Source organism: Pseudorca crassidens, chromosome 20, assembly GCF_039906515.1.
Source record: "Pseudorca crassidens isolate mPseCra1 chromosome 20, mPseCra1.hap1, whole genome shotgun sequence".
Taxonomy (NCBI): domain Eukaryota; kingdom Metazoa; phylum Chordata; class Mammalia; order Artiodactyla; family Delphinidae; genus Pseudorca; species Pseudorca crassidens.
Genome location: NC_090315.1, coordinates 25,655,007 through 25,715,954, shown reverse-complemented (window position 1 = coordinate 25,715,954; position 60,948 = coordinate 25,655,007). Strand labels below are relative to the sequence as shown.

At 38.3% G+C, this 60,948-nt stretch overlaps 1 protein-coding gene across 1 annotated transcript; it reads left to right on the top strand.

Moving 5' to 3' along the window:
• The first annotated feature begins 267 nt into the window (after positions 1-267).
• Positions 268-38,135, top strand: SHCBP1 (SHC binding and spindle associated 1). Its single transcript, XM_067718299.1, has 13 exons — positions 268-423; positions 3,925-4,092; positions 4,268-4,383; positions 5,793-6,001; positions 10,555-10,647; positions 14,243-14,476; positions 14,568-14,736; positions 15,079-15,199; positions 19,890-20,021; positions 20,697-20,815; positions 34,801-34,887; positions 35,255-35,396; positions 36,956-38,135. Exons 1-13 carry the CDS (start codon positions 315-317, stop codon positions 37,279-37,281), a joined length of 2,025 nt encoding a protein of 674 aa, XP_067574400.1. The 5' UTR covers positions 268-314; the 3' UTR covers positions 37,282-38,135.
• Positions 38,136-60,948: the final 22,813 nt, after the last annotated feature.

The following is a 60,948-nucleotide window of genomic DNA, read 5'->3' as shown; positions in this document are numbered from 1 at the left end:
ACCTCACTTCCAGGTATGGCTTGTTAGTTTTTCGGAACTCATCCCAAATTATGTCCTAATTCAACTCTGTCCAAGTTCGTCCCAGTAAACAAAAAGAGCAAGAGCTTGGACGAGAAGAGCAGTCCTTCCGGCCAGTAGATGGCGCGCAGGCACTGCAACCGGGGTGGGTGGAGGCTGAAGGGGCGGGGCTCGTGCGGAAACGGGGGCCACGCAAACTTTCCTTTAATTGGTCAAAGAGCCTCGGCCCACTATCCAATCAGAAGCGGCTGCTTCTTCGCATTACTGGGCCGGGCGGCCGCCCGCGGAAATTTGAAATGGCTGACGGGCTGCTGGCTGGTGGTGGGTTGGGGTCGGAGGCGATGGCGCGGGACCATGAGCGCACCGGCTGGGCTGCGGAAGAGGAGCCGGCGCCCCTCGGGAAAGGTGAGCACCCGTCGTGACGGGCCGGCGGAGCCGCCGCCTGCGACAGACCGTGTCGGCAGCGCGGGGGGCGTCGGGACTCTCCGAGGGCGCTTGGGGCGCAGGCCTTCCGGACCTTGCTGGCCAGGGTGGCGGCGGTGGCTGGGCTACGCCCCGACGTCGAAGTCAGGAGGTACCTAGGGCAACTCACCCCGCCCAATCTGGCCTCAGCTTCCTCGAGCCTGGAGGGAACTGGGCCGGGCCGGGAATTCCCACTTTTGTTGTCTGGGTGGGCCCCCCGGGCTTTGTGCACGCGTTTGTGAGTCCAGAGTGGGCGCATTTTTTAAATTTGCATCTCAAAGGAGATCACGTACCACACTTCCCTTTACCGGAAGAGAAGAAACTTGAACGCTTGGCCTAGTTGGCTGCATCTAAGCCTGCACTGAGCATTGAGGGCAGGTGACATGCCCAAGGGTAGGGGAGCCAATTTGGGACAGAGTCTAAAAGTAGAACCCAGGTCTAATTCTCAGTCCTTTCTACCTCTTCATGGAGACTCCGTTTTTTCCCCCTGATATTTTAAGGTGGTTTTACTTTAACATTTTCAGTTGTATTGTGTAGTGGAAAGAGTCCTGGAGAAGTGAGAGAACATAGGAGTGACTTAACTCCTCTACCAACCACTCTTGTGAACTGGCAACAGTCACTTGGCTTCAGTTTGCCCATCTGGAAAACAGGTAGTGGTGCTACGGAGTGGTGAAGATGAAGTGAAATAATGTGTGAAAAGAAATACTTTCAAATAGGATCTAAAAAATTGTGCTGAAGTAAGGTGTTCTTTTTAATTGTAAGACACACATAACAAAATTTACCATCTTAACCATTTTTAAGTGTACAGTTCAGTGGTATTAAACACATTCACATTGTTGTGTAGCCATCACCACCCTCTGTTACCATGGTTCTTTTCATCTTGTAAACTGAAACTCTATACCTATTGAATAATAAACCCCCAATCACCCCTCCCCCCAGCTCCTGGCAACCACCATTATACTTTGTCTTTATGATATGATTTTGACTAAGTACCTCATATCAGTGGAATTGCACAGTATTTGTCTTTCTGTGACTGGCTTATTTCACGCAGTATAATGTTCATCCAACACTTGTAATTTCCTTCCTTTTTTTTTTTGCCGTACGCGGGCCTCTCACTATTGTGGCCTCTCCTGTTGCGGAGCACAGGCTCCGGACGCGCAGGCTCAGTGGCCATGGCTCACGGGCCCAGCCGCTCCGTGGCATGTGGGATTCTCCCGGACCGGGGTACGAACCCGTGTCCCCTGCATCGGCAGGCAGACTCTCAACCGCTGCGCCACCAGGGAAGCCCTCCTTACTTTTTAAAGCTAAATAATTTTAGCTATTGTGAATAATGCTGCTATGAACATGGGTGTACAAATATCTCTTGGAGACCCTGCTTTCAGTTCTTTTGGAAATCGCTGGGTCATATGGTAATTCTATTTAAAAACTTTTGAGGAATCACCATACTGTTTTCTGTGGTGGCTGAACAGTTTTACATGCCTACCAACAGTGCACAAGGGTTCCTGTTTCCCCATATCCTCGCCAACACTTGTTTTCTTTTTTTTCTTTTTTTTTTTTTTTTTGCGGTACGTGGGCCTCTCACTGTTGTGGCCTCTCCCGTTGCAGAGCAAAGGCTCCGGACGCGCACGCTCAGCGGCCATGGCTCACGGGGCCCAGCCGCTCCGCGGCATGTGGGATCTTCCCGGACTAGGGCACGAAGCCGTGTCCCCTGCATCGGCAGGCGGACTCTCACCCACTGCGCCACCAGGGAAGCCCAACACTTGTTTTCTTGATAGTTTTTCTTATTGATTTTTGGATAATAGTCACCTAATGTGTGTGAGATGATGGTATTATTTCTTTAACAAACATTTATATCTATGTTATGTGGTGGGTACTGTTGTAAGTGATTAACATATAGTTTATTCTCTTAATTTTATTGAAGTTGGCATACTGTTTTCATCTTCCTTTAGGTACAGAGAGATTGTTACACAGCAGGTGAGGTATTGATGTCCTTCTGAGGCTCAGGTGCATTGATAATCTGTAAGCAGGAAGCCCTTCACTACACCTTGGTCATCTTGTTGCCATGTCCAAACTTGTACTGCTCGCTGTACGACAGGCCAATGAATTGAGAGACGAGTTGTTGGGGCAAGGAATAGAGACTTTATTTGGAAAGCCAGCTGACTGAGAAGATGGTGGAATAGAGTCCCAAAGAACCATCTTGCCAAAGTTAGAATTCAGGCTTCCTTTATACTAAAAGGGGAGAGGTTGTGGCTGGTTGTTGCAAACTTCTTGGTGTCAGAATCCTTTGTTCTTGCATCTATCCAGGTAGGTCAGGTCAGGATGTTCCTGTAAACCTACAACAAGACAAATGTTATTCTCTGTTTAGCAACTTTTTATCTCTATATGAGTGGGAAAGTGTTATACCTTTAAAGGTCAGAGCTTTGAGAAGGGGCTATCCTGTGTATTTCAGGCTACAGGCAACATTCTTGTATCAAAAGCAATAGGATACAAAGGGTAAAGTACAAGAAACAGATCCAATATGGAGTCAGATTTGTTCTTCCCTATTACAGTCTGTGGGGTCACATAATTCTGGTGGCCTGAACAGGGGCAGAGAAGTGGAAGGAGGGAGAAAAGAAGGAGAAATATAAGAGGTAAGGGAAGAGAAAGACTGCTGCTAGTAATTGTCTCAGATACCCTTCCTGAGACCACAGGAAAGAAGTTTGCCAGTCTAAATGCTACCCTCAGTATTTATTTAGTAGTCGTTTTGTCTATTAAAAACATCGTATTGCACAGAATTAGATATGTCACTGGCCCAATCACGCCTTGTGAAACATAATTACATACAGCCCAAACCTAATGCAATTAGCATTTTCTAATCCTTTCCTTAGACACAGGCATTGAAATTAGTCAGATGGAACCTAGAAACTTTTGTGAAGTAAACCTTATGCATTATTAACAATCTCTCATCCCTGTTTATTGAGGGGCATTGACAAGCTGATATTGTAGAAATTAGAGGGAGGTTTCAGTTTGTTTGAGATGGAGTATAGGAAATCAGCTCTGTATTTAATGCAGCTTTATGGAATTGTTTTGGAAAAAAATGACTGTAAGCTATGTGACCATTATAACTTGCTAGCTCTAGTAATAATCATAGCCGTGTCCTCTGAAGGAGACCTTGGGTGATTCCCACTTAATTAAAAACAACCCTCTTCCTCACAGAACAGCAGCAAAAACCTAACCCATGAAGGATTTTAAGTCCTTATTGTTTTGAAGTAGAACTTGGATTTTGAGATATTTTTAAATTTAGAAAACTTTTTTTCTGACAATGATAGAGGTAAGTAAAGCATTATACCCAAATCCTTGTTTTTATTTGTTTGGAATTTCTAAGCAAGTATATGAAAATAGAAGCAGTTTATAAGCACTGGAAGTGTCTGGGATAGTTGAGCCTGCCTATTTTTGTTCTCTTAGGTTTGTTTGAAGATGAAGATTCATGCAGTGATTGTAGCAATCATGATAAACCAGGTACTAGTTTACAAAGTTTTGTGCCAGAAGGAAAAACTCTTTTCCCAGAAATGTTCCAGACAAGTCATCTTTTGTTCTATGAGCGATTCAGAGCTTATCAAGATTACATTTTAGGTGAGTAGGTCCTCTTTTTTGCTTCTTTTGTCTTTTAATTTATATGTATTCAGTAGATGGTCTCAGTTCCTCAGACTGCTGTTTGTTGGTTCTGAGAAAGTAGATTTGAGTGGATTTATTAACTTCTCTCTCCTTTATGCAGCCCCAATTCTTATTGTGTTTAATTTTTTTGTAGCTGACTGTAAGGCCTCTGAGGTAAAAGAATTCACAGCTGAGTTCTTAGAGAAGGTCCTTGAACCATCTGGATGGCGGGCAGTCTGGCACACTAATGTGTTCAAGGTGCTGGTTGAGGTAAATTTAATTCTGTTGTTAAGACATTTAGCTAAAAACACTTTCCCTCAGACTGTTGTAGCCACAGTGCTTATTTTTAATTAAGGTTTATGAGCTGATTGAAAATAGCATGTTTTTTACATCTAACTGCCACGGTGTATGAAGTGTTCCACAAATTTTAAAGGCAACTGAGGAGGAGCTACCAGGGAATTGAGGTGGTTTAAGCTTCAGTGTCCTTTAAAAAGGGGAAATGGATTAGAAACCTATGAAGTGAGGGAGGTATTTGAGACCGTTTAAAAAACAAAGAGGCCTAATTATAAAGTCAGTGGGGTTTGAATTGATTTTTTACCTTCTTAGTTGTAGCCCATTAAAGTAGCTCAAACCAAGCGGGCATTTTAAAACTAGCCTATTTTTTGCCTGACAAAGTTGTAGGTATGTGGTTAACCTCTTGATGTTCCATTGCAGAAAGTAAAAACAATCTTATTTTTCAACTGACTGGGCCTTTTACATTAAATTTGCACTCTAATTACAGCTGTGAATTTTTCTCAGTGTGTGTTAACAGGACCCCCCGCTCCGTTAAACTAAAATGGTAAACCAGGGAGTGTGAATGAATACAAGTTGTGGCTGCAGACCCTTTAGAAAATGACATCACATGCTGCAGTGACTATATATGAGGCAACGGTTTGCAAGCAGCTGTTCCTTGTGGATTTTTAAATTTTGGGTTATGCTAATGTCTTTGGTTGCAGTTCAGGCCTATTAATTTGATTATGATAGTAGCTCCCTTCCCCCAACACATCTCAATTCTCTAAAAGCAGTCCAAGTCATTGTTTTAAAAGAGAAATGCGCCAGCCATTCCTCTGCTTAAAAACCTCTAATGCATTGCATTTACCAAAGGCCTGTGCTGGCTTTATGGCTTCTCATTGTGCTAGATAACATGTAAAAGCCAAGCTCCTTCCAATGCCCTTCCTGTCCTGATCTTGCCTCTCTCTCACCTCACCTCCTGCTGCCCGTACCTCATTTCCTTCCTGTGGTTCCAGCAAGAAACACTGTTTCTCTGCCAGCTGCCAAGCTTGTCTCTGCCCCAGGGCCTTTTGCATCTTTCCTGCTCTTCACACGGCTGCTTCCTTTTCATCCCTTTTATCGCAGTTCAGAAGTGACTTCCCCTACCCTCCCAGTAAAACCAGACCACCACCCCTGCTACTTATTCTCTGTCACATACTTGTTGCCATCTTGTTTGTTTATTTGTCCTCTCAATTACGATGTCAGCTCCATGTGGGTACAAGCCAAGCCTGTCTTGTTTATCCTTTATGTTATGGAAGAAGGCTCCCCACTCCCATTTCATGCTTTAAAAAAATCAGGCTGTAAGTAGTGTTTTAGCTGTATCTTAATTTTGATTTGCATATGTTAAGTCACATTATTTTAAATTTCAGATCACAGATGTGGACTTTGCAGCCTTGAAGGCAGTGGTGAGGCTTGCTGATCCGTACCTCTGTGAATCTCAAGTCAGCACTTTTACTTTGGAGTGTATGAAAGAGCTCCTTGATTTGAAGGAACACCGGTTGCCCCTGCAGGAGCTGTGGGTGGTATTTGATGATTCTGGAGTGTTTGACCAGACAGCACTTGCAATTGAGCATATCAGGTAGGAAAAAAGGTTGATAAAAGTAACCTTGTGGCCAAAAACTTTGGATGAAATGCAGTAATTCTGGTCTGTATTATACCTAGATTTAAAACTCAAACTGTAAACTTGGTCACTGCAATATTTAAAAATATTCAAAGACAGTGGAAACTTTTTAAAATTAAAAAAATATTTTCAATGTTTAAAATTTTCAATTTGAGGTAATTTCAGACTTACAGAAAATTTGAGAAAAGTAGTACTAGGGATTCCTGTATAGCCTTCTCTCAGTGTCCCCAAATGTTAACAAAAGATAGGGGATTTTAAAATTTGGTTTGTATATATTTAGAAACTGTCTTAAAAGTTCTGGATGCTAAGGCTATAGTTGATGTACTTGAACATAAGAGGAAAGGAAAGAAGGTAAAGAAGGTGGTATACCATCACTTGTGCACTGATAAGCCTGACATACAGTGTTTTCAAGGATATGTCTGGCCAAAGAATGTTTTGTCAGGCCACTTCCAGGATCCTTAGGGGGTATGTGCCTGCCTTTCAACCTTTTTTGGCTTAGTCGGTTTCCACTTGCATTAATAGGTATGCCTTTTTTAGTTTTTCAGATAACTTTTTTGTCAGATAGTTCCTAATACAGATAGTTCTTTTGAATATTCTTTTTATAAGTATATTTACTAAGGAAGGCTTATTTTTGGCTAATTAAATATGGACTTAGGGGCTTCCCTGGTGGCGCAGTGGTTGAGAGTCCGCCTGCCGATGCAGGGGACACGGGTTCGTGCCCTGGTCCGGGAGGATCCCACATGCCGCGGAGTGGCTAGGCCCGTGAGCCGTGGCCGCTGAGCCTGCGCGTCCGGAGCCTGTGCTCCACAACGGGAGAGGCCACAACAGTGAGAGGCCCGCGTACCGCCAAAAAAAAAAGGACTTATATTCCTCCATGAACTGGAAGATTGGATAATATAAAGGTCATGTTAATAATGTTGCTTGATGTTTTGTAGTTCAAAAAGTACTTTCCAGTTTCTATGCCGTTAGTGAGTGAACCTGGTTTTGCTGAGCTTAATTTGATACTCTACAAAGAAGCAGAGTGTCTTGGGCCCTGCTTCTGACATTTCATAGAAAATTTCTAATTGTATGCAAGGACATTGGACTTGCATACAATGCAAGGACTGTAGGTATTCAATATTAGGTCAAACAACATAAATCTAAAGAACTGGCTTATGTCTAGAACCAAAATAACTCTCTTATGTTTCTCTCACTTAAAAAATCTGTCAGTTGAGGCATATGAAGGTAAAGGGATAATTGACGAGTTTAGGAAATTAGGAATCAGGGAGCTAATCTCTTATGGGTATAGAAGTTGATAGAAAGACAAGTATCTGGAATTAGTAATAGTATTATTTGAAGGCGAGCCTGGCTAAATTTTCTTTATTTTGAGGTGAGGGCTCAGATTCTGGTCAGTGTCCAGAAAAGGTCAAATTATGAGGGTTTTCATTTGTTCATTTTATTCAGTAAGTATTTCAGTGCCAGGTCCTGAGTTGAGGGTGAGATGTGACTGGTGCACAAAACAGACACAATCACCATCACCAGGGAGACGTCAGTCTAAAGGTGGGAGATGAACCTTGATGAAATAATCACATAAAGATAATGTGTATGATTGGAAACTGCAGTGAGTGCTGTGAGGGATTACAGAGTGTTCTAAGACTAGGTCAGGTTGCTGTAATACGGTTATTTCCTGAGGAAATGGTATTTGAACTTGGGTCTGAAGGGTTGGCTAGGTGAAAGTGGTTGTGGCAGTTTAGGGGAGGGAACAGGTTCAGGAACTCAGTGAGTTTAAGGAGCCGGAGGGCCAACGTGGTTAGAACATAGGCAGTAATGGAAGAGACTTAGGAAACCAGCTTAGAGGTTGTCAGGGGTCCGAAGATGCAGGGGTTTGTCAGCCAGTGGACAATTTTTGTCTTTAAGAGCAGTGGGAAACCGCTGAAGGGTTTTCAATCAGCTTTGTGTTTTATGATATGATCAGCTTTGTGTTTTAAAAGGTTTGTTCTGGCTGCTGTGTAGAAAGTAAATGGAGGGGGAAGGGGTAGAGAGATCAGTTAAGAGGCAGAGTGGACTAGGGTGGAGATATGGAGAGTACAGATTAGGCTTATTGAGAAAGTAGGATGGCTAAGACTTGGTGGTAGAGTGGATATGGAAGAAGTCAAGGCTGACTCCCAAGTTTCTGTCTTGAGAGAATAAACACTGGAGGAGGTGCAGATGTGAATGAAATGTGATTGCCTGGTACTGAACTGGTGAGGATATTTGAGCTGGGTCATGAAGTGTAAATATAAGCTTACCAGGTGGAAAAGGTGGAAGGCAGTCTGACCAGCATGTCACAGCGGCTTTGAAAGAGCTTGTGAAATTGGTAGTTTGCACACAGGGTCTCTGAGGCAAGAGAGGTGCTCTAGAGGTGGACTGTGAGTCCATGTAATATCACCAAGCTCAGGAATTTGGATTTTGTTCTGAGGACAGCAAGGAGCCAGCAGAGTCTTTTGGTTGAGTAAGGGCATGCTCAGGTTTGGTTTTTTTTTGGTTTGTTTTTGAGAGATGGACTCTAGAGGGTGAAGAGAATGACAGTCTAATCTATAAGAATTAAGAGATGGCTTCATTTTCACTGCTCCTTCCTTTTCAACTTTTTGACAGTTATATCGTCTGTACTTCCTGGCGTTCCACTAATGCTTCTACTCCTACAGTACCATTGAAATTGTGCTTAAGGTCACTCATATTCTCATATCCAGTCGTCACTCCTCTGAACTCATCTTACCTTGACCTCTTGGTCACATTCTAATTATTTGATCATTCCCATCTTCTTAACATACTCTACTCTCTTTCCAGTTTCTGGGACACCACTTTATGATAGTGTGTCATGGGCTTGCTTTCTTAATAATCTTGGCCAGCTCTTTCCTCTTATGCTCAAACTTTAGAATGTTGAAGTTACCCAGGGCTCAGGCCTAGGCTATCTACACTTCTCTCTCTCTAATCAGCTTTGAAAGCACATTAGAATCTCCTGGAAATTTTCTTTATAGGAGTATTCCAACTACTACATGAAGAAAGAATGATAAGATGAGAATATCAGTATTTTGCAACCCATAATAAAGTAGAGGTTTCAGGCAATGATCATCAATGGCTGCTACAGCCATTGGTGAAAACCTGATAGGGAACTTTGTGGCAGATAAATCAGGCTGACAGTATCTGAATCCATTGGTCATTCTTAAGCTCATCATCAAAAGAGATGACCAGGTATCATGTGCTTGGTGATGAAGCTACATTATACCTCCCTTGAAGTATTCTTGCCAAAAAGTCTTTCCTAAAGACGATCAAGTCCCTAGTCCTTACTATCAGTTTACTAGAAATAAAGGAAACAGAAGGACATGTTAACTGACCCCATGGGGAAGCAATCAGTAAAATTCAGAGTGTGGGAAACTATTAAATAAATTGCAAGGTGAAAAAGAGGGATGGATAATCTATAGAGTAAAAGTGATTTAATTAAATTCAATGGCTGACCCTTGTTTGGACCCTGATGAGCAAGCCAACTGTAAAACAACAGCAACAACAAAAGAGATAATTAGGGAAAACTGAACACTGACTGGATACTTGGTTATTAAGGAATTAAAACTTTTTTTGTATAAAGATTTATTTTAGAGGCACATACTGAAAATTTATGAGTGATATGATATGTCAGAAATTTGCTTTAAAATGATCCAGTGTCAGGATGGTGGAGGTAGGAGAGCAGAGAAGTAAGTGGGTGGAGTAGAGGTGAAATAAGATTGCCTGTGAGTTGATAATTGTTGAAGCTGGTGATGGATACATGGTATTCATGTTTTCATGTTTGCTCTTGTATATGTTTGAAATTTTCCATGATGAAAAATTTGTTAAATCACTTTGGGGAGCTTTAAAAAAATATGGATCCTGCACCCTCCCTCCCCCATCCCCCACCCAAGAGATTCTAGTTTATTGGTCTGGAATAGGGTTGAAAATCAACTTTTAAAAGCTTCTCAGGGGACTCTAATGGGCAGTCAGTGTTGAGAACTACTGCTTTATTTTATGTCCCTGGATGATCTCATCTATTGCTCTAATGCCATCAATATGCTGACAACTTCCAGATTTATGTCTCTAGCCCTGACCTTTTCCTTGAGCTCTGGTCTTGTATATTTATCTGCACTCTTGACATCATCCATTTGGAGTTCAAATAGGCATCTCAACCTGAACATGGTGAAAACAGAACTCTTTATTTTCAACCCTAAACTTGTTTCTCTCCCAGTCTTTTCTATCTTAACAAATGGCACTACTTTCCACCAAGTTACAGATGGTCAATAAATAGTTCTTCTGATAAATAGAAGGTCCTAATAGAATCAATGTTATAGAAAACTTCTTTAGCCAATCCAAAGAAGTTCATGTGTGACTCATGACTATCAAATCTAGCAAATATTCAATCTTCTCTACCATACTTGATAGACTTGTTTTGATTTACTCTTATTCCTCCCAAACCCTAACATTTTAAGCCAGTGATTGAATTTGAGTGATACTAATTTCCTTTCCAGGTTTTTCTATCAGAACATTTGGAGGAGTTGGGATGAAGAAGAAGAGGATGAGTATGATTATTTTGTTAGATGTGTTGAACCTCGATTGAGATTGTAAGTATTTTTTAGTGGCCTTGTACATGTTGGAAAAAATAGCTATTTGTGATTTAATTTCACCTGTGTTTTGTATATACTGTATATATACTCCTACAGATAGAAACAGACTGATATAAAATAGTATAACCCACTGACAAGTTATTAAATAAAAATTGTACAGGTGCAGAGAAACCTACTTTTAGTGTTTATAAACCTACTTGTAGTGTTTTTAGAATCTAAAAGCAGAGAATTCAAGAACATGTAAATTAACAGCTCACTCTTGTAAATTTCAATAAAACTTAATTGAGCTAATATGTTAAAAAGAAACAACCCGTTACTAAACTCAATAAAAACAATTGAAGAACAGTGAAATTAATTGAATTATAGAAGACTTTTTTTTTCTTGAGTACTTTTAAAGACATGGCTTTACTCTTAAGTTCTTACAGTAAAACATAGTAGGCTAAACAGACTTACCTCAGGATGTTTTGTCAAGTTCTTTTCCTTAAATCTTATTTGATAAATAGATGAAAATACTAAATAGTTAATATTGATGGTGAATAAAAATTTCCAAAATACCTAAATACATTCTACTGACTTATCATATTTTGGTAGGGAAAAACCCTTCCATTATAAAAATACCCCAAATTAACCATGCAACCCAAATAGTTGTCCTGCACTGACTTTGTTAAATGTGGCTTCCACTAGATGGTGCTATAAGACCAGGTAACTTTTTGGTACTTGTGCATAGTAATTTAATACGCAGTGCTGCAATAAGAATAAAATTAGACCTTGCAGGCCAAAAAAAGAAAAAAAAATTGTAGAAGGTAATTTTTTTCCCTGTGTGAAAGATGATTTGGTTACATAAGATAAGGCAGTAACCCTTTACATTTCTGTATAACCAATTTGATTTAGTAAGTTTCTCTTCATTTAAACAGTGAATCATAAGTAAAAAATACGTGAGAAGTCTGATTAAGGTTGGTTCTACCTGGTTTAGAATTATGTATGTCTGATTTCAGCTTTTCATAAATTGGCTGTGATTTCTATTTAGCCTTTCCAATTTTTCCATTATGCATTTCCTGTTTTCTCATGGTGTATTCAGTAAAATGCCAGAATTTCAATAAGCTTGCATATTTTCTAGTTTTGATATACTTGCTTTTAAAGAGCAATGATTGGTTTTGATTGAAGGGAAATGTAATGGTAGATGAATATCATGTATCTGGCAAATTTGATCTTTACTTGGAAAATAACTGTATTCCGATTTGACAGTCTTACATGTTCAAACAACAAGAAATGATTTACATACATATCTTATACATCACTGGCAGATGGGAAAGCATAAGGGAGGAATTGTTTTCAGTTATGGAGAAGAAACTATGGTACTTGATGGGGAAACTGGAATGTTATCAAATATAGGCAGACTCTTTAAAAGGTCCCTAGGCTAAGACAGGAGTAGAGCTATTCACAGGCAAGAGTTAAAGGGAATCAAACCATATTGTCTTGATTTTGCACTGTGAAGTAAATATTTTTCCTTTCTAATTCAAAACACTCTGCTTCAGAGCTTATGGGTCTGAGACACAGATGTTGGTTCATTACTTTCAGACTATGAAGTATCACTATAATGAGAAGAAATAAGCTGATTGGCATGGATATTGGAAATGTTAAGAAACTAATTTTAAAATTTGAGTCTTAATCTTTGTAACTTAGTAGATCTGATCAAGCAGTCAGTGGTTGGGCCCCCAATTTCTTGTTTGCAAATTGGATTTCTAGAATATCTTTAAATGAGTATGGATTAACCAAAGCAGACAAAATCCTTGCTTTTCAAGCTTCACCTAATTCATTTACTTGAAAAGTGGGAAAAATATTTTCTATTCATCTTAAATACTATTTAAATGTTCACTGTAACTTGATGTAAATTTGTTTAGGTCTTATTTAGAGCGTGACGAAGTTAAGAAGACATTATCTAAGGCAATCGTACTCAACCTTGGCTGCACATTAGAATTCCCAGGGAACTTTAAAAGATACCCCTCTACTTTTAGAGACTAATTTAATTGGTCTGGATGGGGACCTGATCATCTGTATTTTTAAAAGTTCCCCAGTGATTCTAATAAGCAGCCAAGGTTAAGAAGCTCTGGCCTAAGTCAGTATGCTTTTAACTGAGAAATAAAGCAATTATTTTAAAACGACAAGTAATGACAATAATATTGCAGTTTACTTTCAAATCCATTAATTTCATATCCATTAACTTGATTGTACACTCATAAATTATTGTATCTAGAAGTACTTTTTGTTCTGTCTATATATTTGAGAAGGTTTATAAATTAATAATAAACTTTAAGTGCCAACACAGTTGTCCAATACAAAGTTATTTTGTTTTAATCACTCTCTGGTTTAGTAATAACAGCTTTATTTTTTTCTCAGAATCTCAAAGGCTTATGTTTTTGAAATACTCTAATAATCTTCCTGAGGGAATATTCAGCAAATTCTGCTCCATAGTGCTTTATTTATTTATTTAATATTTTATTTATTTATTTGGCTGCACTGGGTCTTAATTGCGGCACGTTAGAACTTTAGTTGCAGCATGCGAACTCTTAGTTGCGGCATGTGGGGTCTAGTTCCCTGACCAGGGATCAAACCCGGGCCCCCTGCATTGGGAGTGTGGAGTCTTAACCACTGAACCACCAGGGAAGTCCCCTCCATAGTGCTTTAAATGCAGGGGAGGGGGACTTCCCTGGTAGTCCAGTGGTTAAGAATCTGCCTTTCAATGCAGGGGACGTGATTTCAATCCCCTTAGTCAGGGAACTAAGATCCCACATACCGTGGGGCAACTAAGCCAGTGTGCCACAACTACCATGCCCATGTGCCACAGCTAGAGAGCCCACGTGCCACAACTACTGAGCCCTCGCGCTCTGGAGCCCGTGCTCCACAACTAGAGAGCCCGTGTGCTGCAACTATTGAGCCCGCGCACTCTAGAGCCCCTGCGCCACAACTAGAGAAGCCTGCGCACTGCAACGAAAGGCCCATGCACTGCAACAAAAGATCCCACATACCGCAACGAAGATCCCGTGTGCCTCAACTAAGACCTGATGCAGCCAAATAAATTAAAAAAAAAAAACTAAACTAAATTATAAAAATAAGTAAGTATAGGGAAGGACTAGATGATTTGCATCATTTAAAATTTTTGATCCTATAAATGTGGTAATCTTAAACATTGTTATGAAACTACTTGGGATACTATCCTCACCACCCCTACCTCCAGGTTGCCCTCTGCCACCCACTTATTAAGATTTTGAATCTAATATATGAGAAAATAATTTCTTGTTAAGTAATGATTACAAATTGTGCAACATGAACTCTCAGTGTTTCAAAAACACAAATGCTTGGATCTAAGGAAAAAAAAATAGCAACTCCTCAAAAGAGAAAAGTTAGTGACCTTAATGAAGTGGTCCTTAAAGCTTTCAATAGCTTTCACCTACTCAGTAAGACTTAACATGTTCCTGAGTTGCATACTATGAAACACTTTTCTTACGGGGTCTTTGAGGACTGAATGGGTGTCTTAATGATGGGAAAATGTGTCTGAAAGGCAGTGGGTTTCAATTTGCTTTTAAACTTTCAGGCATTATGACATTCTTGAAGACCGAGTTCCTTCAGGACTTATTGTTGACTATCAAGATCTGTTGACTCAATGTGAGGAGAGTTACAGGAAATTTTTAAATCTGAGAAGCAGTTTGTCAAATTGTAACTCTGATTCTGAGCAGGAAAACATCTCCATGGTGGAAGGGTTAAAATTGTATTCAGAGATTGAACAGTTGAAACAAAAGCTAAAACTCATTGAGAATCCTTTGTTGAGGTATGTGTATCTTTGTTCTTCCCAACTAGTTGGCATCTTTTCTAACCAGCTATGTTACTGAGAACTGACAGGTCTGTTTGGTTTCTTTAAGATATGTGTTTGGTTATCAGAAGAATTCTAATATACAAGCAAAAGGCATCCGTCCCAGTGGCCAGAAGGTCACCCATGTGGTCTCCTCCACCATGACGACTGGTCTGCTGCAGTCCCTGGTCAGGGATAAGCTTTGTCCAGAGCCTTGTAAGGAAGAAATAGAAATTCAGGTAAAAGGAGAGTTTCTTGCTCCAGGTGGCTTTTTTTTCTTCAGATTCACTCCAGGCTTTCCTGAATTCTACAAAAAGTTTTTAGGAGTTTCCCAGAGCTGGTTTTCTGTGAAATGGAAAGCAGTGAGAGCACCACCTTTCTGCAGTATTAGTCAGTTATCAACCATGCACTGAGCTCAGTGCAGTAGCAAAGGAGGCACTGAGCTCAGTGCAGTAGTAAGGGAGATACCTACATACGTAGTTTTGGCTCCCTTTTGAAAATGAGACATGAAGGCACCTGGAGTAATACTCAGGTTGCATTTGAGGGGTATATATTTGCAATATGTTGTTGTTGTTTTCTAGTTCCATAGTGATCCGTTGTCTGCTATAAATGCCTGCTATGAGGGCGACACTGTTATTGTTTGTCCTGGCCGTTACGTGGTACATGGTACGTTCTCCATCGCTGACTCCATTGAGTTAGAAGGTGAGTATGGAAGATCATACAACCAAACTGTCGTGCATGATACGCTTAAGATAACAGTAAATCACTGATCTTGTTGAAGCTCCAAGAATTTGATTTCGACCCATTTGATTTCAAATGAGTTGCCTTGAAACATTAAGGGTTTTTGGAGTGTACAGGTTATTGACTCAGTGTTTGAGCAACATGAGGTGTGACTCTTTGTGGCATTATAAATGTTGGGAAAACAAAAACATAGAGAAAAAAAGACCATTAGGAAGAAGTATAATTCCAGATTATAGGTGGTTGGTGAAAAGGAAATTCATTATTAGAATTAAAAAAAACATTCCAAGCAATATTTTTTAATTTGTTGCTTCCTCTTATTTCATATATGTTGTGGACATATTGGTGCTTTTTTTTTTTTTAATTTAGCTTACTTTTGTGAAAGGTATAGGTCCAACTTGAAATTAGATGCAAAATCTTTATCTTAATTCTTTAAAAGCTTGTTGAATGTCACAAGTTCTAAAGTGTACTTTTGAGAACATTAATGTTGAAAGAGTCTTTTAAAAACAACTTTATTTATTTATTTAATTTTTGGCTGCGTTGGGTCTTCGTTGCTGTGCGCGGGCTTTCTCTAGTTGTGGTGAGCGGGGGCTACTCTTCGTTGCCGTGCAAGGGCTTCTCATTGCAGTGGCTTCTCTTGTGCAGCACGGACTCTAGGCGCATGGGCTTCAACAGTTGTGGTAGGTGTGCTCAGTAGTTGTGGCTCGCGAACTCCAAAGCGCAGCCTCAGTAGTTGTGGCACTCGGGCTTAATTGCTCCGTGGCATGTGGGATCTTCCCGGACCAGGGATCAAACCCATGTCCCCTGCATTGGCAGGCGGATTCTTAACCACTGCACCACCAGGGAAGTCCTAAAAATAACTTTTTAGGAGTTGAAATCTTATTGTACATTTAGAGTGATTCCTAAATTTAGGTTACTTTACAGTAGTTCACCTTGGTCCTTTGTATTTGCATAGCGTGTCAAATTTAGATGCACCTGTTCAACTATTTACCAGAAGAGCTTCAAGTTAGCAATAAAGCTTGTCATGCAAAAAATCATATATCATTTTGGGACTGGAGCAGCTGTTCACAAACTGCTTAAGCTATGTTCTTTAATTTTATCTTTTCGAGAGTTCTTAATGGAAGCAAGGCTGGGAATTTAATTTCCTGCTGTTCACTAGTACACCACCTCATCCCCTTTTTTGTTTTATGTGTGTAATTTTTGTTCTTTTTCCACTCCAATATTTGATATATAATAGATGTGTGTTTATAAACATCTGCAGGATAAAGCACTACAATAAAAACACTTCATTTTTTTGGCATAGTGCAAACAGCATTGCTATTACAGATTGTATGGTGGATAAGCATTCTTCCTAGATTGTTGAGGAAATTATAATGTGATTGCCAACATGTCATAAATAAACATATAGAATTCTGATAGTTAAGTGTAAGAATGACTGTAAATTTATGAACAGAGGGCATTTCTGAGAATTTGGGGAATCAGGTGATATCTCTAGTCTGAATATATGGAGTACTTGTTCACGAGTAAGATTAAAGCTTATCTGATAGCTTTTCTGATCTATAGCTGACACTTACAACAAGAGATATATATCGAGTACCTGCTATTTGCAGGGTATTAACAGTACTTATAATAGGATTTTTCTTTCTTGTTTAGAAAATCCATTCAGTTTGGCGAGGGCTTTGTGTTTTAAACTGCTAAGATTATGTAATTTGTTTATGTAATAACTTGTTTATATAATGTAATATGGCCATTCTTTTTATATTTTTAATTTTTCACATGATAGAAAGCCATAGCTATTATAAAAATGTGCAAAGTACAGGTAGACACATAAAAAGAATCAGGGAAGGACTTTCCTGGTGGTGCAGTGGTTAAGAATCCGCCTGCCAATGCAGGGGACATGGGTTCAGTCCCTAGTCCGGGAAGATCCCACATGCCATGGAGCAACTAAGACCACGCACAACAACTACTGAGCCTGTGCTCTAGGGCCTGCAAGCCACAGCTACTGAGCCCCTGTGCCGCAACTACTGAAATCCATGCACCTACAGCCCATGCTCTTCAACAAGAGAGGCCACTGCAGTGAGAAGCCCGTGCACCACAACGAAGAGTAGACCCCGCTTGCCGCAACTAGAGAAAGCCCATGCGCAGCAATGAAGACCCAATGCAGCCAAAAATAAATATAAAAAAAAAAAAGAATCGGGAAAGAAATTTACTCACAATCTAATCATCCAGAATTCACCACTGGTAGCATTCCTGTGTGTGGAGTCCTCTTGCATTCTCTAGTGTCCCCAAAGGCTTGTCTGTACTCTTCAAGTGTAGAAAACTTTAGTGACTTTGCCTGTTTAATGTTGTCACTGCTTTCATTTACTCAAGCAAAGACTCAGCTTTAGACAGTGAGAGTTATTTCTTAAAGCTTTGTCTGTGTGATTCTGTTTTATGATAAAAGTCAGGCAGGGTTTTCTAGTTTTCTGATACTCCAGTTTTTCATAAACCCATTCAGAGGTCTGACCTGTATTATTAGTTTGATTAAGATTTGTAGATCCCACTACTGGGCATATACCCTGAGAAAACCATAATTCAAGAAGAGTCATGTACCAAAATGTTCATTGCAGCTCTATTTATAATAGCCAGGACATGGAAACAACCTAAGTGCCCATCATCGGATGAATGGATAAAGAAGATGCGGCACATATATACAACGGAATATTACTCAGCCATAAAAAGAAACGAAATTGAGCTATTTGTAATGAGGTGGATAGACCTAGAGTCTGTCATACAGAGTGAAGTAAGTCAGAAAGAAAAAGACAAATACCGTATGCTAACACATATATATGGAATTTAAGAAAAAAAAATGTCATGAAGAACCTAGGGGTAAGACAGGAATAAAGACACAGACCTACTGGAGAACGGACTTGAGGATATGGGGAGGGGGAAGGGTGAGCTATGACAGGGTGAGAGAGAGGCATGGACATATATACACTAACAAACGTAAGGTAGGTAGCTAGTGGGAAGCAGCCGCATAGCACAGGGATATCGGCTCGGTGCTTTCTGACCGCCTGGAGGGGTGGGATAGGGAGGGTGGGAGGGAGGGAGATGCAAGAGGGAAGAGATATGGGAACATATGTATATGTATAACTGATTCACTTTGTTATAAAGCAGAAACTAACACACCATTGTAAAGCAATTATACCCCAATAAAGATGTTAAAAAAAAAAAAAAGATTTGTAGAGAACAAAGTTTTTTATTGGTTAACAAGGTAGACCTATCTTTCCAATAGCTAAAACTGTTCTAAGTCAGTTTGTCAGATTTTGTCAATCTGTTTAAGAGAATATAAAATTTAGAAAATCTTGAGAAATGCCTAGGCTTTTTCAAACCTAATTATGATAGAATAATAGAATCTTAGAGTTGGGAAATAAAAAACTTGTAGGGCTAAAAGCTTCAGAGCCCTCTGACCCAGCTGTGAGTACTTAGATTATTACTATTTTTTTTAACTTATTTATTTATTTTTATTTTTTAACATCTTTATTGGAGTATAATTGCTCTCCAATGGTGTGTTAGTTTCTGCTTTATAACAAAGTGAATCAGCTATATGTATACATATATCCCCATATCTCCTCCCTCTTGCATCTCCCTCCCACCCTCCCTGTCCCACCCCTCTAGGTGGTCACAAAGCACCGAGCTGATCTCTCTGTGCTATGCAGCTGCTTCCCACTAACTATCGATTTTACATTTGTTAGTGTATATATGTCCATGCCACTCTCTCACTTGGTCCCAGCTTACCCTTCCCCCTCCCCATGTCCTCAAGTCCATCCTCTATGTCTGCATCTTTATTTCTGTCCTGCCCCTGGGTTCTTCAGAAGCTTTTTTTTTTTTTTTTTTTTTTTTAGGTTCCATATATATGTGTTAGCATCCGTATTTGTTTTTCTCTTTCTGACTTACTTCACTCTGTATGACAGACTCTAGGTCCATACACTTCACTACAAATGACTCAATTTCGTTTCTTTTTATGGCTGAGTAATAGTCCGTTATATATATGTGCCACATCTTCTTTATCCATTCATCTGTCAATGGACACTTAGTTTGCTTCCATGTCCTGGCTATTGTAAATAGTGCTGCAATGAACATTGTGGTACATGACTCTTTTTGAATTATGGTTTTCTCAGGGTATATGCCCAGTAATGGGATTGCTAGGTCATATGGTAGTTCTATTTTTAGTTTTTTAAGGAACTTCCATACTGTTCTCCATAGTGGCTGTATCAATTTACATTCCCACCAGCAGTGCAAGAGGTTTCCCTTTTCTCCACACCCTCTCCAGCATTTATTGTTTGTAGATTTTTTGATGATGGCCATTCTGTTACTATTTTTTTTAATAGCAGTTTTGTAAGTGACTTTAGTGCTGAAACTAGTATGAGATGGTTGATAGGGGGTAGTCTTCCTGATATGCAGGCAACTTGAGGAGTTGTTATTAAAAATTGTATACCTTGGTAAAAATTAAGCAAGATATGTGGAGAGATAATTAGATTTTATTTAAATGTAACTGGATTAACTGGTCTCAGATATCATTTGGAGTCATTTGAAATAGAGGAATCTGTCATAGAAATTTTGTGTTTAGCCATTTCCCCTCACCTATCTTAAATGTTCTTGCTCTCTTCCTTAGGATATGGTCTACCAGATGATATTGTGATAGAAAAGAGAGGCAAAGGAGACACTTTTGTGGATTGTACGGGTGTGGATATTAAAATCTCAAGCATAAAATTTGTTCAGCATGATGCTGTGGAAGGAATCTTAAGTAAATATCTGAATATTTCATGTATTATTTGTTCCAGACTTTGAAGGAAAACTGTACTTTCCCTGAAAGATAGAATTTAATAAAATGCCACTCTTGAGTAGCATGCAAGGCGGATTAATTATTTATGTACATAGCTTGACGACTGAGGAAGCTTACTCTAAAGTGAAAAATAGTTCAATGTATTCTTGAAAATTTGTTAGTTTAATATTTGTTTCTGTGTGATCATTTTTTTTCTTTTAAAACATTCCAGTATTGTGGTCTGTGTTCTTTGTATTTGACTTAGCCCTGGACTCAAACCAGCTATCTTCACATTGTGATAGTATTTATTTCCTGGAATTTGTATCCCTTATTTTGAATTGGGCCTCCTTTTCTTCTCTCTTCTAAGATAGTCATGAAAGTTACTTTCTGATATTTTTTTTTGTAATGAGAAGTGCTTTTTAACTTGATTTTGCATTTCTGAGGGCAAGTCATTCTTTTTTAAGAATGCTGCTTTTAGATTTTATCAATAGAAAATAACTCAAAATAGTCATTGTTTTATAAATTATGAATTCATAATTCCAGTAACAGAGTTTAAATGAGAAATATTTAGACTGTATCTAATATCAGCTCTAGGCCATTTCTAATATTGGAAAAGACACATTACTTAAAGTATTTGATTGCATGTTTTCATCATAGTTATTCACCGTGGCAAGACTACATTGGAAAACTGTGTTTTGCAGTGTGAAACTACAGGAGTCACAGTACGAACATCAGCAGAATTTTTAATGAAGAGCTCAGATTTATATGGTGCCAAGGTATGATAATCTCTTATGGGAAGTAGTTTAAGTTCTAAATAAGTAAATAAAATGTCCTGGGACAAGATGTAAATGCATACTCCTGTTCCCTTTCTTCAAAGAAGTTCAGATCCTTCCGTGTACTAAGTCAGCCAGACTCAACTGTATAAGGTTCTTCTTATTTAGCATTTTCAAAACAGAGGTTAGGAAGAAAATAATAAATCTCACAGTTTCTCTGTCATACCTTTAAAAGAGGTTAGACCCTTTAAGTTGTAACTATGTAAATGATGTTGTAGCAACTGAGGCTGCGTTGATTTTTTTAAATTAAATTTTTATTTTGAGATTGTAGATTCACATTCTGTTGTAAGAAGTAATACAGAGGTAGTCTGTATGTGTATCCTTTACCAGTTTCCTCTAATTGTAACATCTTCCAAAACTATAGTACAGTATCACAACCAGGATAAGATTGATTCAGTCAAGTTGAATATTTCCATCACTAGAAGGATCCTCCATGTTGCCCTTTAAAGCCATATCTAGGTGCCTCTCCTTCTGACTTCATTAATCACAGGCAGACGCTAATCTGTTCTCCATTTCTGTTATTTCATCATTTCAAGAATGTTATATAAATAGAATCATACAATATACAACCTTTTGGAATTGGCTTTTCTCACTCAGCACAGTTCTCTGGAGCTTCACCCAGGTTGTTGCATGTACCAATAGGTTGTTCTTTTTTATTGCTAAGTAGTATTCCTTGTATGGTTGTTCCACAGTTTAACTGTTCACTTGTTGAAGGACATCTGGATTGTTTCCAGTTTTTGGCTTTTGTAAATAAAGCTGCTATAAACATTGGTGTACAGGTTTTTGTGCAAACATCGTTTTCATTTCTCTGGGGTAAATGCCTAGGAATGCAGTTGCAGGGCACGTGGTTAGTTGCATGCTTACTTTCTTTAAGAAACTGCCAAACTTTTCCAGAGTAGTTGCACCAGTTTACATTCCCACTAGCAATGTTTGAGTGATCCAGTTTCTCCATATCCTAAGCAGCACTTGGTATTTTCACTACTTTTTAATTTTAGCCATTCTGATAGGTGTGTGGTTTTAATTTGCATTTCCCTAGTGGTTAATGATGTTGAACATTTTTCATATGCTTATTTGCCATCCTTATCTTCAGTGAAATGTGTATTCATGACTTTTGTCCATTTTCTAATTGGATTGTTCGTTCTTTTTTACTATAGAGTTTTAAGAGTTCTTTATAAATTCTAGATATGAATCCCTAATTGGGTATGTCATTTACAGATATCTTATGCTAGTTTGTAGCTTGTTTTTTCATCATTTTCACATGGGCTTTTGCAGAGCAAAGTTTTAAAATTTGATGAAGCCCGATTTATCAATTTTTCCTTTTATGTGTAAGAACTCTTTGTCTAGCCCTAGGGTGCAAAGATTTTCTCCTTTTTTTCTTTTTTTCAGTTTTATAGTTTACATTTTACATTTAAGGTCATGAACCATTTTTGAGTTAATTTTGGTATAAGGTGAGTTTTAGGTCAAAGTTCATTTATTTGCTTATGGATGTCCAGTGGTAACTGCACCATTTCTTGAAAAGTCTATCCTTAAATAAATTGGTTTTGTATTTTTATAGTTTTTTTTTTTTTTTTTTTTTTTTTTTTTGCGGTACGCGGGCCTCTCACTGCTGTGGCCTCTCCTGCTGCGGAGCACAGGCCCCGGATGCACAGGCCCAGTGGCCATGACTGATGGGACGAGCCGCTCCGCGGCATGTGGGATCCTCCCGGACCGGGGCATGAACCCGTGTCCCCTGCATCGGCAGGCGGACTCTCACCCACTGTGCCACCAGGGAAGCCCTGGTTTTGTATTTTTATCAAAAATAATTTGGGTATGTTTTTGTGGGCCAATTTCTGGGTTCTCTGGTAGAATAATTCCTCCCACTCTCACTTGTCTTTTTTTTAAATTGTTGCAGCTATTCTAGTTCCTTTGCCTTTCAATATAAATTCTAGAAATATCTTGTTCGTATCTACAAAAAGTCTTGCTAAGATTTTAATAGGACTTTCAATAAACCTATATATCAATGTGGGGAGAATGGACATCTTTTTTTACGTTGAGTCTTCCAATCTGTGAACATGGTATGTCTCTCCATTTATTTAGATCTTTGATTTTTTTCATCAGCATTGTGTAGTTTCAACGTACAAGTCTTGTATATGTTTTTATAGATTTGTACCTAAACATTTCATTGTAAGTGATATTATATTTTTAATTTATTGTGCTTATTGCTAGTATATTGAGATACAATTGATTTTTGTATGTTTGTTTATATCCTGTGACCTTGCTGAACCTTCTTATTAGTTCTAGGAGTGTTTTTATAGATTTCATGGAATTTTTCTATGTAGACAGTCATGTCATCTACAAATAGAGACAGTTTATTTCTTCCTTTCCAGTCTGTTTACCTTTGGTTTCCTTTTCTTGCCTTATGGCACTGACTAGAACTTCCAGCGTTTGTGTTGAATAAGAGTGGTGAGAGTAGATATCCTTACCTTGGTCTTGATATTGGGGGACTGTATTCAGTATTGTATTGTTAAGTATAAGGTGTTTTTTGCTTTTTTAAGAATTAAAAAAAATCCTTTTTCAGCTTTATTGAGGTGTAATTGACAGAACTTTTATATATTTAAGGTGTCCAATGTGATGATTTCATATAAATATACATTATGAAATGATCATCACAGTCAAGCATTCATTACCTCACATCATTACCTTTTTTTTAATTCCCCATCCGCTCTTCCCTCTGGCAACCACCTGTTTGTTCTCTGCATATATGACTTTGTTTCTGTTTTGTTTGTTCGTTTGTTTTGTTTTTTAGATTCCACATATAAGTGAAATCATACACTATTTGTCTTTCTCTGTCTAACTTATTTCACTTCGTATAATACTGTCTAGGTCCATCTTAGTCGTCGCAAATGGCAAGATTTCATTCTTTTTTATGGCCAAGTAATATTCCATTTGTGTGTGTGTGTGACACTACATCTTCTTTAATCCATTCATCTGTTGTTAGGCACTTAGGTTGCTTCCATATCTTGGCTATTGTAAATAATGCTGCAACGAACATACATTTTTTGAGGTACGTATATTGTTTTGAATTAGTGTTTTCGTATTCTCATATAAATACCCAGGTGTGGAATTGCTGGATTGTATGGTAGTTCTGTTTTTAATTTATAGAGGACTCTCCTTACTGTTTTCCATAGTGGCTGCACCAACTTACATTCCTACCAACAGTGTGCTACAATTTCCTTTTCTCCACATCCTTGCAACACTTACTGCTTATTGTCTTTTTGTTAATAGCCATTCTGACAGGTGTGAGGTGATATCTCATTGTGATTTTGATTTGCATTTCCCTGTTGATTAGTTATGCTGAGCACCTTTTCATGTGCATGTTGACCATCTCTATGTCTTCTTTGGTAAAATGTCTTATTAGGATCCATTTTTTAATCTGGTTGTTTTGTTTTGTTTTTATGTTGAGCTGTATGAGTTCTTTGTATATTTTGGATATTAACCCCTTATCTGATATATTGTTAGCAAATATCTTCTCCCATTCAGTAGGCAGCCTTTTTGTTTTCTTGATAATTTCCTTTGCTATGCAAAAGCTTTTTAGTTTGATGTAGTCCCATTTCTTTATTTTTGCTTTTGTTTCCCTTGCCTTAGGAGACATATCTAAAAAATATTGCTCAGACCAATGTAAAAGAGGGCACTGGCATTGTTTTCTTCCAGAAGTAGTCTAGTTTGATTCTTTTGTGTGTAGCTGTCCAGTTTTCCCAACACCATCTGTTAAAGAGGCTATCTTTTCTCCATTGTATATTCTTGCCTCTTTTACTGTAGATTAATTGTTCAGATGGTGGGGTTCATTTATGGTCTCTCTATTTGTACCATTGATCTATGTGTCTGTTGTGCCAGTACCATACTGTTTTGATTACTGTAGCTTTGTAGTATAGTTTGAGGTCAGGGAGCTTGTTTTGTTGTTCTTTCTCAAGATTGTTTTGGCTATTTGGGGTCCTTTGTTTTTCCATACAAATTTTAGAATTATTCTAGTTCTGTGGAAAACGCCATTGGTATTTTGATAGGAATTGCTTTGAATCTGTAAAGTGCCTTGAGTAGTATGATCATTTAAAAAGTATTCTTCCAATCCATGAGCACAGTATATCTTTCCATCTGTTTGTGTCATCTTCAATTTCTTTTATCAGTTTTTTAAGTTTTCTAAGTATAGGTCTTTTGTTTTGTTTTTTTTTTGGCTGCACTATGCATCATGCAGGATCTTAGTTCCCTGACCAGGGATTGAATCCATGCCCCCTGCAGTGGAAGCGTAGAGTCTTGACCACTGGACCACCAGGGAAGTCCCATAAATATAGGTCTTTTACCTCCTTAGTTAGATTTATTCCTAGGTGTTCTTTTTGATGTGATTGTAAATGGGATAGTTTTCTTAATTTCTCTTTCTGATAGTTGTTAATGTATGGAAATGTAACAGATTTCTGTATGTTAATTTTGTATCCTGCAATTTTACCAAATTCATTGATGAGTTCTAGTAGTTTTTCGGTGGCATCTTTAGGGTTTTCTATGGATAGTATCATGTCATCTGAAAACAGTGATGGTTTTACTTCTTCTTTTCCAATTTGGATTTCTTTTATTTCCTGTTTGATTGCTTGGGCTAAGACTTTCAATACTACGATGAATAAAAATGGCAAGAGTGGGCATCCTAGTCATGTTTTCCTGATCTTAGAGAAAATGCTTTCAGCTTTTCACCACTGAGTATGGTGTTAGCTGTGGGCTTGCCATATATGTCATTCATTATATTAAGGTATATTCCACCAATGGACACTTTGTTGAGAGTTTTTATCATAAATGGATATTGAATTTTGTCCACAGTTTTCTCTGCATCAACTGAGATGATCAAATGATTTTTTATTCTTTCATTTGTTAATGTGTTGTATCATGTTGATTAATTTCTGGATATTGAGCCATCCTTGTATCCCTGAGATTAATCCCACTTAATCATGGTGTATGATCCTTTTAATGTATCATTGGATTCTGTTTGCTAATATTTTTTTGAGGATTTTTGCATCTATGACTGTCAAGAATATTGGCCTGTAATTTTTTTTGTTTTTTTGTGGTATCTTTTTCTGATTCTGATATCAAGGTGATGCTGGCCTCATAGAATGAGTTTCTGAGTGTGCCTCTTCAATTTTTTGGGATAGTTTAGGAAGGATAGGTGTTAACTCTTCTTTAAATGTTTGGTAGAATTCACCTGTGAAGCTGTCTGGTCCTGGACTTTCGTTTGTTGGGAGCTCTTTTATTACTGATTTAATTTCATTACTGGTAATTGATCTATTCGTATTTTCTGTTTATTCCTGTTTTGGTCTTGGGAGACTGTACATTTCTAGGGATTTATCCATTTTTTCTAGGTTGTCTATCTTATTGCCATATAATTGTTCCTTGTAGTCTTATGTGGTCCTTTGTATTTCTGTGGTGTCAGTTGTAACTTGTCCTCTTTCATTTCTGATTTTATTTGGGCTTTCTTTTTTCTTTGTGAGTCTGGCTAAAGGTTCCTCAATTTTGTTTATCTTTTCAACGAACTAGCTCTTAATTACATTGATCTTTTCTATTGCATTTTAGTCTCTATTTCATTTATTTGTGCTCTGATCTTTATTATTTATTTCCTTGTCCTAACTTTGAATTTTGTTTTTTTTTCTAGTTCCTTTAGGTTTAAGGTTATTGTTTATTTCAGATTTTTTCTTGTTTTCTGAGGTAGGTTTGTATCACTATAAACTTCCCTCTTGGAATTGTTTTTGCTGCATCCCATAGATTTTGGATTATTGTGTTTCTATTTTCATCTGTCTCCAGGTATTTTTTTATTTCTTTGATTTCTTCAGTGACTCATTGTTTAGTAGCATTGTTTAGCCTCTACATGTTTGTGTTTTTTGCATTTTTTTTCTTGTAGTTGATTTCTAGTCTCATACCATTGTGATCAGAGAAGATGCTTGAAAGGATTTCAGTCTTCTAAATTTTTGAGATTTGTTTTGTGGCCTGTAGAATTGTCCATGTGCAGTTGAAAAGAATGTGTTTTCTGCTGCTTTTGGATGGAATGTTCTCTATGTATTTATTAAGTTCATCTGACCAGTGTTTCCTTATTGATTTTCTGTCTGGATGATGTATCCATTGATGGGGTGTTAAGTACCCTACTATTATTGTGTTACTGTCAATTTCTTACTTTAAATTCTCCAAATGTGTCAGTGCTTACAATTGAAATATCTCCTTGTTGAATCTATCCCTTTATCTTTATATAATGTCCTTTGTTGTCTCTTGTTACAGTTTTTGTTTTAAAGTCTATTTTGTCTGATATAAGTATTGCTATCCCAGCTTTCTTTTCATTTACATTTGCATGGAGTACCTTTTTTCATTCCCTCACTTTCAGTCTGTGTGTCTTTAGATCTGAAGTGAGTTTCTTATAGGCAGTATATATACGGGTCTTGCTTTTGTATCCATTCAACCACTCTATGTCTTTTAATTGGAATGTTTAGTCCATTTACATTTAAAGTAGTTATTGATAGATATGTACTTATTGTGATTTTGTTAGTTGTTTGGGGGTTGTTTTTGCAGTTCTTTATTGTTCCTTTCTTTTCTTTTGGTCTCTTCCCTTGTGATTTGATGACTATCTTTAGTGTTATGTTTGGATTCCTTTCTCTTTTTTTTGTGTGTATCTATTATAGATTTTTGATTTGTGGTTATCATGAGATTTACATATAGCAATCTTTATGTATATGTGATTATTTTAAGTTGCTGGTCTCCGAATTTCAAACACATTTTAACAACCCTGCAGTTTTACTCCCCTCCCCCTACAGTTACTGTTTTTTTGACATCATATTTTACATCTTTTTGTTTTGTATATCCCTTAACTACTTATTGTAGATATAGATGATTTTACTGTTTTTTTCTTTTAATCTTCCTACTAGCTTTGTACATGGTTGATTTACTACCTTTACTGTATAATTGTCTTTATCAATGAGCTTCTTCTTTTCATAATTTTCATGTTTCTAGTTGTGGCCTTTTCTTTTTTGCTTAGAGAATTCCCTTTGACATTTCTTGCAAAACTGGCTTGGTGGTGCTGAATGCTTTTAGCTTTTGCTGTCTATAAACTTTTTGATCTCTCCATCAAATCTGAATGAAAGCCTTGCCAGATAAAGTATTCTTTTTTTTTTTTCCAACATATTGTATAATTCATTTTATGTGAAATGTCCAGGACAGCCACATCTATATGGATAGAAAGTAGAGTAGTGATTGCCTAGGGCTGGGAGTAAGGTGGGGAAGAGGGGATTGGGGTAATAACTGAAGGATACAGGGTCTCTTTGTAAGGTGATGAAAATGTTTTAACATTGACTGTGGTAATGGTTACACAACTCTGAATATACTAAAAACCATTGAATGGTACATTAAACTTAAGTGGGTGAATTGCATGGTATGTGAGTTGTATCTCAGTAAGAAGGGAATGATGTAACCAGGATGGTGGGAAGCATCCTTTGGGCTCCAGCTTTCTCCTTGACCCTCTCTATCCTCACTGTCCCTACAGGGTGTCTTCCTTCCCACCACGTTCCAGTCCAGGAGTGTCTTGATCTGTCCCTGGCCATCCCTGTTGCCTTTCTCTTCTTTTGGATGGACCATGAAGTATGCTAGCCTTTCATTAGCTGGTGTCTGATATCAGGATTTCTTCTTTTTTGATTATTGAAGTATAGTTGATATATGATATCTTGTTAGTTTCAGCTATACAGCAAAATGATTCATTTTTATATCTGTATATTTTTTCAGATTATTTTGCACAGGTGGAGTATTCTTGATTTTAGGTTTTTCCCTTTTATCACTTTAAATATATTGTACCCTTTGGCTTTCAGAGTTTCTGCTGAAAAGTCAGCTGATAGCCTTATGGAAGTTCCCTTGTACATAAGTTTATGCTTTTCCCTTGCTGTTTTTAATATTCTCTTTATATTTAATTTTTGCCATTTTAATTATAATGTGTCTTGATATGGTCCCTCTTTGGTTTGATCCTATTTGGGACTCTCTCTGCTTCCTGGACCTGGATTTCTGTTTCCCAGGTTAGGGAAATTTTCAGCTTTTATGTCTTCAAGTATGTTCTCTACGCCTTTCTCTCTTTGTTCTCCTTCTGGGATTCTTATAACGTGAATGTTGTCCCACAGGCCACTTAAACTGTCCTCATTTCTTTTTATTCTTTTTCTGTGTTCAGCTTCAGTGATTTCTACCTCTCTGTCTTTCAGCTAGCTGATTTGTTACTCTGTATCATTTAATCTACTATTGATTTCTTCTAGTGTATTTTTCATTTCAGTTATTGTATTTCATCTCTGTTTGGTTCTTCTTTATATTTTCTAAGTCTTTGTTAAACTTCTCTTTATGCTCATCCAGGTTTCTCCAGAGTTCTTTGATCATCTTTTGAGCATTACCTTGAACTCTTTATCAGGTGGATTGTCTATCGCCACTTCACTTAGTTCTTGTGGGATTTTTATCTTGTTCCTTCTCTTGGAACATGATCCTCTGTCACCTCATTTTGCCTAATTCCTGTTTGTGGGTTGCCTACCCTGGGGATATAGGTCTTGACTGTACTGGGTCTCTGCCCCTCCTGTATCTGTCTCATTGCAGTTCCTTCTTTATAACTTTAATTGTGGGAAATATTTTCTGCTAGTCATCAGGTTGTTCTCATTGATAGTCACTCTGGTAAATAGTTTAATTTTGGTGTGCCTGTTGGGGGAGGTTCTCAGGGTCTTCCTACTTTGCCATATTTGCCACCGGTATAAGGTTAACTGTAGGTTTTTTGTAAATATTCTTTATCAAACTAAGGAAGTTCTCCTTTATTTCTGTTTTCTGAGAATTTTTATAATAAATTTGTTTTGGCTTTTGTCAGATGCTTTTTTCCTGCATCAATTTTTGGTGGATTACAAGTGATTGATTTTCAAATTTTGAACCATCCTTGCATCCCTGGAATAAGCCTCACTTGGTCATAGTATATAATTCTTTATATATTGCTGAATTGTATTTGCTAATATTTTCTTAGGAATTTATATGTCTATATTCATGAGAGATATTGGTCTGAAGTTTTCCTTATTTGTACTGTCTTTGTCTGGTTTTGTTATCAGAGTAATGCTAGCTTCATGAAATGAATTTGAAAGTATTCCCTCTTCTGTTTTCTGGAAGTGATTGTATAGAATTGGTGTTAATTCTTCTTTAAGCGTTTGGTAGATTTCTCCAGTGAAATCATCTGGGCCTGGAGATTTCTTTTTTGGGAGTTTAAAAATTATGGATTAAATTTCCTTAATAATTATAGGGCTATTCAATGACCTATTTCATGTTGGGTGAATTAATGGATGCACTCATAGGGTATAGAGCCCTTGTGACCAGGACCCAGTCAGTGGTGAAGGGCTTTCCTATTTGACAGTGATGGCAGCGGGCTCCTGGCACACCTGCTACATGCACCATGTTGCATGCAGGGATGTTGCTTGCACACCCCGCCCCCATCCTCTTAGGCCTCACACCAGCCTGGGGATTCAGGTGGACCATTTCTTCTTCTAAGTTGTCAAATGTATAGAGCTGTTTGTGGTGTTCCCTGATTCTTTAGATGTTTGCAGGGCCTGTGGTGATATCCCCTGTTTCATTCTTGATATTAGTAGTTTGTGTAGTCTCTCTCTCTCTTTTTTTTTTCTTTCTTTTTTCTTTGCGAATCTTGCTGAAGGTTTGTCAGTTTCATTGAAGTGTTTTCAAAGTGCCAACTCTGTTTCATTGATTTTCACTATTCTGTTTTCAATTTTATTTATTTTTGCTCTTGTCTTTATTATTTCCTTCCTTCTGTTTACACTGGGTTTATTTTGCTCTTTCTCTAGGTTCTTTGGGTGAGAGCTTAGATTGTTGATTTGAGACTTTTCTCTTTTCGAATGTATGCTTTAAATGCTATAAATTTCCCTCTTGGCACTGATTTAGCAAATTTTGATAGGTTGTATTTTCATTTTTGACCCATGCAGTATTTAGAAGTGTGCTATTTTGCTTCCAAGTATTTGGAGTTTTACTATTATCTTTTGTTGTTGATTTCTAGTTTGATTCCATTGTGGTCAAAAAACACACTGTATGACTTCAGTTTTTAAAATTTTGTTGAGGTTTGTTTTGATGGCACAGGATATGGTCTGTCTTGGTATATGTTCCATAGGCCCTTGAAAGGAAATGTGTATTTTGCTGTTATTGAGTATAAATGTCAACTAGATCGGGTTGGTTGATAATGTTTTTGAGTTCTTCTATATTCTTTCTGATTTTCTGTCTAGTTGTTTCAATTTTTGAGAGATGGATTGTTAAAGTCTCTTACTATAATTTAGGATTTGTCTTTCTCCTTTCAGTCCTATTAGTTTTTGCTACACATATTTTGTAGTTCTGTTATTTGGTGCATATCCATTTGGTATTGCTTTTTTTTTTTTTGGTGAACCAACCTATTTATCATTATATAATGTTACTGTCTATCTTTGGTAATTTTTTTTGCTTTGAATTCTACTTTATCTGATATTAATAGAGCCACACTTGCTTTCTTTTGATTAAAGTTTGCACGGTATATCTATTTTTTTTCAAGATTTTTTTGATGTGGATCATTTTTTAAGTCCTTATCGAATTTGTTACAATATTGCTTCTATTTTATGTTTTGGTTTTTTGGCCGCGAGGCATGTGGAATCTTAGCTCCCTGACCAGGGATCGAACCCACACCCCCTGCATTGGAAGGTGAAGTCTTACCCACTGGACCAGCAGGAAAGTCCCTGCATGGTATATCTTTTTCCATACTTTTATTTTCATCCTGTCTTTATTGTTCTGTTTGAAGTGAATTGTAGACAGCACATAGTTGGATCTTGTTTTTTTAATCCACTTTCCCAGTCTTTGTCATTTAATTGTTGTATTTAGACCACTTACATTTAGTGTAATTATTGTTGTTAAGTCTTTATTCTGCCATTTTATTTTTTGTTTTCTATTCTGTTTTTCATTTTAATTTTTTTGCCATCCTGTAGGTTACCTGAACATTTTTAGAATTCCATTTGTTTTTGAGTGTATCTCTTTGTATAGTTTTTTAAGTGGTTGCTCTAGGTATTGCATTATATGTATAACTTACCACAGTTTACTGATGTTATCTCACCAGTTTGAGTGAACTGCTAATGTCTCTTTACCATCCCCTGTCTGTAATATAATTATCTTCAACATTTCCTTTTCAAACTTCTAGACACATTAGACCACATTAGACAGTGTTATGTTTAATTATGATGTATCTTGAAATGGATTTCTTTGAGCTTATCCCATTTGGGGTTTTCTCAGCTTCTTGAGTCTGTAGGCTTACTGTCTCTTGCCAAATTTGGGAATTTTTAGCTATTTCTTCTTTGAATTTTTTTTTAGCTTCACACATCCTCTCTTCTTCTAGGACTCTGATGACACAAATTTTGGATCTTTTGTTATTGTCCCATAGGTCCCTGAGGTTCGGTTCACTTTTCTTTTTCAGACTGTTTTCTCTCTGTTGTTCAGACTGGATAATTTCTATTGTTCTGTCTTCTGTTTCACTAATTCTTTCCTCTGTTCTTACCTTTCTGCTGTTGTGCCCATCCACTGAACTTTTTATTTCAGTTATGGTATTTCTCAGTTCTGAAATTTCCATTTGGTTCTTTTATCTTCTATTTCTTTGATGAGACTTTCTATTTTCTTGTTCAGCCTGCTATTGATATTTTTCATTTAAGTATATTCATAATTGCTCATTAAAGCAATTGGCTGCCTTAAAATCCTTGTTAGCTAATTCCATCATCTCTGACATCTTGGTTTTGGTTTTTACTGATTATCTTACTGAGTTTGACATCTTCTTGGCACTTGGCATGGAAGTGATTTTCCACTGAAACCTGGACGTTTTATATTATACTATGAGAATCTGCATCTTCTGTTTTAGCTGAGTTTCTCTTACCCTTGTTACTGCCAGGTGGAGGTAGAAGTCCAAGTTCCCCATTTGGCCTCCATTGACATCCAAGTTGAGTGGGGAAGCTCCTTCTTACTCCTGGGTGGGGGTGAGAATTCCAGCTTCTTACTGACTCCACTGATGCTCTGGCACATGGCAGTGGTCTTGTTACTACCGGCAATGGTGAAAGTGTTACACCCTCCACTGGGCCTGCTCTGACACCACTCCAGTAGGGAAGGGGTGTGGCACCTTGTTATTATCAGTTGGAGATACAAGTGCAGGTCCCATATGTAGTCTCCACAAGTGGGAGGGCCTTGTTACTAGCTTGTGAGGATGAAAATCCTTGGCCTTAACTGAAAATCCCAGTGTGGGTGTGGGGGTGCCTAGTCATAGCCTCAAGAGGGTGGAAGTCTAGGCTCCCCTTGGCACTTGCCAGCATGGGTGGGGGTTGGCCAGTTTTTTTCCTGTGGTGTTTGGATAGAATAGAGTTGTTACTGTTTCAAAGTTTTCTGGGCTTGCCTGGTCCTTTGGCTAAAGAGAGCAGGCTTTTAGGGAGGCATTTCTGGTCTGTTTGGCACTTATGGATTGCCAGCTTCTTTAGCTTCATGTCTGGGAATATAAGGCAAAAAGAATACCCAGGAAATGCACCAATGTGTTGGTGTCATTCCTCAGGTGTTGAGGTGTCTAGCTGGTCTGCCTTTATCAATCATCTTATGTTTGTTGTATATATGATGTCCATGGTTTTTACTTGTACCATTATCTTAGAAGTGGCAGCCTCTTTAGTTTCTTTTTAGTTACTGAATATCTGTTCAGCTTCATAGCATACTTCGAACATGATTGTCCCATTTACTAAGTGGCTGTGGCTTAAATTATTCTTCTCTTTTTTACATGATTCCTGATAATTTGATATTTAATTTTAACTATTTCGTTGTGTATGTATTTTTAATGTTATTGCCCCTAAATCTTTTTTTGTATATAGCTATAAACTGAAAATCTTAGCCAAAGGCCCATTTCCCAGATCTTTTGACCACTCTACAGAGAGTTAGGTTTGTGTGTAGTGACCATCCCACTACATAAACCCATCCCACTACTAAAACGTAATCCCTAAAGGGGAAAGTAATAATAAATGTTTTCTCATGGCACACTCCTATTCCTAGGAAAACAGCTTAACATACATGCAATAGATGTGTCATAAATGGTTAATAGCATCTAAGATATTGTGTATGAAATTATTCCAAAAATGAATTTTTAAATAATCATAGAGGTTTGAGCCGAACCATTTTTACTTACTAAAGTGCCTAGCATGGCATCAGGAAATCATTCCTATTATTGTTAATTTTTTTGTTGGTACCATGTGGTACCAAGGGACAATGTGAGAGCATTGGGCAATGCATGGATTGTTCTGGTTACTCTGTAGGTATAAACAGGACACTTGAATTGGTTACTAATTTAACATGTATGTAGTAGTGGGGACCATTAATTATTTTAATTCATGGAAGTGATTTTCAAGTTAGGTTGGGATATTTTAAAACTGGTGTGCTTTTAAAAATATAGGGCCTTATTTCTATCTACAGCTTTACTATATTTTACTAGATTTGAACACTGTTCTCCAACTAACTGAGTATTTCTGAGAGAATGATCATTTTTAATAAGTGTATCTTTCAACATAATCGTTAACTGACTTTTTTGGCAGAATCAGAAAACTGATTTGTCACAGATGAAAGAGAGTGAAATAGTAATCAAGTGTTGAAACTCTTAGCCATTGTTTTTGTGTGTGTGTGTGTGTGTGTGTGTGCGTGTGGTATTTGAAAGTAATAAATGATAGACAACTTGCTGGAAATGAAGCAAATGGAAATGTTGATTAGAAATACCTAATAAAACTTTCTATAAAATACTTTGTATTTGCACTGCATTAAAGTCTAAGAAGTGACAAACCATCTTTTATAGTCTTGCCTATTTTAAACTGATTGTCATTACCTTAAAATGTAACTTGTAGGGTGCAGGTATAGAAATATATCCCGGGAGTAAGTGCACCCTGAGTGACAATGGGATCCATCACTGCAAGGAAGGGATCCTCATTAAGGTGAGCACCTGCTGAGACACCCTCTTTCCAAAGGTCAGAATGGTTTTACCTAAGAAATAATTATGTTTTATTAAATTCCCATGTTGTTCCTGTTGTTTTCTGGTTTTGAAAAGCATAAACAGTATGTAAATTTTAATAATATCAATAGTTGGTGGTTGAAAGTCTCTTGTGAGAATACTTTGTTATCTATAGATCTGCAGAAATGACAAAGGAATGCTGTGTCACTCAGAGCTCAGATTGTGCTACCACGTATTAATAAGCATAGCTTTCTATTTTATTTTTAGAATAGCCTGAAAAAAGTGAGATTTCTAAAGCAGGCAGTGTTGAATGTGACAGTTCCTTAAAATATTTGTTTTCAATGTCACAGGACTTCTTAGATGAACATTATGACATTCCCAAAATAACCATGGTGAATAATGTCATACATAATAATGAAGGTTATGGTGTTGTCTTGGTGAAACCTACAATTTTCTCTGACCTGCAAGAAAATGCCCAAGATGAAACTGAAGGTATGGTATATTTAGTAATTTTCAAAATAAAAACCAGACCTAATTTATTGTATTTCAGCATTAAACTCTGATTAAAGATCTTAATCTTCTTCTCCTCTTTAAAAAAGATAACTAGCATATGCTTAGGCATGGAGATAGAGAAACTCGATAAAGCTATAACATTATGGAATCTTGGAGTGAAAGAAACTTTCAAGGTCAACTAGTCAGCTGGTCAAAGCCTTTGATGTGTGGTTTCTGTGGTCCTGCAGTTCCCTTCTTACCATGCTTGGCTTTCTGTAAATTTATAGAATAAGGATGAGCATATGATAGCAATGGTGGTTCCTGCTGGCATTTGTTAAGGATGGAGGCAGAAAGATGAATGTGCCAGGTTGAAGGCTGCATTTTACTGGAGGGGATAATGGAGTTCACCTCTAGTTTTTATTTGTAAAAGTAAATACCTCCCTGTCAGCTGTCTTTCTTGGCAGCAAAGCTGATCTAACACAGTGGGAATTTTATGAATTTCAAGCCATGACCCAGATTACTATGAAATCTCAGTCATGGAGAAGGATTGTGCATTGGCATAGGTGAGGAAAGTTTAAAGGATGATGAGTAGTCCTTGTCATCCTTCAGGATCCACTCCAGCTATCTGGTAGTTCTTTTTCTCCTCACAGTTCTGTAGGTCAGAAGTTATGGTGAGCTTGGCTGGGTTATCTGCTTAGGGTCTCACAGGGTGAAGGAGGTATCAGCTGGGCGGGGCCCTTATCTGAAAGCTCTGGGGCGAGAATCTGCTTCCAAATTCCTTTATGTTGTCGGCAGAATCAATTTCCTTGAGGTCATAAGACAGAGGTCTCTACTTTTTTTGTTGGCTGTTGGCTGAGGATTGCTTTCAGCTTGTAGGGACCACTCTTGGGTCCTTGCCCCATAACCCCCTCCATTTCAGTAATAGAAGACCTCCCTCAAAGCAGATCTCTCCTGCTTCAAATCTTTTTCATGCTCTGAATCTCTTTATGCTTTTCTCTTCTTCATCCAGCCAGGGAAAACATTGCTATTAAAGGGTTCATATGATTAGATTACGTATACCTGAGTTATCAACTGATTAGTAACCTTAATTACATCTGCAAGGTCCTTTTGCCATTTAACAGTTATGAAAGTAACACCAAGTGGCAGATGGCCCTGCATCACGGGGCCATCTAGAATTCTGCCATCACAGGCAGTCACTTATAAAGCTGCTAGATTGGGAGTTCCTTTAGGGAAAATAGCAGTTTTATTTATCTTTGCATCTAGCTTCTAATACAGGGCTTAGTAAATATCCAGGAGGGGCCTGTTGAGTAGATGAGATCTAGGATAAAAAGAGAAAATTCAAAATTGGTAATCTTGTATTAGGGTCAGGAGACCTTGAAGACTAAGACACCTGCTTGTTGAGATACTTATGGCAGAGAGTTTGTGAAGTCCAGTCAGATGACAGCTGGAATCCTTAACAGAAAAAACTTGAAAGCTCTGATAGACTGTAGAAATACATGTTTTAGTTGGGTTAGTTTGTATATTTAACTCTATTTGTTATAATTTGTTTGTTTCTTCAGGAAATGAAACATTTAAAGTTCAGACAAGTGGAGAGGCAGATGTAGCTGAAAGAGTGGATCTAGAAGAGCTGATTGAATGTGCAACTGGTAAAATGGAGCTTTACGCGAGAGCTGACGTTTCTGAGCAAGTCGAAGGCAATTGTGAAATTGTAAATGAACTAGTTGCTGCCTCCACACAAAAAGGCCAGTTGAAGAAGAAAAGGTTGAGTGAACTGGGGATCACACAAGCTGATGACAACTTAATGTCACAGGAGATGTTTGTTTCAATTGTGGGGAACCAGTTCAAGTGGAATGGGAAGGGGAGTTTTGGCACATTTCTCTTCTGACCACTGTGATGTAAATAGATAGCAAAATATTGGATTTTGCACATGCTGCACCCAAGAATCACTGCTGCTATCATACTTTGCTTCATGTCTATATTTTGTATCTGATATATTCGATTGGGTTTGAGTGAAACAGATTTATTTCTGTCTGCAGGTGTTGCACATAAAACACTCTCTTTATAAAGAAGGTCAAAAAAACATAAAATAGAAAATATTTGGAGATTTCTTATCTAGAAAGTCTTGCTTTTTCAAACACATAGTTCTCATATTAAGTCTATTAATAACTTTCTAGTATAAATACACTTTAGCACTTCAAAGAGGAGGAACAAAGGCAGGGAATGCAAGATGAGCGCACAAAAACGCAATAGGCATCAATGTGCAGTATTCTTATAGTTGTCTTTTTAATCCCAGTTATAGTGAGTCTGATATCCATGCTTTATTTGCATAATACTTGTCTTAAAAGCTTTTATGATTGGGAGGTTATCTCCCTTATCAGGCTTATTATTGAGAATCTGAGTGGGAATGCCTTTTTATGTTGAACTATGTAATCATCAAAACAGTAATAGCATAGTAGGTTTGAAACAGAAATGAAACATGTTATTCAGAGCCAATGCATACATAGAGCATTTTCACTACTGCTGAATATGAGTGATTAAAAAAAAGGTGATTTTCTTTCACCAGCAGTATTCTGATCAAATTTCTTACATAGTCAAAATGATTACCTATACAACCTGTATCAGCTCCGTGTTCTTGATATCATATTGTAAAATACAGCTTTTAAAAGTATTTATGTTTTCAAAAAGTATATGTGACATTAAAATTCCTACTGATTAAAATTATAATGATGAAATAATAAATTGAATCTTGGTATATTTTTCCAACTGCATTATGGGCCATAGTGCCTGTGTAGCATGTGTTATCCTTTGAAATACATACAATATTTTGATATCTTTTTAGTGTTTCAGAGTATTAAAATTTTTCCCCAGTCAAGTCATTTCTTAAATTTGAATAAATTATAATTTTATTTTTCAGATGCTACTAAATGTGGAAGGATTTATGTTAGATTTTTTTGTTTGACCATTGAAAGGCATTTTTCTTTTACTCTTGAAATCCTGTTGCAAAAGTAATGCTAATTAATTCTGCATCAACTTGAGCCAAATACTTATTTAAAAACCATTTATTCAACTTTAAAAAATCAAATTGGTGTTCCAATTAAATTTCCTTTTTATCTTAGATTTTAGACTTTGTATATTCTCTTGTAACTTGCTAGAGTATCAAGAGAATGACAAGTAACTAGGTAAGTTACTTATTGTTCCTTATTATAGGATGATGGTTTTTCAGATTTCATTTCTATCTTAGTTTAAATCTAATCTTACATTAATTTTTATTCAAATTATAAACTATTAGTGAATAGGCCTAGTGTATTCTTATTTAAGTCACATAGAGTACTTTTGCTTATTGGGGAGAGTTGAGCATCTCAGATGACTTAGTCCATGGAGTATAGAGAGAGCCCTGGAGGGATGTGGATTTGACAGTTGAGGTGAAAACACTGACATGGAAAAAATATTTACTTGAGTTTTAAGTATTAACGTATAGTAAAATCTGCTCTTCTGGGTCTTGTGACTTGTTTACATAGGGCTTGTCTATTACAAGATTATAAAAATATTTTATATTATCTGCTAGTACAAGTAGGCTTGTTTAAATTCACATTTCTAATCCATCTGTAGTTTGGTTTTATGTGTGATATGGTGTAGAACTCTTTTCCTCTAAATGGTTAGCAAGTTCTCTTGATATTGTCTGTTGAATAGTTCATTTTTTCCCCACTTAATTGGAATCGTGCTGAATTCCCGTGTTTGCCTACAGTTGACCCTCTGGCTTAAAAACTCCTGTCTGATAATCTCCAGCTAAATGTATATTCTGTTACTAGGCTCCAGCTCACTAGCACTCAATCACATTTGACTAGAAAAAATGTTTTCTAGCCATCCTGCATTGTAGTAAGTTGTTTTTCCTCCTAGTGACTTGAGGAAAATGTAGCCTCACTTCCATTCCATTCTTATTTTTCAAAACCTTCTTGGCTATTGAGCTGCTTTTTTTTTTATTATTACCATTTATCAGCTTTTTTGATATAATAAAAAATCATCAATTTTAAGTCTACAATTCTGAGTCTTGACAAATATATATAGTTGTGTAACTACTACCACAAACACAATATTGAAAATTTCTATCATCTTTAAGAGTTCTCATTTTTCTTTGCGGTCAATCCCCCCCTCCCCAACCTTGGACCCTGGCAACCTCTGATCTGCTTTCAGTCACCATAGTTTTGCCTTTTCTAGAATTACATATAAAAAGAATGACTCATTATATAGTCTTTTGTGTCCATCTTCTTAAGCTTAGTATAATGCTCTTAAAATACATCTATGTTGTTTCCTGTGTCAGTAGTTTGTTTTTATTGCTGAGTAGTTTTCCATTGTGTGGATATTGAGTATTGTGTATTCATTCACCCATTGATGGGCCACATGGGTTGTTTGTAGTATTTGATTATTATGAATAAAGTTGCTAAGAATATTTGGGTAAAGGTTTTTGTCTGAACATATTGTTTTTATTTCTCTGGTGGTAAATACCTGTGAGTGGGATTGCTGAGCTGTATAGTAAGTTCACATTTTACTTTATTAGAAAGTTCCAAATTGTCTTCCAAAGTGGCTATCCCATTTTGCTTTCCTACCAGCAGTGTATGAGAATTCTAGTTGCTCTACATCCTTGGTAACACTTGATATTGTCATTCTTTTAAATTTTAAGTATTCTAATGGATGTGCAGTGATAGCTCACTGTGTTTTTAATTTGCATTTCCCGTATGATTAACGATGTTTAGCATCTTTTCATGTGCTTGTTTGCCATTTCTATACCTTTGGTGAAGTGTCTATTCAAATCTTTAGCCTATTTTAGTCCCCCCAAATCAGGTTGTTGTATTGAGTTGTAAGGTTTGTGTGTATTTTTTTTTAAATTCTGGATGAGAGTTTTTAATCAAATATATGTTTTGCAAATATTTCCTTTCTGCCTGTGGCTTGGGTTTTAATTTCTTAACAGTACCATTTAAGCAGCAGAAGTTTAAATTTTGATCAAGTCCAGTTTATCAATTTTTTTTTATGGCTTGTGCTTTTTATGTCTTATCTGAAAATCTTGTTTTCTCTTTTCCTACCTTCTTTTGGATTGAGGGTTTTAATTTATTTTAAATGGATCCATTTTACCTCTACCCTTGACTTACTATATATACATATATATATATAGAATATATATATAGAATATATATTATATATATTATATATTTTATAGTTTTGCTTCAGGGCAGTAGTTCTCAACCAGAAGCAAGTTTGGTCCCCTATCCCCATCCCAAAAGGACATTTGCCAAAGTCTAGAGACATTTTTGGTTGTCACAACTGGGAGTGAGGTGCTAATGGTATTAGGTAGAGGCCAGGGATGCCACTAAACATCTTACAATGCACAGGACTACCCTCACATCTGGAATGACATTTTGGCCAAAAATGTCAATTGTGCCAAGATTGGCTCCTGCTCCACGTCAGGGCTTGGCAACTTTTTCTGTAAAGAATCAGAGAGTAAATATTTTACGCTTTTTATGACACACATGGTCTCATATTTCCTTCTACCCACCCCGTTCCAAAATGTAAAAAAATTCTTAGCTTCTGAACTGTACAAAAATAAGTAGCAAGATGGATTTGGCCTATGGCCTGAATTTGCTGACCCCTGCTCTAGAGTTTACAATAGACATAAACTACCTTCAAATATTTTATCACCTTATATGTAAGGTCCATTTTCCCTTCTATTTTTTGTACTATTGTTGTCAAACATGTTACTCTAACATATGTTATAAGCCCCTCAATATTTTACGTCATTTTTGCCTTAAACTATTAGCCTTCAGAAAGATTTTAAATGTATCTTTTATATTTATTAACGTATGGACCATTTCTGGTACTCTTCATTCTTCATTGTATAGATCCAAATTTCTATTTGGTATCATATTCCACCTGAATAACTTTCTTTATCATTTCTTTTGGTATAGGTCTGCTGACAATGAATTCTTCTAGATATCGTTAGTCTGAAAATGCCTTTATTTTGTCTTCAATTTTGAAAGATGACTTTTTGCTGCTTAGAGAATTCTAAATTTACCGTGTATCTCAGTATTTAAAGATGTTGTTCCACTGTCATTTTGCTTACATAGTTTCTGGCAAGCAGCCAGTTTTTAAGATTTTATCTCTGGTTATCAGCAATTTCATTATCCTGTATATTTGTATGGATTTCTTTGTTTATTCTGCATGGAGTTCATTGTACTTCTTCATTGTGTGAGTTTATTTTTTCAGATGATTTCTCTGTTCTACTCTCTCTCATCTCTTTCCTTGACTCTAATTACATGCATGTTACTCTGGGGTTTTTTTGTCGCTAAGGTCACTGATGCATTATTCATTTTTCATTTTTTTGTTTATGTGTTTCAGTTTGGATAGTTTCTATTGCTATGTCTTCAAGTTTACTAAAATTTTCTTCTGCACAGTTTAAACTGCTGTTAATCTCACCCAATGAATTGTTCATTTCAGATATTATATTTTTTAAATCCCAAGATGGTTTTTTGGGGGGACTCTTTATAACATCTTTCCTTTCTCTCTTCAACATGATTGTATTTACTTCTACTTCCTTGATCATATAGGACATATTTATAATACTTATCGTAATATCCTTATTTGATAGCTTTATCACCTCTGTTGCTTCTGTGTCTGTTTCTATTGATTGATTTTTCTCTTGGTTATGCGTCATATTTTCCTGTTTCTTTGCTGGCTGCTTATTTCTTTTTGTTTGTTTGTTTGTTTGTTTTTTGTGGTACGCGGGCCTCTCACTGTTGTAGTCTCTCCCGTTGCGGAGCACAGGCTCTGGACGCGCAGGCTCAGCGGCCATGGCTCACGGGCCTAGCCGCTCCGCAGCATGTGGGATCTTCACAGACCGGGGAACGAACCCGTGTCCCCTGCATCGGCAGGCAGACTCTCAACCACTGCGCCACCAGGGAAGCCCTGGCTGCTTATTTCTGATTGGATGCTAGTCATCATGAATTTTATGTTATTGCTGTAATTTGTTTCAGTCCTTTAAAATGTTGGGTTTTTTTTTTCCCTGGAACGCAGTTACTTGGAATCAGTTGAATCCTTTCAATGTTTGCTCTTAAGCTCTGTTTGAGCAGCCTATAGTCTAGGGCTAATTTATACCTCCCTTCCCCTTTCTAGAAATCTATCTGGTGCCCCATGTATTTTGAGGTCTTTTCACTCTGGCTGGTAGGAGTGAAGTTTTTCCTGCTCGTTCTTTTCTGGTGACCCTTTCCACAGCCTTGCACAGTTTCTTCTCACACATATGCAGGTTGGTACTCAACCAGTACTCAAGGAGACCCACTGCAGGTTTCTGAAGCTCTCTTTCTGTGCATCTCCCTTGTCTAGTACTCTGCATTGCAAATTCTGGGTGCCTTGGCCTCTAAACTCAAATTTCTGTTTCCTTACCTTAGTGAATCAACTGTGTTCTGTTCCCCCTCCCTGTACTGAAGCCTGGAAACTGCTTCCAGGCAGTAAGCTGCTATAATTTTGTTTCCCTTCTCAGGTATCACAGTACTGTGTTACCTGTTGTCTGATGTCAGGAAAAGCATTGTCTCATGTGTTTTGTCCAGTTTTCTAGTTATTTAAGGCAGGAGGGTAAATCTGAAACTTGTTAGTCAATCTTGACTAGAAGTGAAATTCTTCTTGAATCCTCCAGGTTGGAACCATTTCCAAAGGTTATGTTAGAACCAGGTGGTAACCAGGTCAAATTTCTGAGTTTCTCTAGCTTATTTCTGTTGAAGTCTTTACTAGACTGGTTGGTATTTGACCATAAAAACATTTTTGTCACATTTAAATAAAGGGGAGTGTGGGTGGGGTGGTGTCACAGGCCATTAACTTTTTCGGTTGAACACATTCACATTCTAGAATCTTAGCCAACCCTAATTTGGTTTGCTCACATCCAAAATTAGGAGTTTTCTGCATTCAGACTTATTTGTGTGGGTGAGGTCAAGGCTGATTGGTAAATAAAATCCTGTCTTATTAAGAAGCATGTGTGAGCTTACCATGCATGCATGCTTTTGGAGTTCAGCTTTTACTGCCTTCAGACCAGGTGGGCTGACAACTTTCTCACTGAAATAATCTTGGTGTACAGCTCTTTAAAGTCCATTTTGAATAAAATTGGTCCAATTTAGCAAGCAATTAAAAACTAATTAGAATCTTTGCATTATTTTCATGTGAAGCATAATGCATTGCAGTTACTTGTGAATGTTCTTGCAAAATCAAGTATCCCTAATTTATAGTTGGTCCTTGAGCTAGAGGCAGCTTTCCTAGGTGATAGCTGGTGATATTTTCTATCAAGACTTTTAGGAATTCACATACTGTTTTATTTTAGATTGCTCAAAAACTTTCTGAAGGTGTTAGTCATATTAACATTAATGTGGCTTTTGGTACATTAATAAAATGCTCTTGCACTTAGCTTTTCGTCAGTGCTTACAAGGTACCAAATGAGCTGTAAGGAAGATGCGCAGACAGTTTAACACTTTCTAAAGTAATATTAAGCTTTATAGCACTAGAAATCTATTTAATTCCCTTTCATTGCTTCCAAAATGCATTTCAAATCTGTTGTCATTGGTAAAATTCTCAGAGACATTGGAGAATTATTTTTGACTTGGTGTTTATATCTAAAATTTGCTAGTGAGACAAATCCTCTCCAGTGCTAGAGGAAATTAACATTTTGGCTTTTCAACATAGTTATCGATTAGGTTAGAGTTTACAGTTCCCTGGAGGCTTTCAATTTTATGGGTTTAGAAAGGCTAACAGATTTCATACTCCTTGGTTTTGGAAAGTCACATTGTCTTGGTCACAGAGTTTTCCTCTAAACCCAATTTTCTGTTCTTTTAAATAACCATTTTGTTAAGCCAAGTCTCTGTAATTCCGTATTACGTAGATGTTGTCCCTTAATTTGAAAAGCAGAATCAATGGCTGTAATTCTCTTTTTAATCAGTGAAAAACACATTTGTCTAGGCTGTAATTGACTATTCAGCAATTGATAAGGGAGGGTTCTGGCTCTGTGGAATGTAATACCTAATTTGCTGATGGCATTATGCTGGGATGAGGGGAGAGAGCAAATGTGCTCTGCAGAGCTGCCACCTAAAAGCTTTTCTGGAGGGGAGGCTGATATGCACTAGTAATGTTAGATAAGTGCTTACACTATGAAATCAACTGCATAATGTCACATGGAAAGATCTGAAAATATTAAAGCAAATATTGACAATAGTAAAGCCAAGTCATTTTTTCCAAGACAGAAATGTTGGTCTACAGGTATTTTTCTGTAACATGTGTTAGGTCATCTAGGTACTTGAGGAGAGAGATTGATTGGGTCTTTTCCGCATCCAATTTTTGAAGATGTTAAGGATGTAGGAAATGGCAGGAGTATAGGAGGCTCTCAGAAGATACTATTTTAGAGATCATGGAAATGTATGAATATCTCATGTTTATCCAGCACTTTTGCTTCTAGAGAGTCTAAGGGTAATTTCCACAGGACATGGAGGTGAAATTATTTCAAGTTCAGCACTCATGGTGTTGGTTGTGAATGCATGTGAGTCTGAGTCTTCCGGTATTGCCCAGCCATTTCTAGAGACCAAGCATGTAGGGTCATTATTTCAGCCCCTTTATGTTTTTTTTTCCATGCTGGCTCTGTAAGATAACAAGGCTAGAGTACTAGAGGATGATTCTCAGCACTTAGCTGCACATTAGAGTCACTTGGTGCACTTAAAAAAAAAACAAACCTTATGGGGGACTTCCCTGGTGGCACAGTGGTTAAGAATCTGCCTGCCAATGCAGGGGACACGGGTTCGATCCCTGGTCCAGGAAGATCCCACATGCCACGGTGCATCTAAGCCCGTGAGCCACAACTACTGAGCCCGCCTGCCACAACCACTGAAGCCCATGCGCCTAGAGCCCGTGCTCCACAACAAGAGAAGCCACTGCAATGAGAAGTCCTCTCACTGCATCAGAGAGTAGACCCTGCTCGCCGCAACTAGAGAAAGCCCATGTACAGCAATGAAGACCCAACACAGCCAAAAATAATATAAATAAATAAATTAATTAATTAAAAAAAACACCTTATGCATAGGCACCCCCACCCTCTCAAGATTCTGAAGTAACTGGTCTAAATCAGTTCCAGCATAGGTAATTTAAAAGAAAACATCTGTTACATTACTGCCTGGTGGTCATGTATGCAAGAAAGCCCAGAATTCTAAATGTCTAGAGTCGTGTGAAAATTCCTTTTACTTGACTTCTGCCACCAACTACCCATGTGACCTTGAACATCTGAATAACCCACCTGAACGTTTTCTGACTTGAGAAATAGGAATAATACAGCTTTGCCGACGTGCTTTAAGTTAATTTCAGAAGCGTTCCTTAATGTCCAAGTCTCTTAGCTAAGTATTAATATGATAATGTCTGAGTATTCATCCAGTGACTTATATGGAGAGTGCTGTATGTAAGGCATCCTGCTGGGCATTGTGGGAGAGTGAAGGATGTGTAAGATCCAGCTCCTGCACTCAAGGAACTTGGGTAGGTGGGGAAACACCTAGAAAGAAGTCCCATAGAATCTCACACTGTGGCAAATGATCAATCAAGGTATATAGAGGAGAGAGCGCTGTAGACTGGGTGGTAGAGTGACCAACTCATCCGGTTTAACAGCGACTTTCCTGGTTCTAGAACTGAAAGTTCCATGTCCTCGGAAAGCCTGCTGTCATCCTACAGTGTTTAAGGCTTAGCAGTGATTGGAGTGTGTCTTGGAGGGGCATTTTAGGTGGTGGTAAAAATAATAATTGCCTCTCTACTAATTTTCAACATACACCCCTGTTACAACCCAGCAATTTTTTCCCAGCTATATAGAACCACAAGAAATTGGTTCATAGCAGTGTTACCAACCAGGGTTCTTGGGCTTCCTTAATCAACAGAAATTGATAAGGGACCAGACAAGGGTTTACTGGGGTCCCTGCTGCAGCAGGGGGTAGTGAAAACAAGTAACATGTTTCCTTGCTCACTCCTGAGGTGGGGCAAGCTCATTTCTTATAGGGGGTCGAGGGTAGGGGCAGGTCCAGTGTCGGGCCAGAAGGATGGCTTAGGTGGTTTGCCCACCCCTTTGGTGGTGTTGTGTGCAGGGGCATGCTAAAACCTGCTTTTGCTCCCAACACCCTGCTTTTGCTCCCAACACCCTGCTTTTGCTCCTGGCTTTTCAGAAGTGGCGGTTGGGATTTTTGGTCTTTTTGTATCTTATTGTCCCATAATTTGCCCCTACTGGGCATGCAGGCAGTTACTTTTAGTCCCTTATAATTTCTTTGTATTCTGTTGCTCAAGGAGATGTTTGTCCACGTGCAAGCACTGCAGCAAAGGGTCCCAGGTCCCAGCCTGTGTCAGCAGCAGGGCTCATACTAAGCCCCAAATTGCAGACAACCCAAATGTCTACCAACAGGAGAATGGATAGGTAATTGTGGTATTTTCACAACCCAGACTAGTACATACAACACGGGTGAATTTCTCAGATATAATGTTGGGTGAAAGAAGCCAGACATATAAAATAGCAGAATTTATATGATTCTATTTATAGGAAGCTTAAAAAAAGGCAAACCTATTTTATATGATAGAAGAAAGAGCAACTGATTACCTTTAGTAGGGGCTATTTAGAAGGGAATTTGAGGGAGAACTGGTATGCTGGAGAGATTCCTTCTCTTGATCTGGTTAGTGGTTACATTGGATATATGTGTGTGTGTTTGTGTGTGTGTGTGTGTGTGTGTGTGTGTGTATTCATTCAAACTTCATCTAGGATTTGTGCACTTTACTAAACATGGTTTCTCAAAAAATTTTTTTCTTTTTTAAAAAATTTTTCATTTTTTTATACAGCAGTTTCTTATTAGTTATCTGTTTTATACATATTAGTGTATATATGTCAATCCCAAACTCCCAATTATTCCACCGCCATCACTGCCCCCCCATTTCCTCCTCTGGTGTCCATACGTTTGTTCTCTACATCTGTGTCTCTAATTGTGCCTTGCAAACCGGTTCATCTGTACCATTTTTCTAGATTCCACATATATGCATTAGTATATGATATTTGTTTTTCTCTTTCTGACTTACTTCACTCTGTATGACAGTCTTTATGTCCATCCACATCTCTACAAATAACCCAATTTCATTCCTTTTTGTGGCTGAGTAATATTCCTTTGTATATATGCACCACATCTTCTTTATCCATTCGTCTGTTGATGGGCATTTAGGTTGCTGCCTTGACCTGGCTATTGTAAATAGTGATTCAATGAACATTGGGGTGTATGCGTCTTTTTGAATTATGGTTTTCTCTGGGTATATGCCCAATAGTGGGATTTCTGGGTCATATGGTAATTCTATATTTAGTTTTTTAAGGAAGCTCCACACTGTTCTCCATAGTGGCTGTATCAATTTACATTCCCACCAACAGTGCAAGAGGGTTCCCTTTTCTCCACATCCTCTCCAGCATTTGTTGTTTGTAGATTTTCTGATGATGCCCATTCTAACTGGTGTGAGGTGATACCTCGTTGTAGTTTTGATTTGCATTTCTCTAGTAATTCGTGATGTTGAGCAGCTTTTCATTTGCCTTTTGGCCATCTGTATGTCTTCTTTGGAAAAATGTCTGTTTAGGTCTCCTGCCCATTTTTTAATTGTTTTGTTTTTTTTTTTTTAATATTGAGCTGCATGAGCTGTTTATATATTTTGGAAGTTAATCCTTTGTCCTTTGATTCGTTTGCAAATATTTTCTCCCATTCTGAGGGTTGTCTTTTCGTCTTGTTTATAGTTTTCTTTGCTGTGCCAACGCTTTTAAGTTTCATTAGGTCCCATTTGTTTAGTTTTGTTTTTATTTCCATTTCTCTAGGAGGTGGGTCAAAAAAGATCTTGCTGTGATTTATGTCAAAGAGTGTTCTTCCTAGGGGCTTCCCTGGTGGTACAGTGGTTAAGAATCTGCCTGCCAATGCAGGGGACATGGGTTCAGGTCCGGGAAGATCCCACATGCCGCAGAGCAATGAAGCCAGTGCACCACAACTACTGAGCCTGTGCTCTAGAGCCTGTGAGCCACAACTACTGAACCCACATGCAACAACTACTGAAGCCTGCGCACCTAGTGCCCATGCTTTGCAACAAGAGAAGCCACCACAATGAGAAGCCCGCACACCACAACGAAGAGTAGACCCCGCTCGCCGCAACTAGAGAAAGCCTGCACAAAGCAACGAAGACCCAACACAACCCAAACTAAAAGTAAATAAATTTATTTTTTTTTTAAAGTGTTCTTAGGTTTTCCTCTAAGAGTTTCATAGTGTCCGGTCTTACATTTAGGTCTTTAATCCATCTTGAGTTTATTTTTGTGTATGGTGTTAGGAAGTGTTCTAATTTCATTCTTTTACATGTAGTTGTCTAGCTTTCCCAGCACCACTTATTGAAGGGACTGTCATTTCTCCATTGTATATCCTTGCCTCCTTTGTCATAGATTAGTTGACCATAGGTGTGTGGGTTTATCTCTGGGCGCTCTATCCTGTTCCATTGATCTATATTTCTGTTTTTGTGCCAGTACCATATTTTCTTGATTACTATAGCTCTGTAGTATAATCTGAAGTCAGGGAGTCTGATTCCTGCAGCTCCGTTTTTTTCCATCAAGATTGCTTTGGCTAATAAAAAGAAACGAAATTGAGCTATTTGTAATGAGGTGGATAGACCTAGAGTCTGTCATACACAGTGAAGTAAGTCAGAAAGAAAAAGACAAATACAGTATGCTAACACATATATATGGAATTTAAGAAAAAAAAATGTCATGAAGAACCTAGGGGTAAGGCAGGAATAAAGACGCAGACCTCCTAGAGAACGGACTTGAGGTTATGGGGAGGGGGAAGGGTGAACAGTGACGGGGCGAGAGAGAGTCATGGACATATACACACTAACAAACGTAGTAAGGTAGATAGCTAGTGGGAAGCAGCCGCATGGCACAGGGATATTGGCTCGGTGCTTTGTGACAGCCTGGAGGGGTGGGATAGGGAGGGTGGGAGGGAGGGAGACGCAAGAGGGAAGAGATATGGGAACATATGTATATGTATAACTGATTCACTTTGTTATAAAGCAGAAACTAACACACCATTGTAAAGTAATTATACCCCAATAAAGATGTTAAAAAAAAAAAAAAAAAGATTGCTTTGGCTATTCAAGGTCTTTTGTGTCTCCATACAAAATTTTAAGATTTTTTATTCTAGCTCTGTAAAAAATGCCATTGGTAATTTGATAGGGATTGCATTGAATCTGTAGATTGCTTTGGGTAGTATAGTCATTTTCACAATATTGATTCTTCCAATTCAAGAATATGATATATCTTTCCATCTGTTTGTGTCATCTTTGCTTTCTTTCATCAGTGTCTTATAGTTTTCTGAGTACAGGTCTTTTAACTCCTTAGGTAGGTTTATTCCTAGGTATTTTATTCTTTTTGTTGCAATGGTGAATGGGATTGTTTCCTTAATTTCTCTTTCTGATCTTTCGTTGTTAATGTATAGGGATGCAAGTGATTTCTGTGCATTAATTTTGTATCCTGAAACTTTACCACATTCATTGATTAGCTATAGTACTTTTCTGGTGGCATCTTTAGGATTATCTATGTATAGTATTATGTCATCTGCAAACAGTGACAGTTTTGCTTCTTCTTTTCCAATTTGTATTCCTTTTATTTCTTTTTCTTCTCTGATTGCCATGGCTAGGACTTCCAAAACTATGTTGTATAACAGTGGTGAGAGTGGACATCCTTGATTTTAGAGGAAATGCTTTCACTTTTTCACCATTGAGAATGATGTTTGCTGTGGGTTTGTCATATATGGCCTTTATTATGTTGAGGTAGGTTCCCTCTATGCCCACTTTCAGAGGGTTTTTATCATAAATGGGTGTTAAATTTTGTTGAAAGCTTTTTCTGTATCTATTGAGATGATCGTATGGTTTTTATTCTTCAATTTGTTAATATGGTGTTTCACGCTGATTGATTTATGTATATTGAAGAATCCTTGCATCCCTGGGATAAATCCCACTTGATTGTGGTGTATGATCCTTTTAATGTGTTACTGGATTCTGTTTACTAGCATTTTGTTGAGTATTTTTGCATCTATATTCATCAGTGATATTGGTCTGTAATTTTCTATTTTTGTAGTATCTTTGTCTGGTTTTGGTATCAGGGTGATGGTGGCCTCATAGAATGAGTTTGGGAGTGTTCATTCCTCTGCAATTTTTTGGATGAATTTGAGAAGGATAGATGTTAATTCTTCTCTAAATGTTTGATAGAATTCACCTGTGAAGCCATCTGGTTCTGGACTTTTGTTTGTTGGGAGTTTTTTAACCACAGTTTCAATTTCATTACTTGTGATTGGTCTGTTCATATATTCTATTTCTTTCTGGTTCAGTCTTAGAAGTTTCTAAGAATTTGTCCATTTCTTCCAGGTTGTCCATTTTATTGGCATAGAGTTGCTTGTAGTAGTCTCTTATGATGCTTTGTATTTCTGGGGTGTCCGTTGTAACTTCTTTTTCATTTCTAATTTTATTGATTTGAGTCCTCTCCCTCTTTTTCTTGATGAGTCTGGCTAAGATGAGAAGACTCATCTTCTCAAAGAACCAGCTTTTAGTTTTATTGATCTTTGCTATTGTTTTCTTTGTTTCTTTGTTTCTATTTCATTTATTTCTGCTCTGATCTTTATGATTTCTTTCCTTCTACTAACTTTGGGTTTTGTTTGTTCTTCTTTCTCTAGCTTACACCTTTAGGTGTAAGGTTAAATTGTATATTTGAGATTTTTCTTGTTTCTTGAGGTAGGATTGTATTGCTATAACCTTCACTCCTAGAACTGCTTTTGCCGTGTCCCATAGGTTTTGGATAGTCATGTTTTCTTTGTCATTTGTCTCTAGGTATTTTTTGATTTCCTCTTTGATTTCTCCCATGGTTTCTAGGTTATTTAGTAATGTATTGTTTAGCCTCCATGTTTTTTTTTTTTACATTTTTTTCCCTGTAATTGATTTCTAATCTCATAGTGTTGTGGTTGGAAAAGACGCTTGATATGATTTCAATTTTCTTAAATTTACTGAGGCTTGATTTATGACCCAGGATGTGATCTTTCCTGGAGAATGTTCCATGTGCACTTGAGAAGAAAGTGTAATCTGCTGTTTTCGGATGGAATGTCCTATAAATAGCAATTAAATCTATCTGGTCTATTGTGTCATTTAAAGCTTGTGTTTCCTTATTAATTTTCTGCCTAGTTGATCTGTCCACTGGTGTAAGTCAGGTGTTAAAGTCCCCCACTATTGTTGTGCTACTGTCGATTTCCTCTTTTTTTTTTTTTTTTTTTTTGCGGTACGCAGGCCTCTCACTGTTGTGGCCTCTCCAATTGTGGAGCACAGGCTCCGGACGCGCAGGCTCAGCGGCCATGGCTTACGTGCCCAGCCGCTCCATGGCATGTGGGATCTTCCCGGACCGGAGCACGAACCCGCGTCCCCTGCATTGGTAGACAGACTCTCAACCACCGCGCCACCAGGGAAGCCCCAGATTTCCTCTTTTTTAGGTGTTAGCATTTGCTTTATGTATTGTGGTGCTCCTATGTTGGGTACATGTATATTTATAAATGTTATATCTTCTTCTTGGATTGGTCCCTTGATCATTATATAGTGTCCTTCTTTGTCTTTTGTAATAGTCATTATTTTAAAGTCTATTTTATCTGATATGAGTATTGCTTCTCCAGTTTTCTTTTGATTTCCATTTGCATGGAATATCTTTTTCCATCCCCTCACTTTCACTCTGTATGTGTCCCTAGGTCTGAAGTGGGTCTCTTTTAGACAGCATATATATGGGTCTTGTTTTTGTATCCATTCAGCGAGCCTGTGTCTTTTTGGTTGCAGTATTTAATCCATTTACATTTAAGGTAATTATTGATATGTATGTTCCTATTACCATTTTCTTAATTGTTTCGGGTTTGTTTTTGTAGGTCTTTTTCTTCTCTTGTGTTTCCCACTTAGAGAAGTTCCTTTAGCATTTGTTGTAGAGCTGGTTCGGTGGTGCTGAATTCTCTTAGCTTTTGTTTGTCTTTAAAGCTTTTGATTTCTCCATCAAATCTGAATGAGATCTTTGCTGGGTGGAGTAATCTTGGTTGTAGGTTCTTCCCTTTCATCACTTTAAATATATCATGCCACTCCCTTCTGGCTTGTAGAGTTTCTTCTGAGAAATCAGCTGTTAACCTTATGGGAGTTCCCTTGTATGTTATTTGTTGTTTTTCCCTTGTTGCTTTTAATAATTTTTCTTTGTCTTTACTTTTTGACAATTTGATTACTATGTGTCTTGGTGTGTTTCTCCTTGGGTTTATCCTGCCTGGGACTCTCTGTGCTTCCTGGACTTGGGTGGCTATTTCCTTTCCCATGTTAGGGAAGTTTTCAACTATAATCTCTTCAAATATTTTCTCGGGTCCTTTCTCTCTCTCTTCTCCTTCTACGACCCCTATAATGTGAATGTTGGTGTGTTTACTGTTGTCCCAGAAGTCTCTTAAGCTGTCTTCATTTCTTTTCATTCTTTTTTCTTTATTCTCTCTTGCAGCATGAATTCCACCATTCTGTCTTCCAGGTCACTTATCCATTGTTCTGCCTCAGTTATTCTGCTATTGATTCCTTTCAGTGTATTTTTCATTTGCGTTATTGTATTGTTCATCTGTTTGTTTGTTCTTTAATTTTTCTGGGTGTTTTTTCTTTAATTCTTCTAGGTCTTTGTCAAACATTTCTTGCATCTTCTCGACCTTTGCCTCCATTCTTTTTCTGAGGTCCTGGGTCATCTTTACTCTCATTATTCTGAATTCTTTCTCTGTAAGGTTGCCTATCTCCAGTTCATTTAGTTGTTTTTCTGGGGTTTTATCTTGTTCCTTCATCTGGTACATAGCTCTCTGTCTTTTCTTCTTGTCTATTTTTCTGTGAATGTGGTTTTTGTTCCACAGGCTGCAGAACTGTAGTTCTTGCTTCTGCTGTCTGCCCTCTGGTGGATGAGGCTATCTAAGATGCTTGTGCAAGCTTCCTGATGGGAGGGACTGGTGGTGGGCAGAGCTCAGTAAAACTTTAATCTGCTTGTCTGCTGATGGGTGGGGCTGAGTTCCTTCCCTGTTGGTTGTTTGTCCTGCGGTGACCCAGCGCAGAGCCCACAGTCTCCTTGGTGGGGCTAATGGCAGACTCCAGGAGGGCTCACGCCAAGGAGTACTTCCTAGAACTTCTGCTGCCAGTGTCCTTGTCCCCGCCGTGAACCACAGCTGCCCCCTGCCTCTGCAGGAGACCCTCCAACACTAGCAGGTAGGTCTGGTTCAATCCCCTCTGGGGTCACTGCTCCTTCCCCCTGAGTTCTGATGTGCATACGACTTTGTGTGTGCCCTCCAAGAGTGGAGTCTCTGTTTCTCCCAGTCCTGTTGAAGTCCTGCAATCAAATCCCTTGAGCCTTCAAAGTCTGATTCTCTGGGGATTCCTCCTCCTGTTGCTGGACCCCCAGGTTGGGAAGCCTGACATGGGGCTCAGAACCTTCACTCCAATGGGTGGACTTCTGTGGTATAATTGTTCTCCAGTTTGTGAGTCACCCACCCAGCGGTTATGGGATTTGATTTTACTGTGATTGTGTCCCTCCTACCATCTCAGTGCAGCTTCTCCTTTGTCTCTGGATGTGGGGTATCTTTTTTGGTGAGTTCTAGTGCCTTCCTGTCGATGATTGTTCAGCAGTTAGTTGTGATTCTGGTGCTCTCGCAAAAGGGAGCGAATGAACGTCCTTCTACTACGCCATCTTGAACCAACTCCGAAAAAGATTTTTTTAGTAGTACAATTTATTGAGCACTGCCTATGTGCCCTGCAGTGTGTTAAGCATTATAATCCTCACAGGAATCCTGCCTGGTGTGAGTACTGGCCACTTTAAGCATTTGGCCCAGAAATGGTAAGGGGATTTCTCTTAACCACTAAGAAAATATTTCTTAAAGGGTGTTTCAAGAAATAGCAGTTCTGCAGGTGTTGTCTGCAAAAGGAGTTTGTGGTGAAGTAAGTTTGGAGGGTGTTTAAAGGGGTTCCGTGTATCCCTCTACTGCAGGATTAGTATGCCAGTGTGCACTGTGAATTCCCAAACGGTAGAAGTAAGGGAAGGGGATAGAGTAGGCAAAATTTCTCAAACTTACTTGATCACAGATATTTTGGGGAGGGGAGGAGAAGAATGTTACAGGAGCTTTGGAAACCCTTCCTTCTGCCATTTAAGCAAGGGCCCTTCCTGGGACAGTTTTCTGGCTGCAGTGCTAGGCTGTGCAGAGAAGCAGTAAGAAAGCCAACAGTTAATTTGGGGTTGGGCTATTGAGGGCTTTGAACACGAGGCAAAAGATGATGAACACAGGACACTGACGTTGAAAGTACTCTGAGACTTATGGACACAATGACTTGGAGGGGAGAGGTAGGGCTTTAATTAGGAAACTTCACTGTGGTCTTGGGGTGAGTCAAAAAGGCCCCAAGCTGAAGACTATATCATAGTGAGGGCATAATTTATAGCATTTGAGCTGGAGAGTCTAAGATATCAAGTCAATAATCACTTTCTAAGAAATGTTTCACTTTTAATTTCAAAAGTCACGCAGGTCCTGTTATATCTTAAGTTACTACGTTGGTGATTTTTTATTTTGAGGCTTGACTGTTTTCATTACCATTTAACCTATTCTCAAAGTCACCAGTTTTCTTACGAAATGGACCCATGAGCTTGTTGCAGAGCTCCCATCCCCTGGGCAGGGATGGTGGTTTTAAATGTAGTAGAGCAGATAGAAAAGGTGTCAGGAGGATTTGGGGCAAATCTTGCCTTATTGCCCACACTGAAGAGCAAGGGCATTTGGGGGCCAGGATGAGGGACACCTGTGCAGGGTTCCTGTGGCTTTTCCTGAGGTGACTCTTAATTAGCAAACTCACCTTCCGAGCTGCTGGGTTACAAAGTTGGCCCCCTGGGAAGGTTATGAAGAATACAACTCATGGTTTGTAGTGGGAAAAAATTTAGCCTGGTGGGAGGAATGGAGGATTTGGGGGCAGAAGTTCTAGACCTCAGACCTGGATTTTCTGCTTCCTGGCCATGTGGCCTTGGGCAAATCTTTTCGCATTTCCCAGTTTCTCCCACCTGTGAAATGGGATTAATGGTTCCTGTCCTGCCTCTTTTACACATTCACTAGAATAAGATGAGGCAACATCTGTGCCAGGGCTCTCTCCTTTTCCATGTTACAGTTAACCTCTTGATTGATTCTAAACCTTTTCTTTCTCCCTCTTTTCCTTTGGGCAGTTAAGTGCCTGTAAGTTAGTTACTAATGATGATGGTATCCAGTCCTCAATAAATGTTGGCTGGCATTAATTATGTTCTAGGAGCTGAGGGAAGAACTACCATGTTGGCTTGTGGGACAATTGTTAGTTTCTTTGTCTGTGAGTCTGGGCCAGTGAATCTCGGGGATGTTATGGGTCACACAAGTGAAAGTCAAGCCCAGAGCAGGCTGACCCCAGAGACTGAACTTTTGACCCTGTTATTGGCTTTATTGTGCCAGATGTGACAGTATGAAGGCAACTTAGGGTATGAGAAGGAGCTAAAGCAATGACCCCATACCCCACCTAGGGGCCAAGTGGACAAGCCAATTGGGACTCCTCTTTTTTTTTTTCTATTTTTTTCCTTTTTAAAAAAATTATGGAATAATTGATTTACCACATTATATAAGTTTCAGGTGTACAACATAGTGATTCACAATTTTTAAAGGTTATGCTCCATTTATAATTATTATAAAGTATTGGCTATATTCTCTGTGTTGTACAATATATTCTTATAGCTTTATTTAAACATAATAGTCTGAACCTCCTAATTACTTACCCCTAAATTGCCCCTCCCCCTTCCCTCTCCCCAGTGGTAACCACTAATTTGTTCTCCATATCTGTGAGTCTGTATCTTTTTGTTATACTCACTAATTTCTTTTCTTTTTTAGATTCCACATATAAGTGATATCATACAGTATTTGTCTTTCTCTGTCTGACTTATTTCACTTAGCATAATATCCTCCAAGTCCATCCATGTTGTTGCAAATGGCAAGGTTTCATTCTTTTTTATGGCTAAGTAGTATTCCATTTTATATATATATATATATATATATATATATATATATATATAATGTATCCTACATCTTCTTTATCCATTCATTTGTTGATGGACACTTACATTGTCCCAATACCTTGGGTATTGTAAATAGTGCTGCTATGGACATTGGGCTACATATATCTTTTTGAATTAATGTTTTCATTTTCTTCAGATATATACCCTGGCGTGAGATTGCTGGATCATATAGTAGTTCTATTTTTAGTTTTTTGAGGACGCTCCATACTATTTTCCACAGTTGGCTGCACCAACTTACATTCCCACCAACAGTGTAAGAGGGTTCCCTTTTCTCCACATCCTCGCCAACATTTGTTATTTGTGGTCTTTTTGATGATGGCCAGTCTGATAGGTGTGAGGTGACATCTCATTGTGATTTTGATTTGCATTTCTCGGATGATTAGTGATGTTGAGCATCTTTTCACATGCCCGTTGGCTATCTGTATGTCTTCTTTGGTAAAATGTCTATTCAGGTCTTCTGCCAATTTTTTAGTCCGGTTGTTTGTTTTTGAGCTGTTTATGTATTTTAGATATTAATCCGTTATCAGTCACATCATTTGCAAATATTTTCTACCACTCAGTAGGTTGTCTTTTTGTCTCGTTATTGGTTTCCTTTGCTGTGCAAAAGCTTTTAAGTTTAATTAGGTCCCATTTGTTCATTTTTACTTTTGTGTCCTTTGCCTTAGGAGACAGATCCCCCCAAAATATTGCTACTATTTATGCAATTGGGACTCCTGTTTATCACACCATTCTCTGTTCCAAGTCATGTCACCAGCTTATTCTTAGGAAAGTCACATGGGGGCGGGCCTAAGTCTGAGTTTTCTGCTAAGGGTGAAAGCTCAGAAGACCAAGGCATAGTGGGCTGAAAAAGCTGCTTTGCTGCTTTTCACTTTCAGGAAAAGTTTCTAGGGGTCTGTTTTTGAAACCATTGGAAAACCCTGCAATCCCTGGGGAGGTGGAGCAGGACTCTGCACCTGGCATGGAGGTTTAGAAGGACAGAAATGGAACAATGAATTGGAAGTTGCTGAGTCCAGCTGGCAGCTCTAAGGCTTCTTTTTGCCCAAGAAACAGTACAAGAGATAGTCCAGAGGGGGCCTGGAGCTTACCTCTGCCAGTTAGGGCCTTGTATTGGGGTAACTCTGTCTTGCTCCCATATATTAAAAAATTCCTTCTTGGGGAGAAGCACTTTCCTAATTTAGATTTTTTTAAACATCTTTATTGGAATATAATTGCTTTACATTGTTTTGTTAGTTTCTGTTGTATAACAAAGTGAATCATCTATATGTATATATATATATCCCCATATCCCCTCCCTCTTGCATCCTAATTTAGATTTTGTAGTAATAAGGAAATCTCTCAGTTGGGGCTGCAGATATTAGGAGAGTGAACAGACTGACCCAATTTATTTCTTAAAAAGGTTGCAAAGATGAAATTGATGGAATGAACAGCCCAATTGTCTCAGTCCAATTTCCAAGTTTTTGTTTTTTATTAAAAAGCGAGAGAGGAGAAATGTGGTTAGATATTAAAAAACAAAACAAAACTGAAGCCCTATATTTACTAAGTCCAAAATCAAAATAGAAGATAAATGAGCAATGACCTCCAGGCTGGAATGATCCCACCTAGATGGAGGGAGAAGTGAGCCACAGAGGTCAGTGTCCAAGTTGTGAGCTGGGCTCACCCCTCCTGCCACCTGCTGTGTGAGGTCTCTTGTGCCTGGGGGGATGTGTGAGGTAGTATTTTATATGGGGGGAGAGGAGGAGGAGCTGAGAATGTGCTAGTTCAGCATTTCTCAGTTTGATCTTCATAATATTCCACTATCTTGCTGTTTACAGGTATTCTTTTTTTTTTTTTCTTTCTCAGATGTTGAACCATCTTTGCATCCCTGGAATAAATATCACTTGATCATGCTTTATGATCCTTTTATTTATTTATTTATTTTTTACATCTTTATTGGAGTATAATTGCTTTACAATGGTGTGTTAGTTTCTGCTTTATAACAAAGTGAATCAGTTATACATATACATATGTTCCCATATCTCTTCCTTCTTGCGTCTCCCTCCCTCCCACCCTCCCTATCCCACCCCTCCAGGCGGTCACAAAGCACGGAGCTGATCTCCCTGTGCTATGCGGCTGCTTCCCACTAGCTATCTACCTTACATTTGGTAGTGTATATATGTCCATGCCACTCTTTCACTTTGTCACAGCTTACCCTTCCCCCTCCCCATATCCTCAAGTCCATTCTCTAGTAGGTCTGTGTCTTTATTCCTGTCTTACCGCTATGTTCTTCATGACATTTTTTTTTTCTTAAATTCCATATATATGTGTTAGCATATGGTATTTGTCTTTCTCTTTCTGGCTTACAGAAAGAGAAAGAGTCTGTATGAGAGACTCTGTATCAGAGTCTGTATGAGAGTCTGTATGAGAGAGTCTGTATGAGAAAGAGTCTGTATGACAGACTCTAGGTCTATCCTCCTCATTACAAATAGCTCAATTTCGTTTCCTTTTATGGCTGAGTAATATTCCATTGTATACATGTGCCACATCTTCTTTATCCATTCATCCGATGATGGACACTTAGGTTGTTTCCATCTCAGGGCTATTGTAAATAGAGCTGCAATGAACATTTTGGTACATGACTCTTTTTGAATTATGGTTTTCTCAGGGTATATGCCCAGTAGTGGGATTGCTGGGTCATATGGTAGTTCTATTTGTAGTTTTTTAAGGAACCTCCATACTGTACAGGTATTCTTTGTAGCAAAAAATAGGTAAGTAAATTTGAACACGCCTTTCAGATGTTAATGACTCTGAGAGGTCCCACAGAAAAGTGCTTGTAAAACTCCCAGAGAAGGATGTATGCAGCGTTTCCACTAGCTCTTTTTCAGAATTCCTGTCAACACGTTCCAGCACATCAGTGTCACTAACAGCAGCAGAAAGCATGAAATCACTGGCCAGCATTTACTGAACACTTACTATGTGCCTGGTACCGTGCTAAGCATTTTCCTCTCTTTTCTCACTAAGCCTTTGAGATAATGTGAGGATTGTTTCCTTACAAACCAGAGGTAACAATGGTACCTACCTGCAGGACTGTTAAGAAATTTCTCCAAGATTACACAGCTGATGATGTCCCAAGATCTGAACTCAGAAAATAGTGCCTGGCATTTGGCTGTGCCATACGTCCCCAGCTATCAGACTCTAAACCCTCATTTCCTGAGGTCACTTGGGCAAGAGTCCCTTCCTTACAGCCTGACAGAGCAGCTAACTTTCTGCATGTGGTCATTATTCCCTGGGGGGATGTTATAGCCGAGGGCCCTTGGGACCAGTAGCCACACACAAGTCTTCACTGAGCCTGAGCCCTGTTCTACTCTAGCCCTGATGGTGTTGCTGTGGGTTGGCAAGAGGGGAAATGTTGAGACAGGCTGGGATCTGGGACCCTTTGCTGCAGCTGCAGTGCTTGCACCTGGACAAATGTCTCCTTGAGCAAAAAAATACAAAGAAAGTATAAAGGACTAAAAATAACTGCATGCATGCACAGTTGGGGCAAATTTTGGACAAGATACAAAAATACCAAACCCCACCCCCCCAAAAAAAACAAAAAAATCCAATCCAACTGCCACTTCTGAAGAGCCGGGAGCAAAAACTGGGTGTCAGGAGCAAAAGCAGGGTACTGCTCATGCCCCCTGCACACAGCACAAGCAAAGGGGTGGGCAAAACACCTAAGCCACCCCTTGGGCCTGACCCCTGGACACGCTCCTATCCTCACCCCATATAAGGAACCAGCTCGCATCCTGTCGAGGAGCAAGCAAAGAAACCTGTTATTTGTTTTGGCTCCCCGCTGCTGCAGCAGGGGCCTCAATAAAGCCTTGCCTGAATCTGTTATCTGGCCTCTAATCAATTTCTATTGATTGGGAAGGCCAAGAACCCTGGTCAGTATCAATATGGCTGTAAATTCAACCATCTTTAGTAACAAGGAGCCCTTTTCTGGCTTGCAGAAGACATCCAAGATGGTTGGGAAGTTTGCTGGTCTAGCTACGGAGTTCCCTAGAAGAGTTCTTGTTGCCAAGCCCCACCCAAGGTCAGAGACCCACTTCACAAGGGCTGTTTGGGGTAAGCCAGGGGGAAAATAACAACACCTTTGAAGAGTGCTGAACTTGGCTCTAATTGAGCTCTTCCTGTTGATTAGAATCTATTTGCATTCATTTTCCAGCAGAAGGAAAATGCTTCTCTGGTTCCTCAGATGGCACAGAGCATGAGAGGAGGGCTGCATGTGCTGCTGAGGATGCTGTTTGGGCAAAATTAGCCAAGGTACATTAGGCAAAGGAAGAAAGGACCTGAGACCTTGGGAGGCTCATAGGTCCTCTCCTCTTGGAGGCAGTGGTCTTGTCT

Bases quoted from the DNA above. Each gene is read 5' to 3' on its own strand.
- SHCBP1 (XM_067718299.1), top strand. From the start codon at position 315: ATGGCTGACGGGCTGCTGGCTGGTGGTGGGTTGGGGTCGGAGGCGATG. The intron at 4,093-4,267 runs GTGAGTAGGTCC...ATTTTTTTGTAG, and splicing joins TTATCAAGATTACATTTTAG to CTGACTGTAAGGCCTCTGAG. The intron at 4,384-5,792 runs GTAAATTTAATT...TTTAAATTTCAG, and splicing joins TGTTCAAGGTGCTGGTTGAG to ATCACAGATGTGGACTTTGC.